Raw genomic sequence first — 54,101 nt, 5'->3', positions numbered from 1 at the left:
ATGTTTGGGGGTCCCTGCCACTAAATATTTTCAGATGGGGGTCCGCTGTCAAATTAATATTAATTTGGGGGTCCTTGACATGAAAAGGTTTGAGAACCACTGGTTTAGACTGCTGTTGAAGGGGAAAGGGCCCCTGGCCTGTTGCTTTTCAGTCAGGTCAACAACCTTACAGTGGAATTGGGTGTTTCTCGCCGTTAACATTTCCACAACTGGTATTGATGTTGGTGCATTAAATCATATCATTTAATGCAATTTGCTTCAATTCTGAAGACTCATGGGAGACTGTTCTAATACTCACTACTCGAGTATCTCTTAACTTTTGAGATTAGAATAATTCTGGATCATATTCTATTATCTTATATTTTATTTCCCTTACTCGGTGGATGACTGCTTTTGTAAACTGTGCTACTTGCAGGTAGTATGCAAACATTTCTTGATGAATTCATGCATTTTAAACTAAAATCACTATTGCCTTTTCTGCACAAACGTCACATCCTGTGACATTATACTGTATGCCCCTACCAAGGACACGTCTACTCTAAATGTCTCCTTATTGAATACATTTTACGTCTGGATGAGGATAACACATTAGTTCAAGGATAGTTATTTGTAGAGGTGATAACTAATGGGGTGGCATCAGCATGAATAAAACTTGATAAATATCAAAGGGTTAGACGGACATCAGAAGAGGTTGGATATTAATGATAACACAGAGGATCACTTAGCAAGATCAGACAGTATTGTATGTTTTACTTGAGGCGAAATATCCCAATAATTTATCCATGTTTTGGATCAAGGCCAACCAGCCACATTATGGTTAGCACTGTCTCAACAGGGCATGTATTTAACCACTGCTATACCATCTTTGGGCCTCTCTCTACCAGAAATGAGAACGTTTATTTTTATATAATTTATTGTATTCTTAATACATCAACGAATAAACAAAATGTATCAACTAAATCGATTAGTCTGATTAACCTTTTAAGCCCTATTTTATATTTTTCCCGACAACAGTGTTGCGTAAAACAAAACGTTTGTGACAAAATGTTTTGTGACTGAGCACTCTAATAGATCCCTCCCTGCATGTTTGTGTCAGTCAAAAGAAGGGAGAGAGGAGAGGGAAGACAGGATCCATTGGTCTGAATTAAAGGCAGAACAGATGATGGAAGGATGATGAGGCCTGGACGGATGGAGGGATGAATGAATCGAGGGATGAATGAATGAACACTCATGAAATGAGTGTGTGTGTGTGTGTGTGTGTGTGTGTGCGCGCGCACACGCACGCGTGCACGCGCGTGTGCACAGAAGAGACAATGAAAGAGAACACAAGAGTGTGCTCTATTGTTTTCTAAGTGCAGTCATCAGTGTGGGAGCATGAACAGGTGTTCTTGTCATTTTGCATGCTTGCATGTTCCTTTAGTGCTTCACTTCAACATGACTTCAGAACAGGTGGCAGCAATTCAATGCAGAGCCACAGAGACCATTTCACAACTAATCTCACCATCGATACCTCAATAAATGCAATACATAATGCATGCTATATATATTTTTTCCATATAGCTTTCATATAGCTGAGCACAAACACACTTTGCTCCATGTTTACCATGCACCTTGCTCTGGCATGCACATCTATCAACTCCCACGGGGCAAAACAGCTATTTTCAGAGAGAGGTTAGGTTAAAGGCAAGCACCCCCAGGACACACTGTGTGTGGGAATATGGGAAGATCATGCATGCATGAAATCAGGAGGAAAAACAAGCCACTGGATTGAGTGAAACATTTTTAATTTATGCTCCGCTGTACGACGGTGTCGTGCACCGAATATAGCCGATGGAAAAGCTCACAACGCGCTGCGGAAGTGATGCTTTGTGAGCTTTTAAATCAGCCATTTTCTGTATGTGGCACAGTCGAACCACAAAGTATAAATCAGGCTACAGTGAGTTGCAATATACAAAGGGTGAAAGAGCACTCAACAAAAAAGAAGACAACAAGTCAGCCAGATGTCTGGTCAAAACAACATCTGTCAACTTTTTGAAATTTTGAAGCTAAATTCATATCGGCAGTTTAATGATAAGTTAGGCTACATAGGTGATGTCATGTTCTTTGCGCTTGACTAGATGAAACTATCAGGCATAAGTGTGCAATTCTGCTATAAAACAGGACAATAGAAACTAACAAAAAAGCTTACATTTTAAGAAGTTGGCATCTGCCTTTTACGTGATTGATTTCGTCGCCATGCTGTAGATGTAGGCTTCTGTGTCGATAGATTGTGTCATTGGAGAATCATGCTGTAACTTTGATTCCCATGTTTTGATCACATAGAGTACAGAAGTCCTGACGTCACTCGTTCATCCCAAGGTTCGTAAAGTAATTTCGCTATGGAGAATAACATTGGGTCATCATAGAATCGTCTCATATAAGAATTGTGGTCCAAAAATAAACAAACTGTCTCAGCGATATTGTCAGGGAGGAAGTTCTGTATCGTTTATGATAGTCAGTCACTTATATTTGATACAGTCTGTTTTTGGCGAAAATTTAACTATTTCGGCGGAAGTAACATTATCGTTTTCTCACCGTCAGTTGATGCTTCATATCCATAAGAGTAAAACCGCCGGGGTCATTTGTTTATTTTTGGAACACAGTTCTTATTTGACGCGATATTAAATACGTCTATGGGGATTCAGAATGCGGGTGGAAAACCGCTAACTAGGTAGACAAACCTAGGATGTGTAAATTACGTCAGAGTTCGGTGCTCTATTGTCCGGCCGTAATAGCCTGACACTCAGCCTGAATTTTCATTTAGTTTCACTCCATTATTCAGTCTGAAAGCCCTCTCAGTGCAGCCGTTTTCTAAAATGGGGGTGTGGCCAAGTTGGACTCTTTGGCGATTGGTTCATACTGGATTATCCCGATCCAGATTCGTCGTACAGATTTTCAACCGAGAAAAGCCTGCCTTCGACAGCGTCACCAGACCCTGAATGCGAGGCTAGCGATTCAGGGGGTGGAGCCAGGCTACGGCCGTAATGCATTAGGGGAAGATGAGTACAGTATGGATACTTTGCATTGAATGTGTAGACCACTCAACAAGCTGTGTTTACAGGCAGAATACCTTATGTACACGCTGGCCTAGTAACAGTGCACACCCAAGTGGAATTTGTTAATGAGACCAACCCCTCACCACCTTTTTAATTCAACATCATTCACGCTTTGAAAGCACATTTACCCTTGTCATGACTGACTGAAATAAATAGATACGAGAGCAAGTTTTAGTTCAGTCACTCAAAGGTTCTGGGGCACCCCTACCCCTTCAGTGGCTTGGAGGCTAAGTCGAGGACCTTTCTGGATATACCACTAATTTTTTGCTTTAAAATAAAAAAAACACTTGCTGTTGGAGCCAAATTCTGTTTATTTTGTTTTGTTCTATTTAAAGGAATGGTGTGGCCGTGGTAATAAGAATGACGTCATGTAAATTAAATTATTATTTTCCGATGTTAATAAATGGATTGACATATCCAAAGATATAACAACAGCTCTGGACATTGAATCAATTACACACTTCAAACTAAAGTCAACCCAGTTGCCCCTTGCAGTAAAGGCTCTACAATAATATAGCTTTAAGGTGATCAAACTTTCTTCCCTCAATCTAATAATTTACAGTACACTCACACCTGGGTCACTGAACATCTACTGTAGGGTATAATACAGGGGGGAAAAAATATGTTGATTAAAAAAAAATCATCACTGATCATAATTTACTGGAAAGTCAGAAAACATTAGCTTTATTATGTGAGTGCAATGTGTTCTGTTGTTGCACAAGCGCAAGTGGCTCAAGGCGAGGTTATATTTGTTACATTGACTTGACACCACCACACTTGTGCGTGCGTGTGTACATTACCTCATGATGCAATTTAGCATACTGGATGTGAGTATGTTCTCTGCAATGTGTCACTTATGTATGACTCCTCTGTGCACTGACCTGAGTAAAATATCCTTTAATAAGATGATGTAGGTTGAGTGCAGCGAGCGCGCGCACACACACACACACACACACACACACACACACACACACACACACACACACACACACACACACACACACACACACACACACACACACACACACACACACACACACACACACACACACACACACACACACACACTCTCTGTCTCTCTCCCATGTCCCTGCCCCTTCCAGTTGCCTGTGGCAACTTCTTTGGCTCTACCACACAAGGCTGCACCTCCCTATGGCAACCTGGCTACTACCTCTACCTTCTGGATTCTGGAATAGACCTCCTGACCCCATTTCGGGCAGCTAGGTCACTCCAACACTTTTATAATTAACCTGAAAACTCCTCCATGCAAGAAACACTTCACTTAATCCTGGATGATCATCCTCAGGACATAGGAATTTAACATTGTGTTTGAAAAGTACAACAAAGTATCTAAGTACTATGACTATAAATGACATGGTGTATTTCAGTACACAGGCATAACGATCACTAGAAATGACAGTCAATCATTCATTGTTACGGCGTTGAACAGAATATATTACATCGGCCATCAAATGTAGTGTTTTTATGTCTTATGTCTATGTCGTTAGTTAGGCAATATGTTTCCAGGTTGTCTGTCCGTACGTATCCGTACGTATCCGTACGTATGTCGTAGTAGTGTGGTCAAAGGTTAATGTAACCGTGACCTTGTGTCTGTTCCATTCTTGTGAGAGCTATATCTCAGGAACTCCTTAAGGGAATTTCCTGACATTTTGCACAAATGTCCACTGGACTCAAAGATTAACTGATTAGAAGTAGGGGGCCATGGTCACTATGACCACACAAACACATTAAAGTCTTCATTCACTGCATAGTGCACTATACGAGTAGTAGAGGTGAACAACATGCTTCTCAATTACATGCTTGAACCCAAAGCACATGTCTGTCCTCCTTCTACATGCATAACATAAACAGATTTTTCAAGAGACATAATATGTGTTAAGGATAAAAGACTTCCAAGGAAAAATATCCTTTTGTCAACCATGTCTACGCTGTTATACTTAGGCCATTTTTGTAATGAGTTTGTTGTAAAGAAGAACACTTGTCACAACATCACAGAGCAATAGAGAGCAACATCTTTAAACTTACGTCTTAGCACTGTGGATGATGAATACAGGAAACATAACATGTGTGCAATTAAAATAAACATGTGTGCAGCAATATTAAACCAGCATCTTGATGATGGTGTTCAATAAAATCTTGCACTAAACACTACAAGTTAACTGCTTATCGACATCTCAAGGCTTATCAAGCCATACTGTGGGTTATGGCAAGTAAGCAATTCTAGTGATATGGGCCAAGCTCCATTCATAGAACTGGCCTTGACCCACCTGTAGGCAAAATGAAAAATGCACTACTGATAAATGAGTCTGGCAAGCAGAAATACCGCACAACATTAGTCTGGATCATACAGTAACTTTGTTTATTTTGCCCCAGATGCCTCAAATAATGATGTATTGAAATTATCTTCTGGCCTTTTGCAAGGATGGTCGAAGATCTATGACAGTGGTTCTCAATCTGTGGGTTGGGACTCCCAGGGGGGTCACCACATGATTTTGGGGGGGTCCACAGATGACGGTGAAGTGACAATTTAAGGACTTTTAAGACCTTATTAATACCTAAAAAACGTAAAGAAAGAAATGAAAAGAAGACCATTGCTGCATCAAAAGTAACGACAAACTATACTGTAAAAACTGGTCAAACATTGGCCAAATTGTCAAATAATATAAGAAAGAGGCAAAAACAATAGCCGATCTACAAGCTCACAACGACTCGCAACGCAAGGCGTTGTGAGCTTGTAGATCGGCTATCTGTGGAACCGAGTCAAACTAATTGTAATGCCTCAACTCATACAAGAACAAATTGCTTATCAGGGTGGGGGGTCCCCAGTTCAAATGTGATTATTTTGCGGGTTCGTGGCCTGAAAAGGTTGAGAACCACTGAACTATGATACCACTATTTTGTCTATGATCAATCAAATGGTTAGGGTTAGGTTGTAATTGTTAAAATTAATTATGACTTCATCCCTGGAATCGATTGCTACAGTTCTATTGTTTATTATACTCACAGGCATGTATTTTGTGAATTTGTGCAGGGCAAACCTCTTGATCTACAGGTCAATCTTTATTCCTACTGTCACCTATGGTCATGAAATGTGGGTCATGACTGAAACAACATTGCAGAAACAAGCAGCTGAAATGGGTTTTCTCAGGAAGGTGGCTGGGAAAGCGTGAGAAGCTCAGTCATCTGTGAGGATCTTGGAGTAGACCCGGCACTCCTTTGCCTCCTGGTCACCTCCCCAGGGAGGTATTTCAGGCCTACTGTAGATGGTAAAGGCCACGGGGCAGACCAAGGACCAGGTGGGAGGGATTATATCTCCACACTGGCCTAGGAACTGCTGTTTAAGTGACTCTATTCCGGAAAAGCGGATGAACGAATTAAGCGTCTGCATTTTTACCTCAGTGACATGATGAATAACCGGAAGGAGGGTGTCCCTAGGGACGTATGCACTGGGTGAGCAAACCTAGAACCTCTGAGCAAACCTAAATCCCATTATCAATTTTATTATCCGCATCTACGTTTCTTACTTGTATGCCATGTATTTAATCTGCTATAGTTTTTAGCCCATTAAATCCGGGAACGCATCTCTGTCATTTTAGATTTCTTTGGCTATTCAAAAATAGCAGATATACAAGCTCATAGCGCGCCACGAGTGCCGCGATATGAGCTTATAGATCTGCTATTTTTGAAAAATCTTTAAATATATATTTTTCAAAACGAACATTTGTAAAATATTTTCTTCCAGGGACCTCCAGAAGCAAAGATTTGAGTTACAAATGTTCGCTTTAAAAAAATATACATTCAAAGATTTGCACAAACTTTCATGATTTTTCAAAATTAGCAGATCTACAGTAAAAGCTTGTATATCTGCTATTTTTGAATAGCCAAAGAGGTTTTAAGATATTTTAACCCTCATGGTATGCTGTTTATTTAATTTTACAATACACATACAGTAGCCAATTCTTCTGCCATTCTAATTGGATATTAATAAATAATAATAAAATAGAAAGGGGCGCTCCGTGGAGCACTTGTAGGCTATCTCCGCCAGGATAGGTTGCCTACTCAGGTCATCATTGGCAACTAATTTAGATTTAGTCTCATCACATTTTAGTAATTTCTATCTTTGTCCGTTTTGTCTAATTTTAGTCAACGAAAACTCAAAAAGGTTTTAGTCCAGTTTTAATCATTAGTTTTAGTCTGAATTAAATTAGGCCAATACAGGTATTGGATTTAACATATGACTATGCAATAGTCAGTTGCATAGTCTTAGTATTATCATGAAATATATCAGATTCTGAAGATTCAAATTATGGGATATCACAAAACAACAAACCTATTATATATGCACATCATCATGTGTTGGGAACTTGCAACATCAATAACCAACAACCAACAACACAGTCCTTACATTACTGACGTTCCCTTGGGGAATAGCAACCGTTTTTATATAGTTCTATGACAGGAGCAGATCTGAGAAGCTGCATTTACCCCATTTGTTTCACTCAAACATGGGTCATATATGACACAGCAAATACATTAAAAAGAAACAAGGTTCCTATTGAGAGAGAGAGAAGAGAGAGGAGAGAGGGAGAGAGAGAGGGAGAGAGAGAGAGAGAGAGAGAGAGAGAGAGAGAGAGAGAATATAATGGCCTTGAGGAATAGGCCTACGAAGAGTTGTTGCCATCAAGCCAGTCATGAACCAATACAGCCAGTCAGCCACCCAGTCACAGATCACAACCTTCAACATCAGACACAAAACAACATGCAAACAGTAGAGCACATCAGTATTCAATTCCAGAGCCAGAAATCACTGAACACAGTCATTGCCACCCAGTCAATGGGTTCCAAAATGACAGCAATAGAGCAACAGCCTGAATCACAACATACAACACAAGCAGCAGCAGCAGCAGCAGCAGCAAAGAAAAAGGTTCCTACCTTGAGCTGTCTTCTACTTCATCAGTTGTGTAAATGATGGCCAGGGACAAACTTTGGATATAGATAGAGCCCCCCTTTCTCTAGTTCATCCCAATATGAGCACTCCAGCGGCGTCTCCAGTAATGTCGAGCCTCCATACATCTGGCTAGCTTGCCAGCACTTTCCTCCCCTGCTGGGAGCTCCCGGTGACAATGGCAGTGACCGACCATCCCCATTCTCCCGGCTGCCATCTTCTCACTCACCCTTGGTAGCCCCCCATACAGATGCTTGTTGGTAACATGTTCATCCTGGTTGATGTTTAGTATTGCAATTAGCATTCTGGTGTAGCACAGTGGCCAGGGACTTCTGTAGGGCAGGCTTCAGGGTGCAGTATTCACAGCTGTATAGGAGAACGGCCCACACACTGGCCATGCCTTTCAGAGCACTCCATGCAAGCAAGGGTGTCTCCAGCGACAGCCAAGCCAGAATGTCAAAGTCCTCGCTGTTGCCATCTGGGGTCATGACCTTGCCTCTAGTACTTTCTTCTTTCGTGTATCATCATCAGATGTCCAGCTTGATGTTGTGCAGCCACGCTCTCGTCTCAGGTCTCACATCAAAGAGGCCGGCCTCCGATGGTGGTCTATACAGGGGACAGGTGGTGATTATGTGGTCGGCAGTCAGCTCAAGCTCCCAGCACTGGCATGCTGCGCTGTCTGCCAGGCCCCACTACTTCATAGATGTTTTGAAGCAGTCAACCCCAGTACGCACTACGCAGTCGGTTCAGCAGGGTCCATTGTCGGCGTGGCAGGTCTTCTCCTTTGACGCCGCTGTCTCCTGGTCTCCTGGGTCCCAGATGTAGCGGTGAGAACGTGTAGGTGGGCCCAGCTGACTCCCACTCCTGCTCCCGGGATGCCACCATCCATGCCTTTGTAGACCTCAGGGATAGAACTGAACATCTCTTGTGCCACCTTGTTGTATGGGTGGCGGGACTTGAGTCTGTTTATCGGCAACGCTGTCGTAGTGGTGTCATGCAAGATATTCCAGTCCATGTTTCTGGGCTTTCCTTGCTAGCGTGAGGGTAGCAGCAGCCTCTCGTCGGAGGCCAGCCGGGGCAATTACCGTTAGGACTGGCATGTAGAACACAGGGGTGGGCTTCAGGCAACCAGTTATGATCTGGAGAGCGTTGTTAATGGTAGTATCAACCTTTTTGTGGGCTTCTACACCAGGCTGGGGCACAGTATTTGGCTGTGGCTACGGCCTCGGGCTTCCGTTGAGATTCGTAGTACCTGCTTTTGTACCTGCAGTACATGCATCCATGGAACACCATAAGCCTTGAATGTCTGAAAGAAAGAAAGAAAGAAATTGAAGTGACCTCATGTATATGTAGTCACATATATAGGCCTGTCACAGTATTACATAATCATCTAATCGCAATTATTTGAGATGATCGCAATTATTTTGTCATAATCGTCATAATCTGCAAAAGTGTAGATCTGATTAGTAAGTGCGCTACACAAGTTCAACAACTCACTACATTCAAAAGTAGCCACAAGACAACATAAACAGCCTAGTATACGTATGCTGTATCCTGTCAAAACATACACAGTATTCCAGAGCCAGGTACGGTATTGAACATGATCCTGTCACAGGATTAAATTAAATGGCCATTGCCATTTAATGGGGCCATAGTTTTATATTGAATAGTTGACATAAATTCAACCACAGAGCTACTCAGGGGGGGGCCGTCAACAAAGTACTCAAATGTATTTGTAATTTGTCATTTTAATTGCTTCAAAACCAAATGAGATATTGACGCTCAACAAACAAACTCAGGGGTCTTCAACAGGGGGTTCGGGACCCCTAGGGGGTTCTCAGAGTTACTGAAAAAACTTTGAAGACCCCTCTTCTACATTGTGAAGGGGGATGTATGTGAACACGGCCTTCAGATTTCTCATTCAATATTTTTTATATTTTACATGAATATAGTATTTTTACATTTTATGTTTTTATTAGCAAATTGTGTAATAATTAGTTAATTACTGCCAAAATGGTAGATCTGCACTTACAAAAGAAAATGATAACCTAGATTTAGCAGAGTACTTGTTAAAGTAGACATTATGTAGATACAATGTTCAAGTGACAAGGGTTGTAAAATAAAAAATGTAAAAAAAAGAATTCCAGCTCAGAAACATTGCTAAAATCGAGTCCTTCTTCGGGTCATCATTTGCAGACCTTGAAAAGTTATTCGTGCTTTCATTTCATCAAACAAATAGTAGGCTATTATAGTTTCTATTCCACACTATAGGCTATAGATTTATTTTGTCCACAGCTCACTATCTGTTGGCATTTTTAAACATGTACATATTAGAAAAGAGCTAACCAAGCCTACACCTAGAAATCTGACAACCTTGGGTAACCCTAGACATTTATTGAGAGATTAAATAGAAATCTAGATGGGCTATTCAGGTTGTAACACTTGCTCCAATATAACTTTCATTGGTAAACAACAAATTGTATGAGGTTTCATACAATTTGGTGCTGTGACACCCCAAACATTGTAGGCTACTATAGGCTATTTATTTATTTATTTAGGATATAAAGGACCCTAGCCCTAGAATAGCTGTAAATAATATTACATAGCCTACATTTCATGTATTCCATATACACAGCCAAAGATAGGCCTACTCCTATGTCCTACACCACCGGTTCCCAAACAGTGGGTCCGGACCCATGTTTGTGTCGCGGACAATTTTTTATGGGTCGCAGGTAAATGTCCCCTTTTTTGTGTCTTCCATTTTCCAAAAATGTACATTATTTCAAAAGAAAAAAAGAAAGAAAAAAAATACAACTTATCATCAATTAGCCTAAGTGAATTTCAACACATTTCATGATATCCATTTTAGAAGTTATGGCAGAAAACGTGTATTTAGTAAAACAAACATGTCACTTTTCCACGAGTTTCACATGAACTACTTACTTTCCTCCAGTGACGCAGTGAGCACATACAGTAGGCTATGTATGTTTGGGGCACACAACAGACAGGTGGTTGCAAGGTAATTAGCCTATGAGGAGGAAAATAAACAGTTTTGTCACGACTAGTCTTTCAACTGTCACAGATGTGACTCAGAAGTTTTCACTCCATTTACTCTTCTGTCCAAATATATCGGTGTTAGCCCTGGTCTCCGTCTTTAGAAAAAATAAACAAAACGATGTATTTATTTATTTATTCCACCGCGCCCTCTACACTGGTCAATGGGAATTAACCAGATCTGTAGAGGGCGCAGTGGAGTAAATAAAATAATTTCCATCTGGCGGACATACTTTATTTTCTGCCCAAAATGTGTACAAAATGTGCACATTGAAGGTGGGGTCCTGAGAGGCTTCCCACGGTGGAGAATACACGTTCAACAGCACAAACTGGCTTTTTTTCCGGTTAGTAGCGAGGTAGTTTAGTTTATTTTGACGAAAGAGGGAGACCTAAAAGCAGAGCAGAGCCCGTGTGCATGGCAGGGCGTTAGAGAGAACTCAAACACCACACCTGTTTGTTTGTCTGTCTGTCTGTCTGTCTGTCTGTCTGTTTGCAGCGGGGGAGGGCCCGGGGGGTGGGGAAATTGGAGGGTTTTAAAGGGACCGCCTGCTGAAGCCTGTAGCCTATGCATGTAACTTTTTTTTTTAAATAAAATGTAATTTTGTCCAATCTGTATCAGGGTATGTTAATACAATATAATGTATACATTTGGGGTGGTTGTATTTTGTCTCCCTGCTCTTCTATTTATATTTTATTTTTAAGCAGGCAGGTTCTAGATAGTTTTTAAAAAGTCTGCACTTGTGCAGGAAACCGGGTTCAAATCCAGGGTAGAAGAGGAATATATATATATATATACATATACATATAGTAGTTTATATTTATTTGTTTATAAAGCGGCACTACAACTTATTTTTTGAAGGGACTGGCTGTTTTTTATGGTGTTGTCCAACTGTAATCTATAAAAAAGTGACATTATGACATACATAGGCTTTACTAGGATTCTACCATGCTCCTTTACTGTATATCACTGGCAAGATAGAATCTACCTTCTTAAAAGCCACAGGGTTTGTTTCGGCAGCTGCCAAGTGATGAGATACTATCCTGGATTACAATCCCTATCTAGACCACAGAACACCTCACTATCAGTCTCGTTTCCTGGAATGCAATCCCTCAAAAGGCCCATATCCCCATCGGACAGAAACATCCCTAAGAAACAGCATGAAATTTATATTATTTTATCTCCTTACCCCACTTTGGAATCTCTAGTTCTGGTCAAGTGCCCTTGAGAGACAGTTTATCCTAGCGGTGCATTACACTTATAGGCTACTCACACACACGCACGCGCGTGTGTGTGTGTACGTATGCACACAGAGAAACACACATATGCGCACAGAGAAACACACATATAGGCACACATGATTGCAGAGTGATTCTGCAGCAGCTCAAATCCAGCCTATAAACCTATTTATTGATGTAACCCAAAGCTAGAACGGAAAGGAGTTTGATCCCAGAGGAGGCCTTTCACCTGATTTGTTTTGACATGATTTTGTGTCTGTTCTTCTCTTCCTCCTTCCTTACTCACCCCACCTACTCTCTCTATTATTTATCCTCCTGACACATAATCACCATCTGTGTCTGTCTGTATGTATTTCTCACTCTCTGTCTCTCCATTTCTCTCTCTCTACTCAGATTGACTGGCAAAACAGCTCCAACATCTCCTCTGGCCTTGTGTGGGTCTTCAGCTGGATTAGATGTTTGCGCTGTCAGGTTGAGAGGGATGCTGGATGCTAGAGGTGATGGTTGAACTTGGGCAGAGGAGGGAGAAGAAGAGGTCAGTGAGCAGGAGAACACCTCAAGGGTACTCACCTCCCAGCTTAAGGCGAAACAATAATTGCTCAGGATTCTGATTTATGCCCTGGTTCAGGCACAGAGAGCATTACCCCTGCCCCATAGTGTGATTCAATGCTTTTGCCCACCTTAAAGGGGCTACACCATGAATTTAAAAAATATATATTATATATAAATATTGCCCCCTAATACGTTTTAAACAGGTTGTAAGCCTAAAAAACATCCAGATATTTTTTCTCACAATCTGACTGTCTGTCATTCCAAGCTTTTTCAGCTGCAATACCAAAACGTCCTATTGGGCAGGGGGGAGCTACTGAGCAATTCTGTCTGGCCATCGTCAATGCAAAATCTGTGCAAGTGACATCACTTGCACAGCCATTCTGAAATGGCCTGTTCAGACACGCCCATTCAGGAAATCCATGAAATGAGCATGAATGACTGAATGTTAAAAAAATATTTTTTTTGGGTACAAGAGACACTGGGGAGCCCAAAAAATACTAAAAACCTTAAAAAAAATGAAATTCATGGTGTAGCCCCTTTAAGTCTACAGGTGTTTACACACTAATAAGGATAAAGGCCTGGAACATAGTACAAGCAGTGGACTTCAAGGGCATTGAGATCAATAAAAGATTTCAAATGTCAGATCACTGTTACCTGGCTTGACTCAGGAGGCAGAGTGGTCTTTCTGGGAGCCGGAAGCTTTCTGGTTCAGTCCCAGCTCTTCCTGGCTTCATGTCAATGGGCCTCATTCAGCAATAAATTTGTAAGTTGTCTTCCTAAGTGAATTCCTAAGAGAAGTCGAGTCAGATTCATGAAACGTTCTTAAAAGGCAGAATTGTTCGTAACTAAGTTCTTGATGATGATGAATCACAATCCTCGTAACTTGAAGGGGTGTGCCAGTTAATCCTAATTACCATAGGGAGCCTCCCCACCAATCCCCATATAAGGCATGACTGCATGGCTCTGCCTGCAGTCACACCTGTGTGTGATTGCTGCACACAGAAATCACAGGAAATCACACAGAGAAATAAAGTTGAGAGAATGAAGTAAAGAATACCTAAACTAAAGCCTAAAGATGGTGGAACACCAGACTCCAAACATAAAAATAAATAAATATTTCTGTGGAGGTACTTCTGAAGTGAACAGCAAATTATTTTATTTAATTAATGAATGTATTTTATTGTTTCTCTCACATTAATCAACACATCACCACTCGACATCAATGTAAATTTGCTGAAATTAGCTATTAAAAATGTTATCCATATTTTATGTTCAGGAGTAGCGTTAGTAGTGGATATAAAACATTTTAGTACTGAAAGCTGGTGGGTGGATATAGAGGGTCTTTAAGGTAGCAGCTGCTTGTTATGTAATGGGGTGGAAATAGGGGTGTGGTGGGTGATATGGTGGTGCAAGGAGGGGTGTAGGGGGCTGTGTGGGGTATGGGGATGGGTGTGACGGGTGGGTATAGGGGGGCTTTCAGGTAGGAAGGGGACTTGAAAATGGGGGTGTGGCGAATGTCGGGATATGGGGCTGGGGGTATGGGGGGGCGATGAGGGTGGGTTGGGTGGGGGGTTATGGGGTGGGTATGGGGCTTGGGCTTCAACTCAACCGGGTCTGTTTGGGTTAGATGCATTTGGCTGCAGACCCCCACCTGAAAATATTTTCTGCTAGGGAAATGTTTTCAAGATTTATCAAAATGTTTCGAAAATAGCCGATCTACAAGTTCAAAATTGCCAGTAATGGGACGCGTTGTGAGCTTGTAGATCAGCTATTTTCAAACAAAGTATAAAATAGGGTTAAAGTGATTAAACTGTTCCTCGTTTGCTGTGGACCCCCTGGAACAGCTTCAAGGACCCCTGGGGTCCCCAGACCACACCTTTGAGAACCTTTTTTGCTCTAAAGATATGATAAAAATATTATTGTAATTTAAATCCTATATTATACAACTGTAGAATTGAAGAATTAATTATTTTTGCACAAACATATCACACTTAAGAACTCAAAGGCCACCCTAAGAGTGCTATCTAGTATGCGTAGATTTCTTCTTAACTTAAGAACAAATCACAGCTAAGAAAACATTTGTGAATGCCAAAATCTCTTAAAAAACTTCTTAAGTGGGTCTAAGAACAAATTTGTTCGTAAGTACGGTTCATGAATCGGGCCCAATGTGTCCTTGAGCAAGACGCTGAACCCCTAACTACCCCTGGTGCCTTGCATGGTTTCCTTAACCGGCAGCGTGTGAATGGGTGGATGTAACACTGTAAAGCACTTTGGATAAAGGTGCTATAGAAATGCATACCAATTTCACTGAGTTCCGAGTGATCCAGCAGAACTTAATAGGGTGTTGATCAAAGCAAGATTACAAACACTCCAGTACAACATGGCTTACTAATAATTACTGGAAAGATATTAGTCTGTAATGTTTCATAGTGAAAAATGTTTGGACAACAAGAAATCGCTCATTTGATGAGCTGAGAAGAATGTTGAGTTCCATTGGCTGGGTCCTGCAAACTTTAGAAGCCAATCAGGATGGAATATGAAAAATCGGACAGATCTGTCTTGATCACATGACTATATAATGTATGTGTATGTGATGACAAAATCTGTAGGAGCTAGGCTAATATCAAAAATGTATTTTGCAAAAATCGGCCTCCTGGTGGCGCTATAACAGGACGATGTGAGAAATGTGGAGCATTTCACTTAGCCTCCAATGCATGCACAGTTTCATGCTAATCTGTCCAACCGTGCCGAAGATTAGCTGCTCACAGATTGACGGACACACACACACACACACACACACACACACACACACACACACACACACACACATTGACACACATTGACACACATGGACAGGGGCGAAAACATAGTCTCGGACACGCCTTCGGCCTGGCGGAGGGAAAATGTTGTAAAATGCCATCTAATACATCTCGAAGGACAACGATTTCACAACAACACAGTAAACATTGATTATCACATAAAAGAGATGATTGCTAGTGGTCCCTTTTACTGTAGATCCAGTGGTAGGTTACTGATTACCATCAGTACATCCACAAAAACTGTAGGACTAGGGAGCACAAAGACATGAATTAATCCCAACACCTTGGATTGATTATGAGCCAATACCTGATTCATAAAAAGAAACATGTAAAACAGGAAACGTCTCTAACTTCTCTGTAATTCTCAGCACTTACAACTTATTTAGAAGGAACAGCACTTTATCTCATGTGAATTGCTTAAAGGACGACTTCACCCATTTTCAACCTTTCATATAACCTCTCATATAATTGGACCTCACGGATGCTCATTATGATATGGTACCATTTTTGTCTACTCTGTCTTTGTCCCAGAGGAGGGCTGTGGACTGTTCAGAAACCCGCCTACCAGTGACATCATCGATGGGGAATCCAAGCTAACAGAAACCGCAGGCTTTCTATTCCTGGAAAGTTAGTATGCTATAATGGAAGCCATTGTTCTTGTGTTAATAAAAATCGAAATAAAAAATTGTGGGGAAAACCCCTGCCTAATGATGATGTCACTGGTAGGTGGGTTTCTGAAGTGTCCACAGCCGTCCTATGAGACATAGACCGACTAGAAAAATATGGTACCATTTTATGTTGAGCATTAGTGAGGACCAATTACATGAAGATAGGTTGAAAATGGGTGAAGTCGTCCTTTAACAATTTTTCTCACATTAGTCTATCTATAGAGACTTATATTACAGAATACTGTAGGTCCTCTTTGGCCCTGACCCCTCTGGGAAGCACTCTTCCGTACAGGTGAGTACTGCAGGGGAGACACATCGTCTGTCATCCACTCAGCTCTCATCACCTCACCCAAAACAACAGATTGCAGTTGACACTGATCATTTGCAAGGGCATCTAGAATCGATCAGAGTTAGAAGAACAATGACTCTTATTATTCCTAATTTCCACACTCTGCCAGCAGTCAGACAGGCCTGGTGATCAGGTGAGTGCCCTGACACACACACACACATACACACACACACACACGCACGCACGCACGCACACACGCACGCAAGCGCACACACCGACAGCCACACAAACAACTACACTTCAAGGTCTCCTTCATGTCTGAGCGAGCAAAGAAATTATGTGCTGATGACATCTAAACAGATTGTGTGATTTACTTTTGCCCTGCTGGCACTGGTCTGAGATCTTCACTTCCTCAAGCGGAACATTACCACTGCGCACGCACGCACGCACACACACACACACACACACACACACACACACACACACACACACACACACACACACACACACACACACACACACACACACACACACACACACACACACACACACACACACACACACACACACACACACACACACACACACTAACCCAATACCAAATCTGTGTGTGCATACTGTGTACAATGCGTGTGTGTAATTAATTATGATAATGTATTTAGTTGTTGTGAAATTTTTCCTCTGCACTTACTCATCCTAATTATTCGGCTGCCGTGTTAATGTGGCCAGATAGGTGGGCCTATACATTTTCAGATAATGTTTATTTTAATGATCAATCAATCAATCGATTGCTTAGATTGGCTTGGATCAATGGAACTAAAGTAGTACACTTTAAGTTCCTACTTATCGGTGACATATTTTAACAATAATTAACAATTATTTTTTAATATTGTTATATTATCATTACAATCTTAATGTTTTGCCAAGTATTTGGGGGCCCACTTGCCCTGGACCACAGGTTGGGAATCGCTGGAATAGAAGACCGTGTAGCAACCACTAATGTAATAACGGCTCATAATGTAATAAGGGCTCATAATGTAATAAAAAAAATGTAATAACAGCTCATAATGTAATAATCAGCTCATAATGTAATAAAAAAACGAGCGCATAACGTAATAACGTATTTTTCAATAATGTAATAATGTAATAATTTGTTACATTAACAACCTCCACATAGGAGGCTCATAATGTAATAAAACCTCATAATGTAATAATGTTTCATATTTTGGGTAAGTATCATGGTAGTAAATCAGTATCATGGTCAGTATCAGTATCATGGTCTGTATCATGGTCAGTACCATGGTCAGTATCATGGTCAGTATCATGGTCAGTTTCATGGTCACCATGATACTGACCATGATATTGATATGATACTGACCATAATTAACCATGATACTGGCCATGATACTGGCCATGATACCGACCATGATACTGACCATGAAACTGACATCATTATCATGGTCAGTATCATGGTCAGTACCATGGTCAGTATCAGTATCATGGTCTGTATCATGGTCAGTACCATGGTCAGTATCATGGTCAGTATCATGGTCAGTATCAGTACCATGGTCAGTACCATGGTCAGTACCATGGTCAGTATCAGTATCATGGTCTGTATCATGGTGACCATGAAACTGACCATGAAACTGACCATGATACTGACCATGGTACTGACCATGATACTGACCATGATACTGACCATGGTACTGACATTAAACTGACCATGATACTGACCATGAAACTGACATTCTAAAGACCATGATACGTACATGATACTGACATTATACCGACCATGATACTGACCATCATACTTGCCAGGAAACAACAATTTGAGCCGTTATTGTCTCCGCCAGGCCGAAAGGCATGGCGAGAGAGTATGTTTTACCCCTGTCCGTCCGTCCGTGTGTCCGCGTGTCTGTCCGTCCGTCCGTCCGTCCGTCCGTCCGTCCGTCCGTCCGTCCGTCCGTCCGTGTGTCTGTCTGTGAACAGCTAATCTCTGGCACCGTTAGCCCGGCCGCTGCGAAACTGTGCACACACACTCCCTGGATGCCAAAGCCAAACCTCTGTCCTAAAATGTTCAGATTGTCCTGTTATAGCGCCACCAGGAGGCCGATTTGTGCAAAACACATTTTTGGATATCACTCCTACAGATTTTGTCCAAACCTCACGTAAATCGGTACACAGTATCTATATAGTCATGCGATCAACACGGATCTCCCCGATTTTTTATATTCTATCCTGATTGGCTAAGATTGGCTTCCAAAGTTTGCAGGATTGGTTTGTTTTGAACAAAATGCCTTAAATCATCAACACAGCGCGTGATTGCCGTGAAATTTTGCGCACACCTTCCCACTAGGCCGAGGAAGAAATGACACCCTTTTCACATTGGCCTGTTATAGCGCTACCAGGAGGCCACAATAACCTACCTGACCTGGCGGAGACCTGTGCTCCGAGGAGCACTTTTTTAAAGTTACATTATGCAGTGTTATTACATTATGAGTGGCTACGCAAGGTTCTTAATGTAACACATTATTACATTATGGGCTCATGATTTGATTACATTATGAGCTGATTATTACATTATGAGCTTTTATTACATTTAGTTTATTACATTATGAGCTTTTATTACATTTAGTTTATTACATTATGAGCTTTTATTACATTTAGTTTATTACATTATGAGCTTTTATTACATTTAGTTTATTACATTATGAGCTTTTATTACGTTTAGTTTATTACATTATGAGCTTTTATTACATTTAGTTTATTACATTATGAGCTTTTATTACATTTAGTTTATTACATTATGAGCTTTTATTACGTTTAGTTTATTACATTATGAGCTTTTATTACGTTTAGTTTATTACATTATGAGCTGATTATTACATTATGAGCTTTTATTACATTTAGTTTATTACATTATGAGCTTTTATTACTGTAAATGTATTACATTATGAGTTGCTACAGCAACTCATAATGTAATAACGGCTCATAATGTAATAAACTAAATGTAATAAAAGCTCATAATGTAATAAACTAAATGTAATAAAAGCTCATAATGTAATAAACTAAATGTAATAAAAGCTCATAATGTAATAAACTAAATGTAATAAAAGCTCATAATGTAATAAACGAAACGTAATAAAAGCTCATAATGTAATAATTAAAATGTAATAAAAGCTCATAATGTAATAATCAGCTCATAACGTAATGAAATATATTATTACATTATGAACTTTTATTATATTATGAGCCTCCTAAAAGCTCATAATTGAATAATAAGCTCATAATGTAATAAAAATAGATTATTACATTATGAACTTTTATTACATTATGAGCCTCCTAAAAGCTCATAATGTAATAATCAGCTCATAATGTAATAAAAATATATTATTATATTATGAACTTTTATTACATTATGAGCCTCCTAAAAGCTCATAATGTAATAATCAGCTCATAATGTAATAAAAATATATTACTACATTATGAACTTTTATTACATTATGAGCCTCCTATGTGGAGGTTGTTAATGTAACAAATTATTACATTATTACATTATTGAAAAATCCGTTATTACGTTATGCGCTCGTTTTTTTATTACATTATGAGCTGATTATTACATTATGAGTTTTTATTACATTTTTTTTATTACATTATGAGCCCTTATTACATTATGAGCCGTTATTACATTAGTGGTTGCTACAGACCGTCAGCAATGGGTGGGCACAGTGCAACACTGGGCCAGTAGACAGTTCTTCCTGAGGCGTACATTAAAGGTACAATCATTTTATTCTCAAGCGTACTCATCAACAATGCCTTCGGGCACATGCAGACTCAGGACAAAACAAATCACTTGTGTATTTTGTAAAATTTGCTCTGCTATTGCAAGGCAGCATAAGACCACACACCAATTAGTCACAGCAGAGTACTTGAGCACTTTGCTGATAAAGGTATTATTAAATTGCAAACTGTATTCTGTTTCACAGTCATATATATTGTGGCCAAGTATCGAGTCCAGCCTGATTAATGTGATTATTTATTTTCTCAGCTCCCAAGTTTCTTTTTGATTATTCAGTTGAAAAATAACTTGTTTGCATGTGTTGTGCGCACACCCCTAATGAAAACATCGACAAACAGGAAGAGAGGTGTAAGAGGTGGCATAGCTGCACTCAAGACACTTATAACAGCAGGCTTCATAATGTGGGGCTTTAGACCCTTGCTTGAAGCAATAAGTCACCACTTCAGTTATTCCCCAGTTGTTTGAATGCTGCACAGAAATCTTCCCTCGCCAGATTTCCAGTCCTTTTCTTATTTTTGAAAAGGTTACACGGTGTGACTTTAATGCTTAGAAACGTGACAATAGTCACTTAGTCAATGGCTAATAGGCTCTATTACAACCATGTCTCCCTCTTTCAAAAATGTAGAGGAAGCATCCAGACATACTCCATTTCTTGATTCCATCAAGATATATTTAGTGCAACCGCAATCCTACTGTTGGCAACTGAGCTGCTGCTGAGGGAGAGGTGAATGTTGTTCAGCTTTCAAACCAGTGAGCCTCAGATCGCAAGCCCATACGAATGTAGCGATCGGCTAAACCGTTACACGTTCTACAGTTTCAAAATGTTCCCTCTGTAGAGTTAGTTTTGTCAGGATTATTCACAGATACTAGACATAATTATGTACATTCACATAGACCATGTCCATAAAGCATATGCAATGTATCTCATACTGTCACCTTCATTCCTTCAACTTATCCCTCTCTTCCTAATCTCTCAAAACAGATTTATAATTCAGACTGTGTTAATTATAGACAACCTGAGACAACCTCAGTGTTTGGAAAAGGTTATACTGTGACATCATTTGATGTTTGTTCAGTTTGAGCTCAGATTGGTGTGGTTATCTATAGATTTGAACATTGCACCTCAGTTGTTGTTGTTGTTGTTGTTGTTGTTGTTGTTGTTGTTGTTGTTGTTGTTGTTGTTGTTGTTGTTGTTGTTGTTGTTGTTCACACACAGTTCCATTGTTTTTATGTAATCATTATTTTCTAGATTGAGCATTAAAAGAGCACATGTAAACAGAATCACACTCATGCACAACCAGGTGCCTCCACTGTCAGTGGTCACTGTCCTCTCCTATGAATTTCCCACCCTTTACAAGATGAAAACACGCTGCCTAGCTGGGCTATGAAGTTGCATTACTATGTTCATTCAGCTTGGGAACACATCGTTTTTTCACAACAACTGTGTGAAGTAATATACATAATAGGACTTTTAAGATGCACAAACACAAATACGTCCTGGGATATACTTTGGGTAATTGGTTGGTCTCTAATAGATCAATTTGTCTCAAAAACAAATGATTACCCATGGCTTGTTTCAATAGTCAATAGTCATCACATTGTTATGATAATTGTTTTTATCTTGGGGAAGACCTTGAAGGAAAATAATATTGTGAAGGAAACAATATAACCAATTTCCATTTGATTTTCTTTTTTTCTTTTTAATATATTTCCTACTTTTAGTGTAGAGACACAGGAATCTGGTTGAGGGGAGATATTGTTAAAGACATGCAACATAAGTCTCCACAGGAATCAAATGGCCAACATACTATCCGGTTGCATTATTCTCACTGTTTATTTGCCTATCTAAGATTTATATTTTGTGGGACAAATATTCTTAGATTGTCTATTTTGAGAGAAAAAAACTATATAAAAAAGATCAACTACTGTAGTTGATCTGATGGGGAGAGGCAGCAGTAGATAATTCTCAGCTCTACACAATTAACATTTTTCTTACCTTCATTTTTTGTAGATAGTTCTTCATTGGCCTGTGGACTGAATATATGGAATATCTATATATTTGTTTATTTATTTAGCCATGCCGTCTAGAACAGGGTTTGTCTCTTTGCAATATGTGTGCTGACAAAGACCAGACAGAAAGAGAGAGAGTGTTTGTCCGGGGCTAATCTCACAAACCACTGGACCGATCAGCACCACATTTCTTTTGCATGCTGCCAGTATGCCAAGGAAGTAACTCACTGTTTATCACATAATTGTAAAATATATACCGGTATAACTATCTGTGGAGGTGGGATTGGACTGAAACTTTGCCCAAATATGGAGATAAGTAATTGTAAGTAATGCTAATCTAGCCAAAGTCTACAAAGACCATCACAACACTAGCTGACATGCATGCCCACAAGCAGCCAGCCTGTATAGAACTGCTTCTTTGCTGAAAACTGCTTTGTGATTTGTGTGGTTTTGTTCCCAAACTGCACACATGGTAACTTGCTATTGATTGCAAAAGATTGCACAGGGAGGTCATGCTGTTAGAGTATGTGGGTTCATTCATGCGCATTGAGATTCATGAAAAAATGGTTTAATTGGCTTATTTGCAGCTTTTGTTAAGACTTCAGTTCAGTGTTAAGCTCCCCAATTTATGGCTTGTTGTGGTTCATTCCTTTCTACCCACAGCAGGTTTAACAAATAGTTAAAACCAGGGGCATTTTATCAGAAGTTATTTGAATGAATATTGACAATCTCTCTCAGTCCTCGTCTATCCCCACCAGATGAACCAAGGGGTTTTACAGTCGTCTGGAAGTGTGGAGCATTCAAGCAGAGATCAATTAATATCACAGGCAGTTTAGCCCATATAGCCCCAAGAGCCTGAGTGAAACAAGAAGCAGACCAATTCATGCAGTCCACAGGGGACAAGGATTCACGTAATGGGTTAAATGTATGGATAAAAGGAACCCTGAGGGCTACACATGCACATCAATACACATACTGTACACAGAACACACACACACACACACACACACACACACACACACACACACACACACACACACACACACACACACACACACACACACACACACACACACACACACACACACACACACACACACACACACACACACACACACACACACACACACACACACACACACACACACACACACACACACACACACACAGGATATAGTGAGGGTGATATCTCATAGTATGAGGTGGTATTAAAGAGGAGCCTGCTACAGTACATCCCTAGAGAGACTTGTTGAGCTCCTATGTAATCAATAAATAAATAAATACGTGTACATTATACATAGCTGTCTCTCTCAAACCCTCTCTCTCACTGTTTCTAGCTGTCTTCAAAAAACATATTTTCATTTTCCAATCAAGCTCCTTCCATTCATTGCTATTATGACATTCAGCACAGAATGTTTCCCACATCTTATCTACGATTATTATGTTAAGCTCTATTTCCCATTTACTTTTAATATCAAGAGTATTATCTGGAAGTTCCAATTATAGGTTCCTATAAATGTGGCGAAACATGCCTTTTTATGGGTGTATGATACTATATTATATTAATGAAAAGTTCTTCAACATTTATTGGGGTTATTTTAATATCCCATGGCTTGTAATATAATGTCTGTTGAAGATATCAAGATTACAGAAAATCTATATATTATCAACAAACAATTGAATTTATTGGTCATATAAAATGTTACGGCCATTCAACCAACATTTTGACCCACCTCCAGTATGCCCTCATGAGAACAGAAAACCTGGAAGAAAAGTGTTTTGTGGTATTCCTAATGAATGTTTAATGTACTAAGATGTTTTCATCCCTCCCGCGATGACACGCCTATGCTCTAGTTCAAGTGAAGTGCAGTTACTTTATTTGCTCTATGGGACCAAGCAGGCCTAATATACTTTTGTTTGTCTCGCTCACCCATTTGACACAAACACCCCCCCCCCCCCCAAACAAGGCACTAAAGCACTAAAAGATTCTCTCCCTTTCTGTTTGTGTCAGGGGACCCTATTTGTAAAATGGACAAGAATGTGTTTCTGCCCCGCAAGGGGAAATATTAATTCTGGTGCAGATCACACACAGAACAAAACAAAACAAAACAAAACAAAACAACTAAACATGAAAGGCTTTGATGAATATTCATTGCAGGTTATTAAGCTGCATTATCACAACTCAAGCATCAAGACAGACAGAATGCACACATGGTGCACAGAACATCATGCAGGTCTGCAGGACTAATAGCTAGTCCCAAATGAAAGTGAATTTGCTTCAAAGAATGTGGCTTATCAAACCTTTGTGAACATTTCTTAAGTTTTACCAGCTTGATAAATAATCATGTATTTCGTTAAAAACAAAACAAAACGAAACAGATATGAGCAAACAGAAATAGCCCTTCCAAATCCATTATTCATTTTGAGTATTCAATGTGTTCTCTCATTAGTCAGCACACAGCTCATTTATTTAAGGCAGTGATTCTCAAACATTTTCATGTCAAGGACCCCCATCTGAAAGGATTTTATATCAGGGTCCCCATAAGAGAAATGTTGTGTTAATGTTTTAAAAATACAAGCTTATAACGTGTCATGATGCGACGTGTTGTGAGCTTGTAGACTGCCATTTTAAGAAAAGCGGAAGTATAAAATAGGGTTAAAATGGTTAAACTGATTTTGTTGCTATATTAACTAACTTTGCTAGGGACTGGAACCTCCTAGGGGTCCCCGGACTCCACTTTGAGAACCACTGATTTAAGTAGTAGCTCATCCGACCATAGGGTTGGTTCGAGCTCAACAGGCCCTGTGGTGTATGACAGTGTTCAGTGAATATGGAAATTAAAGTTTCCCCTGCAGTACACAACCTTGGGAAATGTATCGAATAAACAGAGAATACTACCTTATGATTATTATTGAGGGTTTTTTAATGTATGTTTCTGTTAAGGTTATGGCTGAACGCATGTCGTGTTGTTGTAGTATGCCAAGACTTACAGTAACTGTCCAAAATGTGCCCGTTCTCCTGGGGATGGATACATTATTATACTCTGTGTGACTGACAATGTAATTCCACCACCTTGATGCACTTCTTGTGTCAAAGCTCCACATGAACATCTCACCATGCACCACAGACAGTTACTGTTAATGTAGCTGGTGTTGCTCAGTAGACAGCATTTTGTGGCGCTTTGCTGGCATCTGCTGGATAAGAAAGTTAATTGTTTATTATTTTTATTTTATTTATGTTTTTATGTTTTTCTGGTGAGAATTTTCAATTAAAATTAAAGAGACCACAGATGGAGAAATAATGAAAACATTAATATAACCTCGTCCCTATTCTGGACATGTCATAATACGCTAACATTCTGCAAGAATCTGAGAACATTATAGGAAAATAGCAGTTATACAAGCTTGAGCTAACCTGAGCAGTTATTTTCTGCAAAGAGAAGTATAGGGTTTAAGTGGTTAAAGATGAAGTCATTATCTATTACTGCGTGAATAAAATAGACTTTTGTCGCTCCCTCTCTCCCTCTCCATCCTTCTCCAACACTCTCCATCTCTCTGTCTCTCTTTCTGTCTTCTGCTCTTTCCCTCTCTCTCTCACTGATCAAACTCTGGTCTAATGTCTACATTTTTTAATTCTGCAAGGGGATCACAGTGGAAATAAGTCTATGACTTAACTGTGTTCTTTTTTTATCAGGTCGCAGGCACTGTTCAGACAGTGTAACTAGTCATCACTTTCTCTTGCTACACTTGCGTTGCTATTGCATCTGACAACGCAGCACATTTGTACCATTGCTATTTATTTTATTTTTATTATGTTTATTGTTCAATTGTTTGTTTGTTTTATTACAGCTTTTACGTTGTTGGTTAAATAATAACAAATTGGAACCACCAGGACCATCTTTAGGCGGGGTGCGCTACAGATAGATTAAATTAAAAGAATGGTAAATGGTGCATTTATATAGCGATTTTATCCAAAGCACTTTACATAGATTGTGCATTACATTCATCCATTCACACAAACATTCATACACCGATAGCAGAGGAAACCATGCATCGGGAGCAATTAGGGGTTCAGCGTCTTGCGTCTTGCTCAAGGACACTTCGACGCCAACTCTGAGGGAGCCTGGGGGGAACTGGAAACCTTACGGCTTCCATCCGGCCGCTCTACCCCTGAGCCACTGCCAACCCGATTACTGTAATGTACACAGTCTGCACACCACCCGCTATGCCAAATTTGTTTCGTAACGGGTAACGCAGGTGTTTTAGGTATAAGGCTGGTGTCCGAAGATAGCAACTTTTACACAGGCACGCCCCTTGCGCTATGCTAAATCCCCAAATAGTGGGTTTAGCCACTCTTGCATAGTGTGGCCTTAAGATACTGTTTAGGGACAGTGCCAGCTGCCTTGTGCATAACTCACGGGTAGCGGGTATGGTTAACTGGTAAGGCTTCGCCCCCAGGAGATAGGGCCCTGAGAAAGATGCAGAAGCATCGAAACGCCAGTCAATATGTTTTTTACTTAGCACCTTAATAAAAGAGGCTTTAATTGTCTGCAGCTCCAGTGTCTTCGCTACATAATTCAATTAGGATATGTCTCATTGAATTAGGCCCTAATTCAATGAGACATATCCTAATTGATATCCTAATTGACTTCACGGATTGGCCAATCCGTGAAGCTGATGGGTTGTGTTGGCCAATCAGGGAAGCTGATGCATAACCCCCCCCTCCAACACACACCCACAGACTGACAGACAGATAGACATTTGTGAATTTTCAGTTCTCGAAAACCGCCGATTCGATTGATTTCCCACTAGAAACGAATTATCCCCTCTGACGTTGCCTGAGTTATGCCCAGGACGCAGGATCCTGGAATGTATAGATACACTAGATATCATGCTCACTGTAGAGTAGTAAGAGTACACACACACACACACACACACACACACACACACACACACACACACACACACACACACACACACACACACACACACACACACACACACACACACACACACACACACACACACACACACACACACACACACACACACACACACACACACACACACACACACACACACATACATATACTAGGAGAAGGCTGAACCTACAGTAGCACTCAAACTCTAGACTTCTTTGCTGTCTCTTTGCCAACATCTAGAGGTTCATGATTGGAGCTGCTGAAAATGTAAGTGATGCATGCATACTACTGCATCTAGTGTAGAACACATTCACAACATTATATGACTGGAATGCAGCCTTTTTTTTCTATATTACTTCCCTCAGTGAACAAACCAGTTCAGACAAATGTTAGTTAACATTACAGTTAAATAAAATACACCAAAAAACTATTCTCTAAATGATGTGCATCTTCTGTAATGAAACTGTACAGTGTTCATTAAACACATATCATTACAGTTAAGTTTAACACACAAAAACATAATTCACACATGCACAGAATCATAGGCACATGCAAGAACATGATCTTTCCAAAGCTGTTTTTTCTGTGCAAGTCCAAGTGGTCATTTTTGAGTATTCTTTTCTGTCCAATTTTATTTGAGGCAAGTCAGGCCTCATCCCTCTCAGGCCCATTTGCTTGTTGTTTACTGTGTTAACATAATTAGCAGTAGTTATAAATCATATGTTCCTTTCTTCATGACACATTTGACCTTAGCTAGTTCGGTACATGTAATACGATGAACCATGAAATTGCATTGGGTGAGTCTCGCCCAAAGCTGCCTGTGGGAAAGATATATCTCTATAATGTGATGATGATCATATTATGATCTCTCTTTTAAATGCTTGCCACAATAGCAATTTCACTATTGAAAGCAATGAGCAAGTGAAGTGATGGTATTATAAAATCATTACATTACATAGGCATGCTAATATAGCCGTAGATGGGCTTTGCTGCCACCTTTTGGTAAAATGAACACAGCCATGATGGATTTAGAGAGATGAGATAAATGTAAAATTATATTAGTTTCTCTATCTGCTGATGAACATAGATATAAAATTCTAAATCAACATTCTAAAAACATTTAAAATGGCAAGGTATTTAAACATCTGTTGATAAAGTGAGCCTTTACCTCTGTGGTTGTGTGACTTATTCTGAAGCCTTAGACACACCGGACCAAACCTCAAACCTGTTTTCTTTATTGTAGAATTTAAAAGGGTTGTTGTAGTCCAGATTTTTGTGACATAATTATGTCCGACTTGAGTACAAGCCTCAAGTCTACAGCTCTGCCCATCCCCATACAAAATTGAATATCCATGCCTAATTGGCAATGCCCAGCATGTAGCCAAAAATACTCCAAACAAACACTACAGAAAGGCAGAACTTTGTGCGAAGCAAAGGGTATAGGCCTTTGATAACGATAGAATTAAAGTTGCTTTTGTTCTTTGAATAAGCCATTACTCTATTTTTAGCAGACCCTGCAACTAGTCGTCACTTTCTCGTTACTGATTTTTGTGACATATGTCCGACTTGAGGTCGGCCTCAAGTCTCAAGTCTACAGCTCTGCCCATCCTCATACGTAATTGAATATCCATGCCTAATTGGCAATGCCCAGCGTGTTACCAAAAATAGTCTAAACAGTGTGTTGATGTACAGTACAGAGTGTGTACAAATAATGGAATCAAATGGCTCAGGGTTCAATTTGGTTCCATTTGTACACTTGAATTAACACTGAGTGTATCCAATGTGTAATTACAATGTGTATTGTAATTCAGGGGGGGGGGGGGGCTTTGAGCTTCTTTTTTAAACCCATTTTAACCTACGCACGTGTCAGAAGCATTAGGAAAATACACAACACATGCAAAACTTCAAAGACAGATGACATCCCAGTAGGTATTATTTACATGTTGGCAGTGTTACAAAATTCATATAACGTGTTTAACACTGGGTTCTGTTTAATGTCAAAGGGGCCATTCTATTCTTAGAATATGTCTGTGCTTATATAGGCATGTATACTGGGGTCTTCAACGCTGAGAGAAAATTGTATAAAATTGTGTTGCAGATTAAATGTTGGATTCATGTTAATATGTATTTTCAGACCATTAACCACGTAAACCATCAATACATAGTAAACTTGGGTCGGTAGGTAGGTAGATATATCTTTATATCTTTATATCTATATATCTATCTATATATCTATATATCTATATATCCATATCCATATATATACATATATATATATGTAATCTTTCCTGGAAAGAACTAGTATACCATGCATATGTATATATTCTGTTGTGCAAATCAAATAAATAAATAAAAAACTCTGTCTGTCTGTCTGTCTAGGCTACTTTCAATAAATTTACTCTAGTCTAGTAAATGGGTAATATTATTCACAAGTATTGATTAGAGTCTTATCAATCCAAAGTATAATCAGATTAGACCATCTAAAACAATGAGAACATCAATGTGTTACATTGACTGGAGATCCCCTTGGAGACAAATATCTGTATGACCCACACACTGGTAACTTTTCAGCCATCATGTGTGCCTTAATCAGTAGGGTCAAAAAGTTTCCCAAAAAGTCACCATTCCTGGCTGACATGGCTACAGCGAACTTTGGATGTGGTTTTACCAACGCCAACTGTGGCAAAAGTCACACAAAGGCTAACCCACCACGGATTAAACACACACACACACACACGCACGCACGCACGCACGCACACACACACACACACACACACACACACACACACACACACACACACACACACACACACACACACACACACACACACACACACACACACACACACACACACACACACACACACACACACACACACTTATAGGTTACATATTGAAACTGACCTGCTCTTGTGTCACCAAGGTCTTCTCTGTGTCCTCATATCTGTCTCTTAGGCCGCTCTTTCCCCTAGATAATTTATATATATATATATATGTTGAGATCATATAGTTTAAAATATATTGAATGTGTGTGTATATATAAATGTGTATTATTTATTTATAAGTAGCCTATTAAATACCTCTATATTCCTCTATATTCAAAATTTCCAATAGTAATAAATACATTATTGCTATCTAGTGTTTGTTCAGTAACAGGGTCTCCCTGTCTCTCCAGCTCTTTAGTAAACAACAGAAAATACATTTTCAAGTTGGCACGCCAATTTCATCCAATCAGGAGAGAGAACTCACAGGATATAAACAAGGGAAATTCTAAGTGATGGGGGGAAAAACATGAGCAGACTAATTATAAAATAGAAGCTGATAAATGGGTCCTCTCTCCTGATAGGATGAAATTGGCGACCCACCTGTAAATGTATTTTAATTATTTAAGAGCAGGAGAGATGGGGAGAACCCCTTATAACTCTATGGGAGAACACCCTAGCTGATCAAACACCTTTTTTTGTTTTAACCATAAAATATATCTTAGAGCACCGTAAAGGGATGGTTCACCCAAAAAATATCCATGAATTCAAGTCTCCATGGGGTGACTAATCGATAGGAAAAAAAGTAATTTTGGGGTGAACTATCCCTTTAAGTGCTGTTCGCCTACTATGCCATGTATGAATGTGTCCTTACAACACACTAGCTAGCCAATATTACATAATATGTACTTGTATATTTTGTAAATTGACACGTTATCCTATACACATACTGTCCAGACAGACCCCCCCCCCCCTCCCATGTCAGTAGTACATTAGGCTGCCTGAGGCAATGTTGCGCAATCTGCGCATGCCGAGCGTTTCATACGCGTCAGCAGAACAGAGAGGAAAGGAGAGAAGGAACAAAAAACAGGCGAAAGGACCTCGGTAAGTGATAACAGCTCGTGGAAATGCACCGATTCATAGTGTTACTATTATGTTGCTAAATGTAATTTCTGTCGCAAAATAATAACGATGACTATGGTATTCCTCTCTCTCTCTCTCTCTCTCTCTCTCTCTCTCTCTCTCTCTCTCTCTCTCTCTCTCTCTCTCTCTCTGTGTGTGTATGGGGGGTGTGTGCACATGGATGACCAATGACGACTGTAATCCGATTTTATCTGGGAATAACAACAGATCTTGCAAGACAATCTAACGCACATCAGTCAAGGCCTGTGATAAGGTAAGGGAAATTCCCACGTTAACGTTGCATCGGACCCTTTCGCCCACAATGATTATTATTCACATGTGTTCGTGGCTGCTCCCTCCCCTCCCCTCAATTTGAACGCATCCCAGTGGTCAATCCTCCACCTGACGACCTCCTCCTCCACGCGGCTCACAATCATCATACCTTATTTAAACACGGACCACCACGCTGCAGTATATATCACTGTACCAAAGAGTGGCTGTTGTCCAAAAGCTAACGTGAACCACAGGCAATGCTGATGAACCATTTCTGAAACATTACTAAAAATCAACCAGAGAGAGAGAAAAATGGAGAAAGGTATGAGCAAGCTAATATGGACTGTTACTTCGGGTCTGTTTGCGTTAGCTCAGTAATTTACCATATTCATCTGTGAATGTGTGCCTGATGATGTCAAATGCTTGCCACAGAAGTTTGGACATTGTTGAGTCTGGTGGATCTGATCTGCCATGTGCTGTTCTATCCAAATGGTTCATTCTGGTGGAAGTAATCCTTTACTGCTGCATGCTATGCTGTGTAATGTGTCAATGATTTCAATTTAAATCATTGACTATAGCAGCAGCAAGCTGGGTTTTTTGACAGCTGCTGTTAAATAAACCGGGTTGCTGCTTAGCATCCCTTCCCTTGCTGCTTTGCTTTCACGATCTGTTAGTGTTGTTGACATCTAAAGGTTACTGGATGGTTGCATCCCTATGACTGATTGCATCATCTTTTGGCAGGCATGATGGTAACAAATCAGTGGATTGCTGCTGGTTTGGTGGTTTACTCTTGAGTTGTTGATTGATGCTTTATTGCTTTTAGAAGACAAATCCATCTGATTGGTCAATGGTCATGTTTCTGTAAGGGTTGGTTGCAACAGCCTATCACATAACAGGATGCATAATGTGCAGTCAAACCTGTGGAAGTGATTGTCTTTTTCTTTTTTTTATGACTGCATGGTAGGGCTGGGCCAATGTATTAATATGATATATTTATTGTGACACAAGACATTGTCTGGGATTTTGGTTTCAAATATTTTTTTATTTGAGCAAGTTGCCATATGACATATAAAATCATATATTTCGGTATTCATGCATGTATGCAGCTGAATCAGAATACTCATTTTACTTTTTTCTTAATCGTAATATTGTGATATGGCATCTTTTACTTTTCTTTCAAAAATTGTCAAAAAGTTGGAAATAGCTGATCTACAAGTTCACAATGCATTGTGACACCTGGCATGTTGTGAGCTTGTAGATCTGCTATTTTCACTATTTATGAAGATGTTTGAAAATAGAATTGATATTATATGATAAAAATATAATGCTATTTGATTTTGTCCATATACTGTATCACCCAGCCCTACTGTATGGTGTAGAACGTAGTCATTACTAACCATCAGTCTGGTCTGTGTGTGTGTGTGTGTGTGTGTGTGTGTGTGTGTGTGTGTGTGTGTGTGTGTGTGTGTGTGTGTGTGTGTGTGTGTGTGTGTGTGTGTGTGCACTGTGCAGTAAGTTGTTTGCATGGAGCATACAGCAGAGTAGCCCAGAATTCTAATATTATCTCTTGGCTGGGATTCTCCTTTGCTGGAGTGGTAGATGTTTGGTTTCCAATGCAGGAAGCCTGGGTTTGAATCCAAGTGGTTACACATTCACACGTTGAAGGTTTGATTATCTGTAGAGAGCTTAATCTGTTATTTATTTTACCTCACTGACCTGAGAATGACATTGCACACATTTTGAGATGTTGATGGCTGAAATGTCTGTTTCTGTAAGTCATTAACCACTTTAACCCTGGCGACATAATTTTGGGCATCATTTCCGTAGGCGAAATATTTCAAAAATCTTTCTAAAACGTTCAAATTTAGCAGATCTACAAGCTCACAATGCATTAGGAAACAACGTTTTGTGAGCTTGTAGATCCGATTTTTGAAAAGGGCTTAAGTGGTTAACAATAGGGCTTGTCAGTCACATATCACTTGTCGGCACATATTGACTGAAAGTCTAGACACAATAGAAAATAGAAAAATCAAAAGGTCGGCTTAAGTTGTCTTTGAAACTGAAGATAAATGCTCTAGAACAATGGCTATTATTGAAATTTCACCTAATCCAGTGGAGCTGGAGTTTCTATAGTTTCTTTCTGTTGTCTGGAGAGTGCCGTAATCAGATTTGACAAATTGCTAATCTTTGTTCCAGACTTGCATTTTTTGTTTGGGATTAGGTTTGAAAAACTTGCACTCAAAGTTCATCTGCATGTAGCGTTGAATTACAATATGGCTCAACACCAAATTTCAAATTCAAAACCTGCTTTATAAAGATAACATCGCTTACAATTTCAATTAATTCGCTTGTTGCAGGTTCTTAACCTTGCACTCAGCTGGCCTCGTGAGACGAAGCATATGGCTGTGGGAGGTTAGCAGCAGGTTCCCCTGTCTAGCTTGAATTGACTAAAAGTCAATACTAATGTATTGGGCAATGTCCCGTTATCTACATTTGTGTCCAAGTTTAGGGTTGGGATCCTTTAGGATCTTAACGATTCGGGACCCGTTCCATAACGATTCCCTCTTAAAGGTTCAATTCCTTAACGTTCCCTTTAACGATTTCATATTTTACAAAATCTATATCATTTTGGCCTTCATTAAAATATTCGATTAACACAAATTCAATCATACATATAGTATTGCATACATGTTTAGTGGTTCTCAAAGTGAGGTCCAGGGACCCTCTGGCTTACGTGAGGGGGTTCTGAATGGACACTTACAGGTCTGTAACCCTGAGAGTGTAGGAATGGAACCAAATGGACCTTAAGTTTGAGAACCACTGGTATTCTAATTTTATAGCAGACGTAAAGTCCACCACATACCAGCTCTGACAGTGTGATAAAACTGGTTTCGAAAACGGAAACGTTTCCAAAAGTGTTAGAACTGATTCCGGTTCCTCAATGTTGGCTCCAGTTCCTCCGGTTCCTCCGGTTCTGTATCCCAACCCTAGCTAGGGTCCCTCCCTATATATGGGAACAAATAACCTGAGGAGCACAACTGAAAAACACTGTACTTAGGTTTTTTATTTTAACACATTCCCCACAGCAGTCCGTAACACCATGACTGAATTCTGGAAGGAGCACTCCAAGCAGGCCACTGTGGAGGAGATGATGCTGGATTCTCACGCCAGAGAGCTGACCAAGGAGGAGCTGCCAGAAATCCTCTCTTTGCTGCCCAGCCTATCCGGACAGAGGGTCCTGGAGTTGGGGGCCGGTATTGGGTTAGTGTGTGTGTGTGTGTGTGTGTGTGTGTGTGTGTGTGTGTGTGTGTGCGTGCGTGTGCGTGTGTGCATTTTTATGGAGGGTATGAGTTGATTGTGGTTATATAATGATAATTTGCACTCACGTCGGTGAACCTTCCAGCGATCATGACATGTGAAGGCAGGTTCATGTAGGTTCGTATATAACTATGATGTGTCCTGGAGTTAGGGGTGGTATTGGGTAGTGTGTGTGTGTGTGTGTGTGTGTGTGTGTGTGTGTGTGTGTGTGTGTGTGTGTGTGTGTACGGAGGGTATTGTAGTTGTACAATGGCCTTGGTGAACCTCCCAACCAATGTGACATGTGAAGGCAGGTTTGCATAATGTTTAGATTTGTCATACTGGTTTGCATAATGTGTGTGTTTGTGTGTGTGTTTGTGTGTATGTGTGAGAGAGAGAGTGAGTGTGCATGTCAAATCAGTGCATTACACAAACAAACGTTAAATGTTGCCCCATGTGTCTCTGCAGTCGCTACACTAGCCACCTCCTGACCACAGCTGATCATGTGACCGCAGTGGACTTTATGGAAAGCTTCGTGGAAAAGAACAAAGAGGTGAATGGTCACCATAGTAACACAGTCATTATGCAAGCTGACGTCACAAAGCTGGACTTCCCCAAAAACAGGTTTGACTGTTTGTTTGTTTTTTATCTTTTATTTTATTTTTATTGCATACTTTTTACAGTGTGGCACTGAGGGGTTCAGCCATCATCTAGATTCTAGAACAGTGGTTCTCAAACCTTTTCAAGTGAAGGACCCCTAAATTGATGTGTATTTGGCTGCGGACCCCCATTTGAAGATAGTTTGTCCCAGGGACCACCATAAGAGATTCGTCAACATATGCCAACCTACAAGCTTGTAGGTCTTCTATTTTCGAATAGCTGATAAATAGAATAGTGTTAAAGTATTTAAACTCTTCCACATTTTGCTGGGGTCCCCTGGAACCACTACAACGATCGACACCAAATCTCTTTGGTGCCACTAGGCCAAGGAAGTCAATCCCAGAATATACATTTTTTTATGTTCATATTTGTCACATTTTGTGAATCCGTAATCTCATCCACCGTTGTCGTCATCAATATGATGTCATTAACATGATGTCAGAGATCCACAGGGAAGCCATGCCATTATTAGACCCCAGCTTGGTTATACTGGACATTTAAGCTGTGTCTCAAATCTTGCACTATTCACTCACACCTGTGTCTGTGTCCAAAATATCAATTTATATGTGATGTTTGCAACAAGCCTTTAATCAATACTGCTCAAAGTCAGTACTTGCAATCTATATATTGAGAAAGAGGACCTTATCCTTTTCACAGTATATTGTACATACAGTACATTGTATTGTACATACAGTACAGTACAGCTGCACCATAAGGATATTCTTTAAGATATGTGGATGTGAGTTTGTTGGATTGTTTGTTTTTCTTTAACAGACATGTGATTTTCGTTTTCTTTTCTTTTTTGCCCCCTTCACTTTCCGTAAACAAGTCTGTTAGCGTTGTTACACTCAAGCTTGCAATACAAAAGTCACCATCAAGGTACCACATTGCGATTACATGCAAAGCCAACCTCACGTTTCACATACCGTTAATGTTTTCCTCAGATTTGACGTGATCTTCTCCAACTGGCTGCTGATGTATTTATGTGACGAAGAGCTGAAGGCCTTGACAGAGAAGATGCTTGGCTGGCTGATGCCTGGCGGTTTTCTCTTCTTCAGGGAGTCCTGTAACCACCAATCTGGTACTGCACCAATAACCGAATAATAACCGAATAATCAAGAAGCATGTTTTTTTCTTTTCATTTTTCCTTCTTATATAGCAACACTTTGAAGATTTTTTTAACCACTTTTAACTAAAATTGCAAAAATAGCTGATCTACATGTTTCAAACATGATAATGTTGTCAGTTTTGTACATGTGCTATTTTTACTATATATTATTTTTAAATGATAGTTCATTCATCGTAATCAAGGCAAAAGTTTTAAATAATCGTCATTGATTTGAAGTCACATCGCCTAGCCCTGACTGTCATGTCAAGAAGCTTTTCATGGACACCATGTTGGGCTATGACAGCAAAAGGGTTCTTCCCCTCTGTTCTGTTGCTTTTACAGTATACTCTGAGCACCCTGCCACTACGCAGGAAGTGGAGTGTTTCCTTTGATTTGAAACATACAGAATTAGATGAAGAACTTAACCACAGCAAACATCAATTGAATTATCAGGATGCTTAATAGTTCCCTTTTATTCAGGGTAGGATAACAGTTGCCGATAATCGGTAGTCATTATAATGGTGATTGTACCACAGAAGTACTGTGCCACTGTACTGCATTCAGTCAGTGTGGGTCAATATGTTGTCAATTATGAGGTGATTACTCTTAGATGAAGCTGTGTACCAATACTGTACCCAGAACTGTTGCCCATTATATTTGTGCTATTTAATTGCTATAAATTACATACATTTTGACATATGTACATACAACCATTTCTGTCTCCACCCAGGCGATTGTAAAAGGGACTTCAACCCAACCCACTACCGCACCCAGGCAGAATACAGTCACCTTATGACATCACCCGACTGGGAGGACTCAGAAGCGTCAGAGAAGTTCGGTTTCGAAATTGTGCTGACAAAGAAAGTACAGACATACGTTAAGGTATGACTGATGATATGTTTTTTTCAAATCAACCACTGTGAATGCAGGAGCACGCTAGTCACTTAAGTGAGGTCGTACAGATGTTGCAGGTGTGCTTGCCAGTGCGTAATTGCTCAATGCGCATTCAGCGGGCGACATGGCAGAGATTCAGAAAAGGCAGAGAGGTCAGCCTTTACGTTGTGGTTCATGGAAGTAAATGGTAAATGGTGCATTTATATAGCGCCTTTATCCAAGGCGCTTTACAATGATTGCGCATTACATTCACCCATTCACACACACATTCATACACCGATGGTGGAGGAAACCATGCAAGGCACCAACCTGCTCATCAGGAGCAATTAGGGGTCCTAAGCCACTGCCATCCCATTCACATTATTTTGGATTTGTTGTTGAAAGGAGTACGAACTTTTTTGGTAACGCAAAAGTAATCTAAAAGTAATCTAACAAGTTACTTTTCTCAGCAGATGTAATGTAACACATTTTAATGGCAGTAAACTTGTAACTTCATGAGTCACACTGGTGATGAAATGTCCTAGAGTAAGACACTGATCCCCAACCTCATGCTGGGCACTGAATTAATAGTGTCCACTGCACCTACAGTAATGCTTAGGATGGGTGTAAATGCAGAACATGAATTCCAGGTACCGGTATGTGCAAATATACTTGGCAATACCCCAGCAACAACACTTGAAGACTCGTCAGATTTCAGGGCGGAAAATAAGCTTTGTTATAGTCAAGAACCTTCAGAACTTGAAGACTTTGTAGGCTAATCATTTGTTTTCATTGCTAAAATCTAGCAAATGTTTCATTAGGATGTGCATTTGCAACTGCAATTGCTGTTAGTCTGTAACTGTCTTCAGTGCTTGTTGCTGTGGTGGCTGTTTGCTCATTTGTAAGAAGCACCATCTGGTGGACATTTGTCATAAGCACCAGCACCACAGACACCAGCTTCAGTGTCCTTGCTAAATGTCTGTACACACTGTACTTTAGTACAGTGTGGAGGCGCATAGGGAACGCCCCTCTTTCCTAAGCTAAGGGAACGCCCAGGCTTCTATAGGAACGCCTTTTCATAATTCATACATAATATACATATCAAAACCGAGTGCCCATGCCGAGCAGCTGATGGCAACGAACACACCACAATGGCAATCTGTGCTGTACGGAATAAGTTATCACCCGTTTTGAAAATGCAGGTATGTCAGTGTGGCACAGTGACAGTACACAGCTCTGCTCTCCATTTCTTTCCCTTCCTCTCGCACCATCCTCTCCCATCTCACCCTTTCCAATTCTGTCTCTCTCCTATCCCTCCGTCCTCTTCATCCAGATGAAGAACAACCAGAATCAGATCTGCTGGCTGCTACAGAAGGTTCCCCGCTCCTCGCCCACACAAGGTGGCTTCACCACATTCCAACAGTTCCTGGACAACCAACAGTACACGCGCCGTGGGATCCTACGCTATGAGAAGATCTTTGGATCCGGATACGTTAGCACAGGAGGGCCCAGCACCACTAAGGTTGGCATGGAGGAATTCCGTTTCTGAGATAAAGGATCATGAAAATGATTTTCCTGGTCTGACTTTTCCCCGTAAAGTAGTCTTGTTGGTAGAATAATACTTGTGCAATAGTCATATCATTGCATATCATTTTAAGCATACCTTGTTTGTCATCGCAAAGTGCATCTCTCTCCTTTATGCATATACATTTATGGAAAGCCCAACAGTACAGATTGATATATAACAGTAGTCGTTTACAAAAAATTATCAACTTTAATAAAATAACCAAATCAGATCTACCAGCTCTCACGCATTGCAGTGCAACGCACTGTGACCTTCTGGATCAGCTATTTTTGCTAGATCTAGATACATAGAATCTACAATAGCACCACACCTGGAATATCACAGCCCATACTGTGTTAACCTACAGTACACTATCTGGCATCTCAATGAATATAATTTACAATAGCAATGCACCTGGAAAATCACACCCCACATTGTGGCGTGCAACAGATACATAATTATGTTTCCCCACATTCAATGATGCCGATTTTTGCAAAACCCATTTTTTAACAGTACTGCTACAGAGTTTATCCAAACATCACGCAAATCAGTATCTCTATAGTCATTAAATGAAACAGGTCTTTCAGATTTTTCGTATTTCATCCTGATTGGCTAAGAATGGATTCCAAAGTTGTGAAATTGTGCACGCACATACTCACTAGGTCGAGGAAGAAATGCCACTTGAACATTTTCAAATCAGCCTCATGGTGGCGCTATAACAGGCCGATTCGTGTTTTTACCTATAAGTGCACCAATCTGTGTAAAACTTTGTATGTGCACTCCCTAGAGGTCAAGGACAAACCTTTTCCCTGCATTTTTCACATCTGCCTTTTATAGCGCCACCAGGAGGCCGACTTATGTAAAACATATTTTTGGATATTATTCCTTCAGATTTTATCCAAATTTCACACAAATCGGTGCACATGATCTCTATAGTTATGTGACCAAGACGGATCTGTTTGATTTTTCATATTCCATCCTGATTGGCTAAGATTGACATCAGAAATTTGCAGGAGTGGCCCGTTTTGAACAAAATGCCGCCAATTGTGGTGAAACTTTGCACGCATATTCGCACTACGTTGAGGAACGAATGCCACCCTTTCAACATTGCCCGATTATAGTGCCACCAGGAGGCCGATTTTTGAAATTACTTTTCTTGTATTACTCCTACTCCTAACCTAATTATCTCTTTAGTCAAGTGATCAAGGCGGATCCATCCGATCTGTCTGCAAATTCCGAACTTTGCTGGCCCACACTAATCTACCTGACCTGGCGGAGACCTGTGCTCCGAGGAGCACTTTTTCTAGTTACGGGGCCAGAGCTCTGCTCTGGACACGTATTGTTATTCGCATTATTCTGTCACTTCTTCTTCTTCTTCTTCTTCTTCTTCTTCTTCTTCTGCCACTTTTCGCAGTTCTGGCTGAACCGTGCAGTCGGTTTTTACGAAACTCGGCCATATGGTAGATGGTCATGAAAAACGATCAAAAAATAATTCTCACAATCTTTCGTCCAAAGGTGGCGCTATAGCACTCAATTGAAAATGCCAACTTTGACCAGGTACAACTCATGCCCTGTTTGACCTACAGCCATGAAACTTGGATACACATATGCGTCTCCTCATGCTGAACAACTTTCACACTCTGACTTTTGACCTCTGACCTTTAGATCTCCCACCATTTTGAATTATATGAAAAACAGTCATTGGCTCCTAACTTCTGCATTTTTTCACTTATGGAAAATCCGTTGGAAATTTTTGTAGAAAGTGGTCCAAAGTTCAAGTGTGAAACGTTTCGTGCAGATTGCTCAAAAATCCCAGGAGGAGATAGATTTTAACTATTACAGTTTTATGAAAATTATTCATCTGTGCCTAAAACATACATGCAGACTCACATTTCTTTGAAACTTTGCAGAAATGTAGAGGGTCATTCCAAATATCACTGACACCAATCTTACCCCAATTGGCCAAAAGGGGGCGCTATAGCAATTTTTTGAAAAGGCAGACTTTAAACAGGCATAAGTCATGCCTTGTTTGGCCGAAAGTCGTGAAACTTGCTTACACATGTGCCTTGACTCATGAGGAACACACGTATCGATTTGACCATTAAGCTCCGCCCTTAGATTTTCCGCAATTTTGAGCAGTTTGAAAAATACTTGTTTTTGCCAGTTCTGGCTTAACCGTGCATACGCTTTTTACGAAACGCGGCCATATGGTAGATGCTCATGAAAAACTACCAAGAAATAATTCTCACACTCATTCGTCAAAGGGTGGCGCTATAGCACTCAATTGAAAGTGCCAACTTTGAACAGGTACAACTCATGCCCTGTTTGACCTACAACCATGAAACTTCGATACACACATGCGTCTCTTCATGCCCGACAACTTTCGTGGTCTGACTTTTGACCTCTGACCTTTAGATCGCCCACCATTTTGAATTATATGAAAAACAGTCATTGGCTCCTAACTTCTGCATTTTTTCACTTATGGAAAATCCGTTGGAAATTTTTGTAGGCAGTGGTCCAAAGTTCATGTGTAAAATGTTTCGTGCAGATTGCTCAAAACTCCCAGGAGGAGATAGATTTTAACTATTACAGTTTTATGAAAATTATTCATCTGTGCCTAAAACATTCATGCAGACTCACATTTCTTTGAAACTTTGCAGAAATGTACAGGGTCATTCCAAATATCACTGAAACCAATCTCACTCCAATTGGCCAAAAGGGGGCGCTATAGCAATTTTTTGAAAAGGCAGACTTTAAACAGGCATAAGTCATGCCTCGTTTGGCCGAAAGTCGTGAAACTTGCTTACACATGTGCCTTGACTCATGAGGAACACACGTATCGATTTGACCATTAAGCTCCGCCCTTAGATTGTCCGCAATTTTGAGCAGTTTGAAAAACACTTAAACCCAGGATTTTTCAGCTATTTGTGTGAAACTGTATCATCTGTCTGATCTCCTTTTTCACAGTTACTTGTCTGTTGGGCCAATGGCGTCTCCCTTAAATGAATGCCTCACAATCTCAAGGTCGCCAGTTCAAGCCTCACTTGATGCAGACTTAATTTAAGTTGAATTGCAAACAACATGACTGTATCAATGAATACATGTGCAAATGGTAAAGATAACCTGAAATGCTTATTTGAGAGTACGTTTTTTCAACGTATGACATACTTCATTCTGAAAATAGCTGATCTACAATCTCACAACTTTTCATGGTTTGTGAGCTTGTAGATCGGCTACTTTCACTAGTTTTGGTTCTGAGGAGATGTACAATTTCTTCATTGGTAAATGGTTTGTGAACGAGTGATCTTAGTGTTAGTGAAACAGGGGCTTGGTTCATGAAAGAAGGCAAGAGTTTATGATCTTCAACAGACAATATCAGCCCGGACAAAGCTATAGCACTATAGGTAGTGTTGCAGCCTATTAGTCTGAAGGTTGAGAGTTCGAATCCTGTTAATGGCAGTAGGTTGAGATGTCCAATCAAACCATTATGTTTCCATCTCTCTCTCTCATCAATCTATTGTTTCCATGTCACTCTCTCTCTCTTCAATCTATTCCGTTTCCATGTCTCTCTCTCTCTCTATTCACTGGCCCCGTATTATCGCTGCTTGCAGCTATATTTACGGGGCCAGAGCTCTGCTCTGGACACGTATTGTTATTCGCATTATTCTGTCACTTCTTCTTCTTCTTCTTCTTCTTCTTCTTCTTCTTCTGCCACTTTTCGCAGTTCTGGCTGAACCGTGCAGTCGGTTTTTACGAAACTCGGCCATATGGTAGATGGTCATGAAAAACGATCAAAAAATAATTCTCACAATCTTTCGTCCAAAGGTGGCGCTATAGCACTCAATTGAAAATGCCAACTTTGACCAGGTACAACTCATGCCCTGTTTGACCTACAGCCATGAAACTTGGATACACATATGCGTCTCCTCATGCTGAACAACTTTCACACTCTGACTTTTGACCTCTGACCTTTAGATCTCCCACCATTTTGAATTATATGAAAAACAGTCATTGGCTCCTAACTTCTGCATTTTTTCACTTATGGAAAATCCGTTGGAAATTTTTGTAGAAAGTGGTCCAAAGTTCAAGTGTGAAACGTTTCGTGCAGATTGCTCAAAAATCCCAGGAGGAGATAGATTTTAACTATTACAGTTTTATGAAAATTATTCATCTGTGCCTTAAACATACATGCAGACTCACATTTCTTTGAAACTTTGCAGAAATGTAGAGGGTCATTCCAAATATCACTGAAACCAATCTTACTCCAATTGGCCAAAAGGGGGCGCTATAGCAATTTTTTGAAAAGGCAGACTTTAAACAGGCATAAGTCATGCCTCGTTTGGCCGAAAGTCGTGAAACTTGCTTACACATGTGCCTTGACTCATGAGGAACACACGTATCGATTTGACCATTAAGCTCCGCCCTTAGATTTTCCGCAATTTTGAGCAGTTTGAAAAATACTTGTTTTTGCCAGTTCTGGCTTAACCGTGCATACGCTTTTTACGAAACGCGGCCATATGGTAGATGCTCATGAAAAACTACCAAGAAATAATTCTCACACTCATTCGTCAAAGGGTGGCGCTATAGCACTCAATTGAAAGTGCCAACTTTGAACAGGTACAACTCATGCCCTGTTTGACCTACAACCATGAAACTTCGATACACACATGCGTCTCTTCATGCCCGACAACTTTCGTGGTCTGACTTTTGACCTCTGACCTTTAGATCGCCCACCATTTTGAATTATATGAAAAACAGTCATTGGCTCCTAACTTCTGCATTTTTTCACTTATGGAAAATCCGTTGGAAATTTTTGTAGGCAGTGGTCCAAAGTTCATGTGTAAAATGTTTCGTGCAGATTGCTCAAAACTCCCAGGAGGAGATAGATTTTAACTATTACAGTTTTATGAAAATTATTCATCTGTGCCTAAAACATTCATGCAGACTCACATTTCTTTGAAACTTGGCAGAAATGTACAGGGTCATTCCAAATATCACTGAAACCAATCTCACTCCAATTGGCCAAAAGGGGGCGCTATAGCAATTTTTTGAAAAGGCAGACTTTAAACAGGCATAAGTCATGCCTCGTTTGGCCGAAAGTCGTGAAACTTGCTTACACATGTGCCTTGACTCATGAGGAACACACGTATCGATTTGACCATTAAGCTCCGCCCTTAGATTGTCCGCAATTTTGAGCAGTTTGAAAAACACTTAAACCCAGGATTTTTCAGCTATTTGTGTGAAACTGTATCATCTGTCTGATCTCCTTTTTCACAGTTACTTGTCTGTTGGGCCAATGGCGTCTCCCTTAAATGAATGCCTCACAATCTCAAGGTCGCCAGTTCAAGCCTCACTTGATGCAGACTTAATTTAAGTTGAATTGCAAACAACATGACTGTATCAATGAATACATGTGCAAATGGTAAAAATAACCTGAAATGCTTATTTGAGAGTACGTTTTTTCAACGTATGACATACTTCATTCTGAAAATAGCTGATCTACAATCTCACAACTTTTCATGGTTTGTGAGCTTGTAGATCGGCTACTTTCACTAGTTTTGGTTCTGAGGAGATGTACAATTTCTTCATTGGTAAATGGTTTGTGAACGAGTGATCTTAGTGTTAGTGAAACAGGGGCTTGGTTCATGAAAGAAGGCAAGAGTTTATGATCTTCAATAGACAATATCAGCCCGGACAAAGCTATAGCACTATAGGTAGTGTTGCAGCCTATTAGTCTGAAGGTTGAGAGTTCGAATCCTGTTAATGGCAGTAGGTTGAGATGTCCAATCAAACCATTATGTTTCCATCTCTCTCTCTCATCAATCTATTGTTTCCATGTCACTCTCTCTCTCTTCAATCTATTCCGTTTCCATGTCTCTCTCTCTCTCTATTCACTGGCCCCGTATTATCGCTGCTTGCAGCTATATTACGAATTGTTTTTCGCCCCCTCTCAATTCAAGGCTAATCTTAGTTCTGGCTTAACCGTGCTGTCGCTTTTTACGAAACTCGGCCATATGGTAGATGGTCATGAAAAACTACCAAACAATAATTCTCACACTCATTCGTCAAAGGGTGGCGCTATAGCACTCAATTGAAAGTGCCAACTTTGAACAGGTACAACTCATGCCCTGTTTGACCTACAACCATGAAACTTCGATACACACATGCGTCTCTTCATGCCCGACAACTTTCGTGGTCTGACTTTTGACCTCTGACCTTTAGATCGCCCACCATTTTGAATTATATGAAAAACAGTCATTGGCTCCTAACTTCTGTATTTTTTCACTTATGGAAAATCCGTTGGAAATTTTTGTAGGCAGTGGTCCAAAGTTCAAGTGTTAAACGTTTCGTGCAGATTGCTCAAAAATCCCAGGAGGAGATAGATTTTAACTATTGCAGTTTTATGAAAATTATTCATCTGCCCCTAACACATACATGCAAGACTCACATTTCTTTGAAACGTTGCAGTAATGTAGAGAGTCATTCCAAATATCACTGAAACCAATCTCACTACAATTGGCCAAAGGGGGGCGCTATAGCAATTTTTTGAAAATGCAAACTTTAAACAGGCAAAAGTCATGCCTCGTTTGGCCGAAAGTCGTGAAACTTGCCTACACTTGTGCCTTGACTCATGAGGAACACATCTATCGCTTTGACCAGTAAGCTCCGCCCTTAGATTGTCCGCAATTTTGAGCAGTTTGAAAAACACTTAAACCCAGGATTTTTCAGCTATTTGCGTGAAACTGTATCATCTGTTTGATCTCCTTTTTCACAGTTACTTGTCTGTTGGGCCAATGGCGTCTCCCTTAAATGAATGCCTCACAATCTCAAGGTCGCCAGTTCAAGCCTCACTTGATGCAGACTTAATTTAAGTTGAATTGCAAACAACATGACTGTATCAATGAATACATGTGCAAATGGTAAAGATAACCTGAAATGCTTATTTGAGAGTACGTCTTTTCAACGTATGACATACTTCATTCTGAAAATAGCTGATCTACAATCTCACAACTTTTCATGGTTTGTGAGCTTGTAGATCGGCTACTTTCACTAGTTTTGGTTCTGAGGAGATGTACAATTTCTTCATTGGTAAATGGTTTGTGAACGAGTGATCTTAGTGTTACTGAAACAGGGGCTAGGTTCATGAAAGAAGGCAAGAGTTTATGATCTTCAACAGACAATATCAGCCTGGACAAAGCTATAGCACTATAGGTAGTGTTGCAGCCTATTAGTCGGAAGGTTGAGTGTTTGAATCCTGTTAATGGCAGTAGGTTGAGATGTCCAATCAAACCATTATGTTTCCATCTCTCTCTCTCATCAATCTATTGTTTCCATGTCACTCTCTCTCTCTTCAATCTATTCCGTTTCCATGTCTCTCTCTCTCTCTATTCACTGGCCCCGTATTATCGCTGCTTGCAGCTATATTTGTATTTGTGTTTCGTTGGCTTGATTCAAACCGTCAGAAAAGTCAATAAAACCCACTGAAGCACCTTGAGACTTGTCTTGTACGGAGGCCAAAGAACACATTGTCCAAAGCTTGAATTTTATTTTGCATATTTTTACTGATCCCAAATGTGCATAGTACCAACAGCTTTTCATGCCATTGTTCTCTGGCGCTGGTAAAAAAAAAACATTTGTCCACCCAGGTGCATGCCCTTTCCCAATCAACCAGGCCTTTAATGTCGTGGAGAGGTGTGTCCTTGGTGCCCACAAATAATAATAATAATAATCTAATAAACCAATGACCCATCAAAACTAATACAACTAATAATGCCAAATAATAATAACAACAATCATAATGATAATAATCAAACAAACAAAAACAGTGAAATGGCTTCTACAGTTATTGTTATCTACTGTAGATTATTGTTTCTAATAAAATGTTCTTGTTAATGGCAGACTTGTTTAGTAATAGCTATTTGTTGTTTTTGATCTTAGGAGTTTGTGGACCTCCTGAACTTGAAACCTGGCCAGAAGGTCCTGGACATTGGCTGTGGTATTGGAGGAGGAGACTTCTACATGGCAAAGGTACAGTAAGAATAATCAGATCTGGATTAATAAAGGATTGAATTGATGACAGTTGCAGTGATAATGGAGATGTTGTTATTAATTATAATGACAAGGACTGGAATGATGACCATGATTTTGATGATGGTTATTTTCCAGACATTTGGAGTTGAAGTGCTAGGTTTGGACCTGTCGGAAAACATGGTGGACATTGCCATAGAGAGGGCAGTCGCTGAAAAGCTGCCACTGGTGAGTCTGAATGGTGCCTTGCTCTGGCAGTTGCACCAATACTGATTGGTCAAGTGGAACTTCATTGAAGGTTCCTGTGTTTAACTTGAATCACCAGCAAAGATGGATGTGGGACATAATTTATTTTCCTTCTCATATCTAATGTAAATCTTGTTTTTGAGTTACAATGCAAGGTAAATCTTGTGAAATGTATGTTTTCTAATTGTGTCCTTCAATAATCTGCAATAAATACATCCCTGCTTCTACAGTAGAATTGAATGTCTAAAAAAAATAACGTAATAATAACTTACTGTAAAAGGAATATAAAAGTTCATTCATTCATTTAACAATCCTCTTCTGGCACAGGTCAATTTTGAGGTTGCAGATGCCACTAAGAGGTCATTCCCTGAGGAGACCTTTGATGTAATTTACAGCAGAGACACCATCCTACACATAGATGATAAATTGGCCCTCTTCAAGCGCTTCTATGTGAGTAACAACTTGTGTCTTTGTTAGTGGATTACATTCAAATAAATGATTAATTAATAAGATGTTAATAGTAGCCTGGAAAACCAGATGAATCTGCCAGTGTGATATTGTCTAGCCACGCCAGGCAATGTTAATTGTGCTGACCTTTCCAACCAGCTGGGGTCAGCAGTGACAGGAACTTGATGGGAAATTGGGAATTGGCATTATGACATTTTGATTAAATATTTTTTTATTGTAATATATAATGAAAAATGTGTAATTCATATTGGACCAGTTTTAAAGCCATTTCAGTGTAGCTTGAAACACTATATGTCAAGTTATGAGTTTAATCACTAATGATTACAAGTTATGAACGTGGATATTTTTGCGTTTTGTGTCAAGTCATGGCTGAAGCCAGGAGGACGGCTGCTGATTAGTGACTACTGTTGCGGGGAGAAGCCCTGGACGACTCCGTTCCAGAATTATGTCAAGCAAAGAGGCTACATCCTTTATACCCCACCACAATATGGCAAGGTAAAGGTTTTGTCAATTAAGTAGCCTGTTTTCTGTTTCGTTCTTTAGATCCTATGAAGAGATGTCATGTAATATTCCAGTAATGAACGTACAAGTTTATACCATTTACCACCACTAGCTCTAGTGTGTGTGTGTGTGTGTGTGTGTGTGTGTGTGTGTGTTCGGTGCGGTGCGTGTGTGTGCGCGTGTGTGCATGTGTTTGTACGTACGGAGTTATACATATAGTTATACAATGGCCTCTGCGAACCTCCCAACCAATGTGACATGTGATAGCAGGTTTGCATAATGTTTAAGCTTGTGTTGAACAAAATCATCTTAATTTGTTCTTCTGTGTTTATTTTTCTCCTTCTCACTGTCTACCTTCTCTTCTTGTCCCTACCACTGTCTACCTTTCGGTCTCTTCTTATGCCTCTGTTCTATATGTACTGTAGTTCATTGAGCAGGCTGGTTTCAGCAGTGTGCGTGCAGATGACCGAACTGCCCAGTTCATCCAGGTGATCAAGACAGAGCTACAGAAAGCTGAGGCAATGAAGGATGAGTTCATTAAGGTACAGTAGGCAATTTTATGTGCACATACTGTATGCATGCACCCTTACACATACACAGACACGCTTGCATTGAGAGACATATTGGGCCTCATTCACTGTGTGTAAATAAAGTGACTAAAGGGGTGTGTATTTTATTTCTCTAAGCACAACCTTTTAACCTCACGAACAAAGGTTAATAAAACTTGGAATGGATATTATATAAGCCCAATCTACTGAACAATTGCTCACTCACCTTTGCCGAGGTAAAAAGATGATGCTGGAATCTGGCAATATACGATATTGTTTTATCAGAGCTTTATTGATTACTGAGGGGTATCTGTCCTTTGGACGAACATATCCTCCACTGTCCTACATCAGAATTGGAAATGGAGTAATGGACACAGCTAGATTTCATCCATACTGTATCCTCATCAGATGGTAAGACTGCGTTCATGTGATGTCAATACTATAAATGAATAGGAGTTTGGAGTTGGCGTGAAAGCCCAATAGGCGAAACTGTGGCCACACTTGCAGAAACGGCAAACACACGAGGGAACTAATAATTCAGCTCTAAGTGCGCCAACTGAAAAGAAAAAGAAATCGGTTGATCAGACTCTTAACGTGGGAATTTGCGCAAATGCCGATAAGTACAAAATATGTGCGGAAACGAGCTTAGTGAATGAGGCCCATTGACTGCATGCATACACACATAGTGCAGACATGACACAAGACTTGTATGCATCATTCAGAATCTTATGGAACAAAAACACAATCTGCTTTGCACACGTTTTACACACATTCAGCAAATGTTTAGTTACTTACTTGTGTAGTTATATAACACAAGTGCTAAAATACAATGAAGAAACAATTAAGAAATATCTAACAACCACCCTGTCCTGTCTAGGAATTTTCTGAAGAGGACTACCTCGCCATAGTGAATGGATGGAGTGAGAAATTGCAACGTTGCAACACTGGAGACCAAAGATGGGGACTCTTCTATGCAAAACGAGACTGAATGAGAGGAGAAGGAGGGAGGAGAGAACGAAAGAGTAGACAGGGGATGGAATACCACTGTGGAACCAAACATATTTAAGCCTAATTTATACTTCATACAACATTGTCGCTCTCATGATTTTCAAGGGAAGAAATGTTCAACAAGTGAGACTGACGTTCGACGAAGTATATAAATTAGGCTTTAGTGCCTTGTCCTGTGATGGACTGACTGCTAGTCGACTAATTAATCAGATTATGGCTAAAGTCAAATTTAAGAATACACTTGAATATACAATGTTATTTTTTACACCTGTAATTTGGGTGTAATAACTGGTGCTTCATTTGAAGAGAGGAGGTTTCATTGGGCCAGTCTTTCTCAAGGTTTATTTTCCTTGTATCATTGGTATGTACAGTGATTCCAAAATTATTTTCAAACATGTCAGAACGATAGTGATTTTTTGTGTTTTAAGTTCAACCAAACTGAAATGTTTTAAGTTACTTCATAAATTGCTATATTAAAAATGAAGATCAAAAATGTACTTAACCACTTAAGCAGGGCTCTACATCCGCTAGTTTGTCCCTAATCTCTTTGCCGAAAATGGCTGATCTACATGCTCACAGCGTGTCGCAACCTGACACATTGTAAGCTTGTAGATGCACTACCGAATGTTCACCCCAGAATAGCTAAGCTGGGGTTGATGTGGTTAAAAGTATTTATTTATATATAGTATATATATATATATATATATATATATATTAAGTACATATTTCCATTCCCAGCATGCTGTGGTTTGATGTGATTTAACAATAAAATGTAAATGACATTGGTTTAAAATGTTGGTTTCCAGTGTATAATTACATCATAGTCATACAGTACTAGTAATGAATTCAGTACAAATGCAAGCAAATATACCACAGGTCCAGGCCTACCCTGTATTTTCTGCGACTGTACCTTTGTGCACTATTATTTCCTGTTAGCCCCCCCCCCATCTTGGGCCATGTGGTCTCAGTGGGCCTAACCCCACTTTTTAGGACATGTTTCTGGCTAAATGATGTATGCCTTAAGGTACTACAATTGCATAAATAATCATACAATACAAGTATGACATTTTATCCAGAAACGATTAGATTCTGCCATTCTAATATTAAAATATCATCAACAACATCCCCCAGAAGACAAAAAAAAAGAAAAAGAAATCCCCAAAAGACAAAATGATGATTATTTTATGATCTATAACTTTATGGTGAATATCACTGTCCCACTTGTGTATTAAAAACTTCATACGCTTCAATTTGAAACGAAGATGACCTTTCTATCTTTACAATTCTTCACTGTACCTCAAATAAGATAGAGAAAACTGACATTTCAGTTACAAGCCATCCAGATGGGGGTAAGCATTTCTTGCATCTTACAATGTACTGCTGCTACTGCTATCTGAAGTGAAGAAAAGGTCCATAAAGTTATTTATTGTCGTCCATACCATCCCTGACAAAAAAGGATAGTCATTTTGTGTTTTAAAACAAAGGGTTCAGCAAAATATCATCTGTGTAAACACTGACTTACACTAGAATGATGCCCAACGTACAGGAACAATGCAAGTTGGGAATGCATGCCACACCTAGTTGTGCAAAACCTGTTGTACTCGTCCCATTGTACGGATCCTCTGAAGGGACATTACTAGGTAGATTGTTTTAAAGGGTCACTTTATTTTTAAAAGCTGGCGGTTTATGTTTTGTGGTACCACACGTGGTCCCTGGTGTGACTATTGTGATGGCAGACCCCTGGCAATTGTGGTGCGGATTGGAGCTGTGGTGCGCCTCGCAGGTCTGCATGTTACGTGTATGTATGTGTGTGTGTGTGTGTGTGTGTGTGTGTGTGTGTGTGTGTGTGTGTGTGTGTGTGTGTGTGTGTGTGTGTGTGTGTGTGTGTGTGTGTGTGTGTGTGTCGTGTGTGTGTGTGTGTGCGTGCGTGCGTGCGTGCGTGCGTGCGTGCGTGCGTTTGTGGGTGGGTGGGTGTGTGTGTGTGTGTGGAGACCACAGTACTAATTACATTGAGAATGACACTGGTAATCACAACACCAATACAAAGCTGTATGCCCAGAAATGACCAGCAGAGAGCAACAAAGTCCCCAAATAGGGACAACTATTTCCATTGACATGGCTGACATTGACAGGAGGGATTTCTGAAAAAAAGGCCTTCTACAAGAAGGTTAGAGGCATTTGGGGGTAAAAGTTGAAGACCTGAATATTTTACATAATTCAAGGGTGCTGAATCTGAAAACATGGTTCCCAAGCGGAATTATTAGTTTTTAACCTTCTAATTTGCATAACAAAATTATGGCTGCCAATTTTGAACTATTTCTTCAATAACTCTATAACAAGACAAGAAACACTAACAAATAAAGTGTCTATATCTATGTTCTGAGGGTCAGACAATGTGTTTAAGGCATTTTAGATGCAATTAGTGCTAAGCATACTCCTAAATATGCAAATTAGAGGGCACCATTGATTGATTGATTGATTGAATCAATCAATCAATGACTTTTACAGGGGCCAGTTTCGAATTGCAGCCATCTGAATGTACTCTTTTAGGGCAGTTTTGAAGGTGAGTAGGGTTTTACACTCCTTTACGGCTTTTGGTAGGACATTCCAAAAGTTTGCTGCATAGTAGAAGAGAACAAATTCAACCCCTTGTTGTGGACTTCATTTACGTTTTTAAAGTACTTTGACAGGTACATGGGGATCTTTACGTTGTGGTGTATCTTGTAGACCATTACAGAAAACCGTTTAGTACTCAAAGGGATCCCATGCACCCCCTTATTGTCTCCACCAGGCCGAAAGAAATGGCAAGAGAGTACGTTTTGCACCCTGTCCGTCCATCCGTCGATCCTTCCGTAAAGCAAAGCAAAGTTTGTTGTTTACCCAGGGTGTCGGACTAAGTACGAAACTTGTTTCCAGCCGGACCCTGCATGGAAGCCTTGCTCAAGGGCTATTCAGCGGTGATTCATGATCGATGTGATGAATTGGGGAATCGAACTAGGGACCTTCCGGTATCAAGGCCGCCCCTCTAACCACTAGGCCACCGCTGCCACCGTCCGTGTGTCATTCTGTCTGTGGACAGATAATCTCCGGTACTGTCGGCTTGTTCGCAACAAAACTGTGCATGCACACTCCCTGGATGCCAATTCAGAACCTCTGCCCTAAATTTTTCACATGGGCCTGTTATAGCGCCACCAGGAGGCCGCTTTTTGCAAAACTAATTTCTTGACAGTACTCCTACAGATTTTGTCCAAACATCATGCAAATCGGTACACAGTCAAGTCATCAAGACGGATCCGTCCGATTTCTCACATTCCAGCCTGATTGGCGAATTCCGAACATTGCTGGCCCACAATAACCTACCTGACCTGGCGGAGACCTGTGCTCCGAGGAGCACTTTTTCTAGTTTTCTTTTCTTTTTTACTTATCTCTATTTTTGGCATCTTCAGAATATGTAAAATACAGATTTAGATGATCCCATGTAAAAATCCTGGGCAAAGTATACATTTGGCCCCTGGAGACCCAAAGTACATTGAAGTCAATGGAGTGACAATAATTATATTATCATGGGTTTTCTTCCTTGTATAACTCACCCCCAGAATGAGTTACAACCACTGGTACTGACACCTGGTGCTCTTGAACCCGGGGACATGAGAACCAAGGTGGTGAGAGGTTCCTCTCACCACCTTATGACGATCCATAGACTTAAATGGGTATTTCACTTTAAAACACTTCTGGCGTAATTTTCAAGTTTTTTTTATTTTATTTTTGTATTTTGTATGTATATAAGTTACTTGATTCAATATTTAGATATTTGATATTAATTTAATCAGTTGCAGGTGTTCATGCTACAGACAGACGCAGTTGAATGGTCATATATAGGAGGGGGGCACGTCTTCATCAAATGAATATCTAATATCTAAATATTGAATCAAGCAACTTAAACTCTGTCTGAGGTGCACACAAAAGTTAGAGTAGACATCAAAATGACCCCAGAAGTGTTTTAAAGTGCAATATGCCTTTAAAGCTATTATGGGTGACCACGGGCAGGAAGGTGCTGTACTGTAGCTCAGTGATTGGCATTCCCGTGAGGTGCTTGGGTGGTACTACTTTGGTTGGATCCAAATGCATGACTCAGAGTCACTCGGACAGCTGGGTTGTTCACATAATATCATCATTGTTACTCAAGAGGTCAGAGTGAGTCCAGACCTCTGAACCATGTCCAGATGTTTGGAT

The 54,101-nt window shown here is 40.0% G+C and overlaps 1 protein-coding gene across 2 annotated transcripts; it reads left to right on the top strand.

Annotated features, from left to right (window-relative positions):
* Positions 1-31,223: 31,223 nt before the first annotated feature.
* On the top strand, positions 31,224-50,479 carry pmt (phosphoethanolamine methyltransferase). Of its 2 annotated transcripts, none has more exons than XM_084041241.1 (13): positions 31,224-31,276; positions 31,523-31,568; positions 34,654-34,828; positions 35,333-35,488; positions 36,469-36,605; positions 37,363-37,514; positions 38,839-39,027; positions 47,008-47,097; positions 47,236-47,325; positions 47,671-47,793; positions 48,175-48,306; positions 48,738-48,854; positions 49,738-50,479. In XM_084041241.1, the coding sequence occupies exons 3-13, from the start codon at positions 34,668-34,670 to the stop codon at positions 49,846-49,848; spliced, it is 1,458 nt and encodes a 485-aa protein (XP_083897367.1). In that variant the 5' UTR covers positions 31,224-31,276; positions 31,523-31,568; positions 34,654-34,667; the 3' UTR covers positions 49,849-50,479. The 2 variants fall into 2 exon arrangements, with proteins under 2 accessions (XP_083897367.1, XP_083897368.1); XM_084041242.1 differs by having other exon boundaries at positions 31,236-31,276; positions 34,657-34,828.
* Positions 50,480-54,101: the final 3,622 nt, after the last annotated feature.

This window comes from Gymnoscopelus microlampas, assembly GCF_963454915.1.
Source record: "Gymnoscopelus microlampas genome assembly, chromosome: 18".
Classification (NCBI taxonomy): domain Eukaryota; kingdom Metazoa; phylum Chordata; class Actinopteri; order Myctophiformes; family Myctophidae; genus Gymnoscopelus; species Gymnoscopelus microlampas.
The sequence above is the reverse complement of the archived record's forward strand: the minus strand, read 5'-3'. Positions and strand labels throughout refer to the sequence as shown.

Coding starts and splice junctions, on each gene's coding strand:
- pmt (XM_084041241.1), top strand. CDS start 34,668: ATGACTGAATTCTGGAAGGAGCACTCCAAGCAGGCCACTGTGGAGGAG. Junction 36,606..37,362: donor GTCCTGTAACCACCAATCTG/GTACTGCACCAA, acceptor GTCTCCACCCAG/GCGATTGTAAAAGGGACTTC. Junction 48,307..48,737: donor CCCCACCACAATATGGCAAG/GTAAAGGTTTTG, acceptor TATGTACTGTAG/TTCATTGAGCAGGCTGGTTT.